Consider the following 65,444-nt stretch of genomic DNA (forward strand, 5'->3'; position numbering starts at 1 on the left):
GTGGCTCGCACCTGTAGTCCCAGCTACTCAGGAAGCTGAGGCAGGAGAATCGCTTGAACCTGGGAGACCAAGGTTGCAGTGAGCCGAGATCGTGCCACTACACTCCAGCCTGGGCAACAGTATGAGACTCTGTCTCAAAAAAAAAAAAAAAATACCCAGGCATGGTGGTGCATGCCTGTAATCCCAGCTACACTCAGGAGGCTGAGACAGGAGAATTGCTTAAACCCAGGAGGCAGAGGTTGCAGTGAGCTGAGATCACACCATTGCACTCCAGCCCGGGCAATAGAACAAGGCTCTGTCTCAAAAAATATATGTATAATACATAAATAAAAGAAGAATTTCAAGTAATTTCTGTAGATACTCAGCCCCCAAAGAGGTGGAGCAAAACACCCCACTTCTTAGGTGTGGGCTGTGCACAGGGATGTCTTTCAAAGAGTAGAGCATGGTAAGGGAGGAGAGTGGCGTCTGGTGGAGACCTGACCAGTGCACCTTAGTCACGTGATAAAGGCCAACTCCCACAGTGGTAGGTCATGTCGTCAGTACCCTTGAATAGCATGTGATGCAAAAATGACATTTTTATTTTTATTTTTTTTATTTTTCGAGACAGAGTCTCACTCTGTTGCCCAGACTGGAGTGCAGTGGCATGATCTCGGCTCACTGCAACCTCAGCCTCCCAGGTTCAAGTGATTCTCCTGCCTCAGCCTCCTGAGTAGCTAAGATTACAGGGGTCTGCCACCATGCCTTGCTAATTTTGGTATTTTTAGTAGAGATAGGGTTTCTCCATGTTGGCCAGGCTGGTCTCAAACTTCTGACCTCAGGTGATTCACCTGCCTCATGATCTCAGCTCACTGCAACCTCTGCCTCTTGGGTTCAAGCTGTTCTCCCACCTCAGCCTCCTGAGTAGCTTGGATTACAGGCACATACCACCAAGCCTGGCTAATTTATGTATTTTTAGTAGCGATGGGGTTGGATCACGTTGACCAGGCTGGTCTCAAACTCCTGACCTCAGGTGATCCACCCACCTTGACCTCCCAAAGTGCTGGGATTACAGGCGTGAGCCACCATACCCCACCTGGCATTTAATTTTTTTTATTTTTTATTTTTATTTATTTATTTTATTTTATTTTATTTTTTGAGATGGAGTCTTGCTCTGTCACCCAGGCAGGAGTTCAGTGGTACTATCTCGGCTCATACAACCTCCACCTCAAGTGATTCTCTTGGGATTCTCTTGCCTCAGCCTCCCAAGTAACTTGGGACAACAGACGCACATACCACTGTGCCCAGCTAATTTTTTATATTTTTAGTAGAGACAGGGTTTCACCATATTGGCCAGGCTGGTCTCAAACTCCTGACCTCAGGTAATTTACCCACCTCGACCTTCCAAAGTGCTGGGATTACAGGTGTGAGCCACTGCGCCCAGCTGTTTTTCTTCTTGAATCTCTTTTGTAAGTTATCATTTTCTAGAAAATTTCCCATTACTTAGAGCATTCTCTCGTCACCTTTGTAATAGCTCTAGACTCTATAGTTCTGTCCCTTTTTAATTCCTACCTTTGTTTATTTGTGCCTTACATCTTTTTGTCATGAGAAATTTCCCCAAATTTCTATTCGATTCGTCTTTTTCAAGAGTCAACTTTTGGCTTTCATATTCCCATAAAATAGGAAGATCTTTCTATCTTCTTGATTTCTTCTCCAGATTGTTTTCTTTTTTCCTTTCAAATATATTTTATTTTATTTTTTGAGACAGGGTCTTGCCTTGTTGCCCAGGCTGGAGTGCAGTGGCATGATCTCGGCTCACTGCAACCTCCGCCTCCCAGGTTCAAGCAATTCTCCTGCCTCAGCCTCCCGAGTAGCTGGGACTACAGGTGCTCACCACCATGCCCATCTAATGTTATATTTTTAGTAGAGATGGGGTTTCACCACATTGGCCAGGATGGTCTCAAACTTCTTACCTCAGGTGATCCACCACCTACCTTGCTCTCCCAAAGGGATTACAGGTGTGAGCCACCGCGCCCGGTCTACCTTTAGTCTTTTCTTGGCAATTGTCAGATCTAGTCCACAAGCTCAAAGGCTGGCAGTCAGCTCCTCTTCTCCCGTGGTTCTCTGAAATGGCCCTTCTTGGGCAGGAGGCAGGGAAGCAGCACCTGTAAGTCCCCTGAGCTACACAGGAAGGAGATGAGGCAGAGTGGGAGGAGGCAGGAAGAGGAAAAGACAGGCCGGGCACGGTGGCTCATGCCTATAATCCCACCACTTTGGGAGGTGAAGGCGGAAGGATCACTTGAGCTCAGGAGTTGGAGACCAGCCTGGCCAACATGCTGCAATGCAAAACACAAAGATTAGCTGGGCGTGGTGGTACACATCTGTAATTGCAGTTACTCAGGAGGCTGAGGCAGGAGAATTGTTTGAACCTGGGCAGAAGTTTCAGTAAGCCAGGATCACACCCACTGCACTCCAGCCTAGGCAACACAGAGACTCAGGCTCAAAAAAAAAAAAAAAAAAAAAAAAAAGAAGAGAAGGAGACAGTGGGAGAAGGGCAAGCTCCCACCCCCAGCCCCAGCACCTGCCTGGGACACAGCTGAGCCCTGAAGGTCTTCAGCCCTGGACTGCGGGCTCTCTGCAGCTCGCTACACAGGTGGGGCTGCCCACAACCCAGGTCCGCTCCTGAGAGGAGTCCAGGTTCCTTTGTGAAGAGGTCTAGAGTGCAGGTGGCCCAGGATAAGAGGAATCTGGGATATGGGGAGAAGGGGTCTATGGGGTCAAGGGGACTATGCTGGCTGGAAGATGCCCCCCTCCAAAAGATATCCATGCAAATGAATAATGTAAATGTAACTTTATGTAGCAAGAAAAGAAGTTTCAGAGGCTGGGCAAGGTGGCTCATACCTGAAATCCCAGCACTTTGGGAGGCTGAAGTCATTAGATTACTTGACACCAGGAGTTCAAGACCAGCCTGGCCAACATGGCGAAACTGTGTCTCTACTAAAAATATAAAAAATTAGCCAAGTATGTTGGCACACACCTGTAGTCCCAGCTACTCGGCAGGCTGAGGTGGGAGAATCGCTTGAACCCAGAAGGCGGAGGTTGCAGTGAGGAGAGATTGCGCCACCACAGCCTTGGTGACAGAGGGAGACTCCATCTCAAAAAAAAAAAAAAAAAAAAAAAAAAGCCAGGCCCGGTGGCTCACGCCTGTAATCCCAAAACTTTGGGAGGCTGAGGCAGGCAGATCACAAGGTCAAGAGATCGAGACCATCCTGGCCAACATGGTGAAACCCTGTCTCTATTTTAAAAATACAAAAATTAGCTGGACGTGGTGGCACGCGCCTGTAGTCCCAGCTACTCAGGAGGCTGAGGCAGGAGAACTGCTTGAACCCGGGAGGCAGAGGTTTCAGTGAGCCAAGATTTTGCCACTGCACTCCAGCCTGGTGCCTGGTGACAGGGCAAGACTCTGTCTCAAAAAAAAAAAAAAAAAAAAAAGTCTTTGCAGATGTGATTTTTTTTTTTTAGACGGGGTTTTGCTCTTGTTACCCTGGCTGGAGTGCAATGGCGTGATCTCGGCTCACCACAACCTCCGCCTCCTGGGTTCAGGCAATTCTCCTGCTTCAGCCTCCTGAGTAGCTGGGATTACAGGCATGCACCACCATGCCCAGCTAATTTCTTGTATCTTTAGTAGAGATGGGGTTTCACCTTGTTGACCAGGATGGTCTCGATGTCTTGACCTCATGATCCACCCGCCTCGGCCTCCCAAAGTGCTGGGATTACAGGCTTGAGCCACTGCACCCGGCCCCTGCAGATGTGATTAAGGTTCTTATTCTTCACTATTATTTTTAAGTTTTTAAGTTTCATGATGGTGAATATCCTAATGCCTGTTCTTTCTTGATGCACATTTGCTATAGCCCCTAATGCCTAATTTTTAAGGTGAATAAATGGGCCAGGCATTGTGGCTCACGCCTGTAGTCCAAGCACTTTGGAGGCCAAGGTGGGCCGATCACCTGAGATCGGGAGCTCAAGACCAGCCTGACCAACATGGTGAAACCCCATCTTATTTTTAAAAAAAAAAAAAAAAAGGTGAATAAATGAAATATATACATTACTCAAAGACAAATGACACATAATTTTGTTGGTGGTGGTGTGGCCCAGATGTTTTTCCTTTCCTAAAGAGTGGCAATATTCTCATTCCTTTTGTTTGTATTTTTAAGACAGGGTCTCGCTCTGTTGCTCAGGCTGGGGTGCAGTGGTGTAATCACAGCTCACTGCCAAGTTTGTGGTAATTCACTGTAGTAATTTGATGATTTGGGAAATTCTCAGCTTCTCCAGATTGCAGAAGATGTTTACAATAGGAAATTCACTGTTAAGAAAGTGCACTCTTGAGAGAAAGCCAAGGCTGTGGCTGGGCAAGGGGCCTGTGGGTGTGAGAAAAGGTGACCACACCAGGGGCCCCAGGGGTATGGGAAGGAAGGGGCCTGAATCAAGGGAACCCAGCAGTATGGGAGGAGGTAGCTAGGGACAGGGGCCCTAGAGTGTCAGGAGGAGGTGACCCAGGACAGGAGGACCTCAGATTGTAGGCAGAACCTGGAGAACCATGAGAAACTTCGCTTGGGGCAGACCCAGGCTGAGCTCCCAGGGAGGGGCACTTGGGACTGCAGTGACCTGGGAGAGGCCAGTGCCCACCCAAGGCCTGAGGTGCCCAGGGAGAGGCACCCAGACCTGTGCCCTGCAGCCTTGAGCCTGCCCGTCATGCCAGCGCAGAGGGATCCCCCTCCTGACAGGTGATTCTCAGAGTCACAGAAGAGGGAGAACAGGGAGTGGTCCTTCCTTCAGCCCGAGGTCTGGGCCCCCAACCCTTGTACCCAGAAACTTACATTTCTCCTCAGACATCTGAGAATCAGGCTGCCGAAGGACAGTGGCCAGGTGAAGGCCAAGGTTTCTGGGGGTTCCCGGCATCTCCTGCTGTGCTGCTGCTGGCACTGCCCTCCCTGCTCCTCACCCCACTCTGCACTGGTCCAAGTCGGCCCCTCCTTTTGAAGATGGACATGCTCTTCCTTTGGAGCTGGACCTGGTCCTCGCTGCCTGTCACAGCCTTGTTCATGTCCCTCTCCCACAGAGGGGAGGCTCAGTCATGGAACCTACCCACTCGGCTGAAATAAATAAACACGTGCTGCCAAGGGGGAGTGGGAGCCGGGACTGCGATCTCCCTCCACCACTGGGATGGAGCGGAGTGCATGAGAGGCCGAGCCTGCTCCATCCTCAGCCCCGCTGGGGCACCAGAGGGGCCCCAGGCAGGAGCCTGTGTGTTGTGGTTCTTGAGCCAGGGATGTCTTCATGGACATTTGGTCTCATTTGACTCTTCTGGAACCCACTACCCTGCCCTCTGGGCTGGACATGCTCCTGACCTGTCCTGGGCTCTCGGAAGAACCAGCTTTCAGGAGAGCCAGACTGGTCCTCTCAACCAGCCCCTTCTGATGGTGCCAGTGGAGGCCCCGACAGGGACCTGGAAAGCAGGGAGAACGTGGGGTAGTGTGGGGGTGGCCACGGTGAAGATGCCCCTTTCCTGGGGTGCTGGGGGCTGCAGTCCAGGCAGGAGGGGTGCAGAGCTGGGAGGAGCACTGGTCTTGAGCAGCACCAGGGCCATGTGGGACAGAGGCCTATGACAGAGGGACTGTGGCCAGCTCCACGGGAGCCTGGCATCCACCACCGCCTGCCACTGCCTGCTGTCTGCAGACCCTGCTCAGAGCCTTGACGTCCACTCCGCTGCCCCTGCGATCATTGTGGGCCTTCTTGCCCGAACGGGAGTCCAGGCTGCGGAGTAACAGGCAGAGCACCCATGTAAGGGGCATGCCTGGGCCAGGCCCCTAGGGACAGAACCAGCATGGGCCCTGGGCCTGGGCCTCAGCATCAAGGCCGGCGTCCCCACGTCTGGCGGATCCAGGGCTTCACCAGATGGAGGAATCCAGTGGCTGTACTTCGGGGAGGGTTGGGAGGGGTGTTCCACAGGCAGGCAGGGTGCCTGTCAGGTAGAAGGGGCAGGAGGACCTCAAGGCCCCTTGGCGAGCCTTGGCATGGGAGAGGATGGGGGTTGGAAAACTGTTTCTGGAAACAGGAGACTCAGCCCAAGGCCCTGGCAAGACAAGCTCCTCATTAAATAGCCCCTCCCATTGCTGGGTGTTTGAGGGCTGGGTGCCTAGCCTGGACCTGCCATGACCACAGAGGGCTGATCTGCAGACAGCAAGACCTCCTGTATCTGTGACTGGGCCTCCTGGGGGCATCTCGCCTGTAGACTCCTCCCAGCTGTGGCCTCGGCTGTGAGAAGCCTCCCCAGTCACCTCCTGCCAGCCTCAAAAACGCCAGAGGCTCAACCATTCATGGCTACACTGAACACTGCTCACAAGATCTGGAAACCAAAATGGTGGGGGTCAGACTGGATTCCTGAGAAGCAAGGACCGCGAGGAAGCGCCTCCTCTCATTGCCTTCATGCGTGGATGAGATCAGTGTGGAGGGGCCTGGGCCTCTCCATGGGAGGACAGGCTGCTGCAGTCTCCAGGGAGTGGGGAGAGCCCCCCAGAGACAGCAGAGGGCGCTGGGAGCAGCCGAAGTACTTCTGGCCTCTGGTCACAGAAATCCCAGGCAGGGATCTGCCTTTAGGCTCTTGTTGTTGTTAAGCTGATCTGCACAGCAGGACTTGGGAGCCCAGCCCTGCTTCTCTTAGGAGGGGCTTGGCCCCGGAGCTTCTGTGTGGCTCTTTGAGGGCTCACTAGAGGCACCTGCAGCTCACTGAGAGAAAACAGGACCAGCCCAGGGGCCACAGTGGAAAACATAAGAGGGGCCAAGGGGGCTGGGCACGGTGGCTCACACCTGTAATCCCAGCACTTTGGGAGGCTGAGGCAGGCAGATCACGAGGTGAGGAGATTGAGACCATCTTGGCTAACACAGTGAAACCCCATCTCTACTGAAAATACAAAAAATTATCTGGACACGGAGGCACACACGCCTGTAATCCCAGCTACTCAGAGGCTGAGGCAGGAGAATTGCTTGAACCCGGGAGGCGGAGGTTGCAGTGAGCCAAGATCTGGCCACTGCACTCCAGCCTGGGCAACAGAGTGAGATTCCGTCTCAAAAAAAAAGAAAGAGGGGACAAGGGGAGGCGGGTGGGCGTGTGGCGTGCCTGCGCATGGTGCCACATGTGTCATGGAGACCGTTCCAAGAGCCCCGGGGCCCACGGAGTCCCCCAAGCGCTGAACAGTATGAACCCTGGAGTACCCTCCTTGGCCAGGGGCCCAGGCCCAATGAATGAAGCCCAGTGGGAAGGGGGTGGGTGAGGAATGGGGCCCCAGTGTCCTGTCAACCCTGGAGCCCTTGGAGTTGTTCAAGTCTGAATGGGAGGTCTACACCGTGGTCCTTACCCAACCTTCCTAGTGCTGAGTCCTGAAGCTCATGTGGCGGGTGTGTGTGTGGAGAGCTGACCTCCTCCCTGCAGCCCTGCTGGACTCTGAAGAGAGCCAAGGCCAGTGGGTAGGAGACAGGACTGGAGCTGGTGCAGAGAGAGGAATGGGCCCCGCATGGGTTTGATGAGAAACTCAGCCTCGTATAGGGACACCTTGGGCCCAACACAGTCTGTGCACGACCTCATGGAAGCACAGAGCAGCTCTCTCTATGGGGGTGGGAGCTGGGCAGAGATCTGTGCACCTGGAGGAGCCAGGCTCAACCCGGCCTGGGGGACCCCCAAGCAGGGCCATCTCCATTCTGCACCTGGCTCTGGTGTTTTCCTGCTGCAGACCCAGTGCCCTGCTCACCCCCAATGTTCAGACCCTTGAGTCCCGGCTCCCCAGAGATCCATGGCACTGCCCCATCCTCAATGTAACGTTCTCTGGGGCTCCACCCACTGGTCTCCCCTACATGAAGCAGTCATCGCAGACTAAAGGGTACTTTTGGCGTCAAGTCGCTGTGTCGTCCAGGCTGGAGTGCAGTGGCATAATCATAATTCACTGCAGCCTCGGCCTCCTGGGCCCAAGTGACCCTCCCACCTCAGCCTCCCCGAGGATTTGTGAGTTTGTGTTGTTGTTGTTGTTGTTTGGGAGGTTTGTTTGTTTTATTGAGACAGGGTCTCATTCTGTCACCTAGGCTGGAGTGCAGTGGCGCAATCTTGGCTCACTGCAGCCTCCACCTCCTGGGTTCAAGCCATTCACCTGCCTCAACCCCCAAGTAGCTGGGATAACAGGCAAGCACCACCACACCTGGGTAATTTTTATATTTTCAGTGCAGACGGGGTTTTACCATCTTGGCCAGGCCGGTCCCTGAGGATACTTTTTTTTTTCCCCGAGTCAAAGACTGTCACCCAGGCTGGTGTGCAATGGTGCAATCTTGGCTCACTGCAACTCCCACCTCTCAGCTTCAAGCAATTCTCCTGCCTCACCTTCCTGAGTAGCTGAGATTACAGGTGCTTGTCACCATACCCAGCTAATTTTTGTGTTTTTAGTAGAGATGAGGTTCCATGATGTTGACCAGGCTAGTCTCGAACTCCTGACTTCATGATTCACCCGCCTCAGCCTCCCAAAGTGCTGGGATTGCAGGTGTGAGCCACCGGGCCCAGGCTGGTCGAGGATACTTTTTAAGGTCAAAGAGAGTAGCAGAGGTGGAGCTCCTGGGAACAGGGTCATGAAAGAAGGGGTGTTTGGAGGGAGGGAGTGGCCACTGGCTGCTCTAGACCGGGAAGGCTTTGGTGCAACGCTGTTCTCCTGCAGTTTTGCTCATCTTTGCTTCCTGCCCTTTCATCGAACAGACAGTAGGCAGGACAGGGCCTGAGGGGCCAGGGATCCAGTGGGGGCCTCTCTAGACTAACCCCAGCTCAGGACTCCCAGAGCCCCTTCCCAGATGGCCCCGCTGTACCCAAGCCCAGGTTGGGGATCCCGAGCAGCAAGTAGGCAGAGCCAGTGAGATCCCCGTTGGTCCCATCGAAAGCTCTAAAACCAGCGCGCCCTCAGTCAGGCATCCAGGACGACCTTGCCCCTCATGGGTGAGCTGAGCCATCTCTGCAGACATGGCAGGGCCTATGCTCCATCACTGCCTCCCAAGGATGCCAGCCAGGCCCCCATTAAGGGAACTACTTCCCTGCTGGACAAGGCTGGGACCAGCCATCCCAGTGACAGTTCTGGAACCCCTGGCCTGGGCTGCTGGGCTCAATGGACCAAGGCTGTGGCCAGAGTCAGGGGCATGCTCTCAGTGACCTCAAGGATAAGGCCAGATCCTTGCACTCTCAGTGACCCAAAGCAATGAGTCTGCAGAGCAGCAGTGTGGTGCCTTCACGCCCCACCCATCAGCCCGACTCACCCAGGGCAGGGACTTGTAGCCTCAGGGCTCAATCCATGCACCCTGCATGGGGTCTCTTCCCACCATACTCACAGGAAAGGCTGGGTCCTTCAGGGGACCCCTCCTACAAATAGGGAAAGGAGAGGGACAAGGAGCTGCCTCAAGGCCTCTGGAGCACACCCAGGTCCCGGCATGGGGCCCCTAGGAAGGTCAAGATTCTGGGCTTCATGAGCTCAGAGTAGATACCTTGTTTTTCCTTGTCCACTGTCAGCCACTCCACCCTTCCCTGGCCCTTAAAGGAACCAGGAAACAGCAAATGATCTACTGGAAGGAGGCATTCATTCATTCTTCCCTGTCAGTGAGCACAGGGAGGGGGCCACAGGGCATGTACCCAACCCTGGGCTCCAGCTGAGCAGGGGGGTCAGAGATGACAGCTCTTCCAGCTCACCAGCCACTGGCCCACACGCAGGGCAATCAAAAGACCGGAAGGGCACAAAGAGTGCACAGAGGGAGCCCTTGTCCCTGCCAGAGGTGCCGCACTCCGGGAATGTCCCCCATCCCTCTGTCTTGCGAAATCCTGACCTGGGGCAGAAATCTTGCCAAGTGTTTCCGCAGGAGTTGCTGGCAGTTACCTCACCTTCCTGGTCTTGGCAAAGAATGAATCAGCCCACCCTAGAGCCCATAAATAGGGCCACCCAGATGAGCCTCTCACTGGCTACCTCCTCCTCCACCCCTGCCAGGCCCAGCAGCCACCAAAGCGCCTGCCTCCTCTGCCCTGAAATCATGCCCCTGCATCTCCTGTGGCTGAGCCTCACCCTGCTGGGGGCTCTGCAAGCCCAGGCCCAGGACTCCCCCTCACCTCTGATCCCAGCCCCACCTCTGAGCAAGGTCCCTCTGCAGCAGAACTTCCAGGACAACCAGGTAAGGAGCCAAGAGGGGCACCTGCAGGCAGGGCCCGGGGAAGAGTGGGAACAGAGGAGAGGAGAGGTGAAGAGACTCAGAAGGGGCACTGGGCAGGACTCTGGGAGTCCAAGGTCCAGGCTTCAGCTCACCCTATGCCTCCAGGGTCCCCTGATGGAAACCATGCCCCTTCCCCCATCCCTACCTCATCTCAGCCTGAACAGACTTTCCCAGGTCCACTTCCCCTCTCCCATAACCCCCACTGTCCAAGGAAGGTGGGAACATCTTTAGTTCCCCTGAACGGAATGGGAAGGCTCACCAGCCACTTTCCTCCTCCCTGCCAGCCTCAGAACCACCTCCTCCCCCAGCCTCCCTTCTAGACTTATGGCCTCCTGTTCCTGCCCCTTCACCAGTGCAGGCCTAGCCTGGGCCCTGCTGCCCAGCCAGAGGGGCTCCTGATTCCAGGCTGGGCTGCCAAGAGGCCACAGGGACAGAGCTGGAGGGGTGGCTCCTAGGGCCCTTCCTGGGCTGTGCCTATCATCAGTCCCCTGCAGTTCCAGGGGAAGTGGTATGTGGTAGGCCTGGCAGGGAATGCAATTCGCAGAGAAGACCAAGACTCGCTGAAGATGTATGCCACCATCTATGAGCTGAAAGAGGACAAGAGCTACAACGTCACCTCGGTCCTGTTCAGGTGAGGGCCGACACGTCCTGGGGATGTGAGAAGCAGACTGATGTCACAGTCAAGGGGTGGCCAAAACTAGGGGAAGCTGTCGTTCACCCCACTGTTCTGCACGGAATTCATCTGTGTTCATCCTTCCTCTGTTCCATAGGGCAACGTTTATAGGGCATTTCAGTGTAGACACACAGACAGCAGTGGGGGTGGACACACACAGTCATTAGAAAACAAGATGGAGAGAGGAGGGGTGCCTGGGAGCAGGAGGAGGGGACACTGGATCCAGCCTGCAACACTACCCAGGGCCTTCATGGAGGGCTTCCAGGGAGGTAGTCTTAAAAGAGGCAAACTTGTCCGGGTGCGGTGCCTCACGCCTGTAATCCCAGCACTTTGGGAGGCCGAGGTGGGTGGATCACGAGGTCAAGAGATCGAGAGACCATCCTGGCCAACATGGTGAAACCCCATCTCTACTAAAAATACAAAAAAATTAGCTGGGCGTGGTGGCGTGTGCCTGTAGTCCCAGCTACTCAGGAGGCTGAGGCAGGAGAATCGCTTGAACCTGGGAGGCGGAGGTTGCAGTGAGCCAAGGTCGCACCACTGCACTCCAGCCTGGAGCCTGGTGATGGAGTGAGACTCTGTCTAAAAAAAAAAAAAAAAAAGAGCCAACCAGTAATCCCAGCACTTTGAGAGGCCAAGGTAGGTGGATCACGAGGTCAGGAGATTGAGACCATCCTGGCTAACATGGTGAAACTCTGTCTCTAAAATACAAAAATACAAAAAATGCAAAAAGAATTAGCTGGCCGTGGTGGTGCATACCTGTAGTCCCAGCCACTCCGGAGGCTGAGGCAGGAGAATCGCTTGAACCCAGGAGGTGGAGGTTGCAGTGAGCTGAGATCGCACCACTGCACTCCAGCCTGGGTGACAGAGCAAGGCTCTGTCTCAAAAATTAAAAATAATAATGATAATAAAAAGAGCCAACCTGCTGCAGAAGGTGCTTCAGAAGGAAGTGTCGGATGTTCACAGCAGGGGCTGAGTCAGAGAGAGCCCCCTTCAGGAAGCAGCAAGCCATTGCAGGGTTGCCCTGAGCAGAGCTGCTGAGCAGCCTGGCGGGGTGGGGGGCCAGGCTAGCATGGTCCTCAGGCATCTGCCCCGGAGGAGCTATTCAGAGTGGGTTAGAGCAGGGCCCCTGGGCTGCAGAGTGGGGAGACATGTTGGGGTGCAGTCTGGGAGGGTGGGAGACCAGTGAAAGTGACGCGGGGCCGTCACAGGTGGGAGAGAACAGGGGCAGGGTGGAGGGGCAGGGAGCCAGGGACCAACCACCCACAATGGGTTTCTGACTCTGGCAGCGGAGTGGATTGGGATTGGGGCATTTGTGGAGCAAGGAGCAGAAGAAAGACAGTTTGGAGAGCTAAGCCCCGGGTGCCAGGGGATGGGAAGTGGGAGAACTCAAGGATGAGGTCAAGTTTGACCTAAGAGCCAGGGGAACGGTTGGCATGGAGCAGACTGGAAGCAGCAAGGTGGACCCAGGAGAGGGTATAGGAAGGGAAGCAGCAAGCTGAGCGCAGGGGAGAAATGTGGGTGTGTGTGTGTGTCAGGGGAAACCCACCCAGGGGAGGCAGCCAGAGGAAAGAAGGACATGAGGTGCTGGGGGGCCTGAGCAGGTCCAGGGGCCCCAGGCAGCAGACCAGGAGGGACAGCCTGGGGTCGGCTCAGGGGAAGGCCCAGGCCCATCTCAGCTGGGAGGGTGGGGTAGGGCCCTTTCAGGGTCCCTCCAGGTAGTGGGAGATGAGCTGTCAGAGTTAGGGGTTGGGCTGGACTGAGAGCATCAGAATCCTGCTGCTGCCCTGGCCCCCACCTTGTCCAGCCCAGGGGGCCCAAGCCTGGTCATCTCGCCTCTCACTCACCCATCTCTCCCTCCCAAGGAAAGGGAAGTGTGATTATTGGATCAGAACTTTTGTTCCAAGCTCCCGGCCCGGAGAGTTCAAGCTGGGCAACATTGAGAGTGAGTCCTGAGTGAGGTGGGGCACTGGGCTGGGGCTCAGGGGGGCTGGGGAGGGGCATAGAGCTTCCTGCTCCTCCACACAGATGCATTATATGGGGAGAAGTCCATGCTGATGGGCTGGGGGGCAGGGGACAGCTCCCTCCTCCCATGCAGAACAGGGCTGACCCCTCACTGTCCACACCTGCAGGTCACCCTGGATTAACCAGTTACATTGTGCGAGTGGTGAACACTGACTACAAGCAGCATGCCATGGTGTTCTTCATGAAGGCTTCGCACAACAGGAAGTACTTCAAGGTCACCCTCTATGGTGGGTCCCCTCCCACCCCCTTAGGGACGGGCTCCTGATCACACTTAGTGGGAGGGGAGACCGGTCCCCACCTGCAAAAAGAGGTCATTCCACAGACCCTCCATGAGGAAGGGAACTGAGGCCTCATCCACTCATTCAACGATATTTATGGGGTGTCTACCAGCCACTCACCCGCCATCTTGGCCACAGGGAGAACCAAGGAGCTGACTTCGGACCTAAAGGAGAACTTCACCAGCTTCTCCAAATCTCTGGGCCTCACTGAAAACCACATCATCTTCCCTGTCCCAATCGGTAATGGCCAATCTGGATGTGGGGATGGGGACATGGGGACTGTTCAGGCAGGATGCTTCCCTACCAGGGAGGGAGGAGAGGAGAGACTCCATTCCCAGCTTCAGTTACTGGAGCGGTGGACAGTCCAGGAGCTCCTTGGAAGCCACTCTGGGCTCAGGAAGACTGTGCTCCCACCCCAGGGTCTATGGGGCTCCCAGGGACCCACCCAGGCCCCAAATGTTCCTTCCTGGCAGTTTAGCCAGGGTCTTCCCAGACCAGGATTTCAGGCCCAAGTTTCCATTTCTCAGTCTCGCTGGCCTGACACCTCCCCCAACCCTTCCAGGACCCCTTGTGCCGAGCCATCTCCCCCTAACCTCCCAGGCTTCATCACCCTGGGTCTTGCTGTCCTGCCTGTCTTCCCTCCCCCGGGCACTTGCTCACTACTGACTTGGGAGATGTCCTTGACTCCAGGGAGCCTGGTTAGGCAGGAGGCCCCAGCTAGGCCATTCAGAGAACCACTGGACTCGCCCATGCTGAGAGGCTGCCTAGACTGGTAAACAGGCAGGAGACCCTGGTGCCGGAGCAGCCTGGGAGCCGAGCCTCACCCAAGACAGCCCACCCCCAGGCCTTTCTCCCACATCCCCTGCCCCACCATCTGCCCCTCTGTTGCCCCATCCCTGAAAGGACCCCATACCTTCTGCATCTGGGCCAGGTGGGGCAGGGGCTGCACAGGCACATTGCAGAGGACCTGGCAGTCAGGGATCACATACACTCACACACATGGGCACACTCCTGCACACACATGCTCACACACCGGCACACACACAGCTGCCTGTTCTGATGGACTTTCTCCCCAACAGACCAGTGCATTGACGGCTGAGTGCACAGTGAGTATGGCTGGGTGGCTGGGAGGGGCTTATGGGAGGCCAGAGTGCAGTGGGCTGGGGTCTTGGGCCTGCGTTTGCTCCTTCCTCTGCTCCCCAGCACTGCTGCCATCTTTATTCTGCGGTCCCTGTCTCGGGTGCCTCCCATCTCTCTGCCCATCACCTTCATATCCACCTCTGTCCAGAGTGCTGCCAACTGCCCCACCAGCCCGGATACCAGTGAGGGAGCTGGGAGACCCTCCCCACAGCGCTGCCCACCCAGCTGCTCCCCAGGCCACCCCGATGATGGAGCCCCACCTTGTCTGCTAAATAAACATGTGCCCCAGGCCTCTGAGTCTACACTCTTTGACCCCTGGGTCTTCGAGGAAGGGGAGGTGCAGGTGGCTCCCACTGGCATCACTCCCAGGGTCTGCACGCCCAGGATGGAGCCCAGCGAACCCAGCCTGAGTGTTAGGGCTGCAGAGTGAAGACACAAGCCCCTGTCATCACTAGCAGGTTTGTGGCTGACAGCCTTGGGTTCTTCCCAGGCAGTGTAACACCACACTCCCTCCGGCTGTGACGTGGGCTCAGCCCCAGAGCAGCTGCAGTTCTCACACTCCCCTGCCTAAGAGGGTGCCCCATCCAACGCAGACACGGTGGGCCACACCACATCAGAGTGCCGCAGGGGCACACGCAGCTGGAGGCCATTCAAGGCAGAGAGGGTTGGCTTGGCAGGGGTGGTCCCCTGCCCCTCTGCCAGCCCCCTCTGGGCCCCATGAGTGAGGGACAATGTCCATGCTAACCCTGTTTCAGAGCAGTGTCCCTTATCCCACACCTCCCTGCCTGATGACCTCCAGGCCACCTTGGGGATACATTCTGAAGCCAGGGGCAGGGCCAGGTGGCAGTGAGGAGGGGCTGTGTCACCAAGAATCCAGTTTCCCAGGATGCAGAGGGCTCCAGGCCTGCATTCATCACTTGGCTGCCCTGTGTCAGGCCTGACAAGCCCCTGGTCCCCCACTGGCCACAGAGCCAACCTCTCCAGGTCTGCATCACACACAGGCACTCCCTCCCCAGCCCCTTCTCCCCATGCAAGGCCAGAGGCCAGAGTGGGTGGGGTTCTGAGGAAACCCCATGGACACACACACCACCCTGTTCACCCTCTGTAGGGCTGTAGGGCCCCACAGGGTCGTGGGGTGTCTCTTATGCTGTGCTGAGGTGCAGGATCTGAGAAGTAAAGACAGGACACTGAAGAACTGGGGAAGAGCGTCTGGACTTGGAGGCCCCGCAACCTGTGAGCAGAGATCAGCGAGGGCCACTGCCCCGGAGCATGTGTATTTATTAGGTACAAGCAGGGGGCAGGGTCATGAGTGAGGTCATCATCTTTAGGCTTAGTAATAGGGCATACATAATCACGTGAGTTACAAGCGAGGGGGCCACCCCATTACGTCACTTGGGCAGAGAGGTGGGCCATGTGCAGTAGGGGACCATGCCATGCGCAGTAGTAGAGGGTCATGTACAGAAAAGGAGTCCACCCCATTAGGTCACTGAGGCAAGGAGGTGGGCTGTGTGCAGCAGGTGTCATGTACAACACTGCTTATCTGGGGGCTGGAGACTTCAAAGGATTTCTAATAGAAGGAGGCTGTAAGCCAATGCAGTGGGAGCTGACAGATTTGTGCTCTTCTCTTAAGATATTTATGGGAGGATGATTTGAGCTAGCATAGAAGTGAGAAAAGACTGACAGGGTGTACAGCCGCAATGACTGGTCACACCAGAGGGATTCTTCTCCCTCAGTTAGTTCCAGGATCTCAGGCCTGAGGCCTACTTTCCACAGGAACTGGATGCAAGGTACTACAACTCCTTTATCAGGAGGAGAGGCTCTTGCTCCAAGCCTGCCATACAGCGTATGCCCTTTCAGGCAGGGACGCCGCCTCCTGGGTCTTTGGTTCTCGTCCTGGTCTGGCTGTTTTCCCATGTACTGCTTCTGTTCTGTGACTGCTCTAGGCATTCCTCCTACTATAAACTACTCTATGGTTATATTGAAGGATTCTATAAATCAGCACTAAATGTGTCAGTACAGCTCTGACTATGATACCTAAATGATTATATAGAACTAAGTATGCTAGCTATATTAAGTATGATTATATAAGCTAGATATATGTAAGCAGTAAGTTATACTTCAGGTACTAATTCTATAAACTAATATATGATTATATATAAAGGATTATATAAAGGAAATAGCTGAGTAATAGCACTATAGACCAAGATATTCTTCAGGGACTAATTGTGCCTGGGGTCTGGACAGTTCTCCTTCCTCGGTGCTCATGGCAGGTGTTACCCACAACCGTCGGCTGGGCTAGGGGAAGATGCTGGCACTGTGAGTCAGCTCCAGCCTTGGACCCCAAGAAGCAGGACAGGCCTGAGGCCCAGGCCCACCAAATGCTGCCAAAGCCTCAGAAGTCTAGTCCAGACTCCCAGAAGAGACCAGCTTGGTGCAGCCCAGGCTTTGAGAGAGGGATGGGGCTGTTCCCAAACCCAGAGAGATTCTGGGATGAGAAGGGCACCCAGGGACCACTAGCTGGCAAAGGGAGTGAAAGGTGCACCCAGCACACCTGGCCCTTGGGCTCCAAGTGGGGCAGTGGCTCCAGTTTCCTAACTTGGCTCAAGCAAGGGAGCCTCCTGTCACCCACTGTGCCTGCTGAGTCTTTCAGGATCAAACCTTAGGGCCTAGAAGGGCTTTGTGTTTCCTTCCGGGTCACTGGAGGTTTAGTGTCCTATTGCCACTATTGAAAGAGGCAGGAGGCAGAAAAATATCTAGGCAGACAGGGACAGGTCCCTGGTGAAACCACCTCCAAACCAAAGATAGTTTAAAGCCTGAAAGCCAAGCTACAAGTCAAATCCACAAACCAGATTAAGAACCTGTCATCCCATTTGGCATGCTTTCCCCTGATTGATCCCCACCCTTCACCTATTTTACATATACCTACCTACCATTCCCTAATTGGTTTTTTACACTGTCATGCCCACCTTTGAGTGGTGCCTTTGTTTTAACCTTTATTGCATACTCACAAGCCAATCAGCATGCACTCCCCATTCTGAGTCCATAAAAGCCCTGGACTCACTGCCCAATTTGGGGTGCAGGACCACTGTCATGTACTCTCTTTGCTGAGAGCTGTTCCATCACTCAACAAAATATTCTCTGTCTGCAAGTCATGGAAGCTTGGAAAGAAAAAAAAAAAAGAAAAAAATTCTCTGTCCTCCTCAACCTTTGATTGTCAGCACATCCTCATTCTTCTTGGACTTGGGACAAGAGCCTGGGACTCACCAAGTGAGGCTACAAAAAAAGCTACAACAGTGGTGGGGCTGAGCCAGCGCTAGAGCTACAGGACAGAGCAGGCAATGGGGCTGACATCTGCCTAGACAGGGGTATCACTGGCTGGGAGTCTCTGGCTGGCAGAATGACCAAGAAAAATCCTATGTCACTATCACAAATCACCACAAACTGTGGGTTTAGAACAACACCCATATATTTGCTTACAGTTCTGGAGTTCAGAAGTTTGAAATCAGTTTCAGCGGGTGGAAATGAGTGTTCACAGCACTGCGCTCCCTCCAGAGGCTCTTGGGGAAGCTGCTCCCCACCTTTTCCAGCTTCTCATGCTGTCTTCCTTGCACTCCTTAGCCTCCTTCTTCCAAATGCAGTAGAGCATCAGCAAATCTTTCTCTGATGAGAGCTTCACTCTCAGTTAAGGAGGGCAGGCTAGGCTGGGTGCCATGGCTCACACCTATAATCTGAGCATTTGGGGAGGCCGAGGAGGGAGGATCACTTGAGTCCAGGAGTTTGAGAACAGCCTGGGCAAGATGGCAAAACCCTGTTTCTACAAAAATGTAGGGTCCAGCTCTACAGGATTCTGTGAGCTGCTCCCGGCTAGTGCGGAAATGAGAAATTGTAGAAATAAAAGACACAAGACACAGAGATAGAGAAAACAGAGTTTGGGCCCAGGGGTCCACTGCTACCCAAATCTCAGAGACCAGCAGTGGCCCCAAATGCCGAGTTGCAAATCTGGGGGCAGGGTAGGTAGGGTATGGCCTTGGTGGTCAGTGACTGGGGGCAGGGTAGATAGGACATGGCAGTGATAGGGTCAAGTACATCACATGTCATTCAGGTAGGGGCTTAGGAATTTCTGGCGCCCGAAGTGAGGTAAGGAGCATAATGCATCAGCATCTTTTCCACACTTATCAAGAAAGAACTAAAACATTAACATTTATATTACTATTACTGACTATCTTCTCTAAGACAAAAGGAACCAGGTGCAGAAGTAGAACATAAGAGTAGACATGGAACGTGACTACTGAAGCACAGCATCACATAGAGACAGTTAAGCCCCCACATGTCTGTGGGCCTACCTGACAGCCATCAGGCCTTGCCACAAAAGCTTGGAGAATCGGAATTTTCTCCCAACTTCCCCAGGAAGGAGATGTTTCAGCCATTTTGGACATTTCCTTCCCTAGCCAGCTAAACAGAGGGCGCTTTCACAGCACTGGCACTGCCGCACAGCTGAGGCGCCCTCCAGCAGCCCTTATGTGGGCGTGACAGAGGGCTTAGAACATCTTGCCTTAGTGTCGTTCATTTCACAATGTCACCCCAGGTTCACACTTCTGACCTGATAGGCATTCGTAAAGGAACTAAGATCACCTATGAATAACTGAGATCACCTATGAATAACTAATAACTACTACGGTTATATTTCTAATTACTTTCTTCTTCATTATTTATATGGAAATAGGATGAGACCTTTTGCTTCTGCCTGGACGCTTATGGGATCTCCCCGCTACACAAAAATAAAAACATTAGCTGAGTGTGGTGGTGGCGCACCTGTAGTCTCAGCTAATCCAGAGGCTGAGGTGGGAGGATTGCTTGAACCCAGAAGTTTGAGACCAGCCTGGGCAAGATGGTGGAACCCTGTCTCTACAAAAATAAATATATTAGCTGAGTGTGGTGGTGGCGCACCTGTAATCTCAGCTAATCTGGAGGCTGAGGTGGGAGGATTGCTTGAACCTGGGAGTTTGAGGCTGCAGTAAACTATGATTGCACCACCGAAGTACAGCCTGGGCCATATAGCAAGACCCTGTCTCTAAAAAAAATTTTTTTAAATATAATTAATTTTTTTTTTTTGAGATGGAGTTTTGCTCTTGTTACCCAGGCTGGAGTGCAATGGTGCGATCTCAGCTCACCACAACCTCCACCTCCTGGGTTCAGGCAATTCTCCTGCCTCAGCCTCCTGAGTAGCTGGGATTACAGGCATGCGCCACCATGCCCAGCTAATTTTTTGTATTTTAGTAGAGACGGGGTTGCACCATGTTGACCAGGATGGTCTTGATCTCTTGACCTCAGCCTCCACCCGCCTGATCCACCCACCTCAGCCTCCCAAAGTGCTGGGATTACAGGCGTGAGCCACTGTGCCCGACCTAATATAATTAAATTTTTAAAAGGAGGGCAGCCTGACCTGGATGAAGGGAGGTTCCCCAAAATCTTTTGGGTGCTGGTTCAGCGTTCTTGCTCTTGCTCAATTTAGTTCAGGGAGAAGGCAGCGCTGACCACGTTCAAGTCAATGGAGACCCTCACAGCAGGCATCAGACTCCACCATGCTCCTGCCTTCCTCTGGTAGAACAGTTGGGGAGGCTTCTGGGACAAGAGAGGATTCCACCCTATTGTCACTGTCTGGGGTACACACTTGGGCCTGACCCCACATTGAGGATGGCCTGCCCACAGTGACAGCCAATGTGAGACCAGGACCATGGCTGCAGCCATGAGGCCTCTGTGTACCACAGCTACTGGAGTTCCAGTAGGTGAGCCCCTCTTGTTCCTGGGAATCAGGTCCCTGGAACGTGGACCTGATTATCAGCTGGACACCTGGGCAGGATCATAGCTCTGGATTCAACCCAGAGGTGATACTTGCTGGCTGGGTGACTGTGGGTAGCCATTGTCTCCTAGCTGGGAAGTAGGAAGTGGGATGACAGTAGCTGGGCTGATTATCATGAATCCTTCCTTGAGGAGCAGTCCAAGAAGCATTCTGTCCATGGACCTCCACCTTCCACTGCAGTCCCCACAGGAGGGGGCAGCAACCTTTTCCTTTATTGAGAATGTGACACACAGTCCTGGCTGGGTTTGAGGAGCGCTTGAATTAAGGGCAGCCTCACTCCTGTCCTAGTTGAGGGGCTCTCCCTAAAATGAACGATTCCTACTTCTCTTTAGTTAAAAAAAAAATTAAATTTGGCTAGGTGGGGTGCTTCATGCCTGTAACCCCAGATCTTTGGGAGGCCAAGGTGGGTGGATCACCTGAGGTCAGGAGTTCAAGACCAGCCTGGCCAATATGGGGAAACCTCATCTCTACTAAAAACACAAAAATTAGCAAGGCATGATGGCATACACCTATAATCCCAGCTACTCGGGAGGCTGAGGCAGGAGAATCGCTTGAACCCAGGAGGCAGAGGTTGCAGTGAGCTGAGATCGTGCCATTGCACTCCACCCAGGCAACATTGCAAGACTCCATCTCAAAAAAAAAGTAGGTCTGCTCCAGGCCAAACATTTATTTTGTTGTTGTTATTTTTTTTTAATGAAGTCTCGCTCTGTCATCCAGGCTGCAGTGTAGTGGCATGATCTCTGCTCATTGCAACTTCTGCCTCCATTTCAAGTGATTCTCCTGCCTCAGCCTCCCGAGTAGCTGGGACTACAGGCATGCATCACCATGCCTAATTAAACTTTTTCTTTTTTCTTTCTTTCTTTTTTAAATTTTAATTGTATTTTTTTATTTTGTTTCTTTTTTAAAGACGGGGTTTCACCATGCTGGTCAGGCTGGTCTTGAACTCCCAACCTCAGGTGATCTGCCCACCTTGGCCTCCAAAGTGCTTGGATTACAGGCGTGAGCCACCACGCCAGGCCAAACGTTTTCTTTTTAATTAATTAATTATTATTATTATTTTCTTTTCTATTTTAACAGGTTCATGTTCTATGATGTAAATTATTATTTTTAAAGACAGGGTCTCACTGTGTTGCCCAGGCTGGAGTGCAGTGGTGCAGTCATAGCTCGCTGCAGCCTTGAACGCTTGTGCCCAAGTGATCCTCCTGCCTTAGCCTCCCAAGCAGCTGCGACTAAGGTGCATGCCACCAGGTCTGGCTAATTGTTTTTTGTACTTTCTGTAGAGATGGGGGCTGAATGGGTGGGAGTGGGGGTCGGGTGACTCATTATGTTTCCCGGGCTGTTCTCCAACTCCCAGACCTAAGCAATCGTCCAACCTCAGCCTCCCAAAGCGCTGGGATTACAGGTGGGAGCCACCCTGCCTAGCTAATGTTCCTGTTTCTCTTGTCCAGAGCTGGAGTCCAGCCTGATTCTCACCCACAGGCTGTAACCCATGAGCCCTAAGAGAAGTGCTGAAGACCAGAAAGGCCCAAATCCGGGGGTAGGGGTGTTTGGTCCTCTCCACTGGGGCGCAGGCAGAGAGGCAAGGAGAGAGACCCTTCTTGACTCAGTGGAATTTCCCGAAGCCACAGGAGGCTTGGAAACCCCGTTTCCAAGGCTGGGCCCGGTGGCTCACACTTGTAATCCCAGCACTTTGGGAGGCCGAGGCGGGTAGATGGCTCAAGCTCAGGAGATCGAGACCAGCCTGGGCAATATGGCGAAACCCCCGTCTCCAAAAAATACAATAGTCTGCGTGGTGCACCCGCCTGTAGTCCCGGCTACTCGGAAGGCTGAGGGAGGATTACTTGAGGCTGGGAGGCAGAGGTTGCAGTGAGCCGAGATCATCCCACTGCATTCCAGCCTGGAAGACAGAGCCAGACCCTATCTCAAAAAATAACAAGGAAAGCCCGCTTGCGATTTTGCCCACGCGGAGGGGCTGAAGCAGCAGATGGGCTTGGGGATCTTCCGCTCCACCTCCAGGACCTCTCCACTCCTGGGCTTTTCCAGGCGCAGCCCCGGGGTGGCCCGCCCAGCGCCCAGGAGAGGGGCGGGACCGGAGGCGGAGTGGGCGGAGTTCGACCTGAGGCAGGTAGAGGCGGGGCTCCGGCGGTGGGGGCGGAGTCTGGTGGTGGGCGCGGCCACAGCCACGGGATGGGGGCGGAGTTCCGTCTGGGGCGGGGCGGGGCGGAGAGGGAGCTGCGGAACTCCGGTTTCAGGGCGGGGCCCCAGCCTCTGGGCGGAGATCCGCTGTCGCGTTCCACCCTTCCGGCCCGGTGTTCTATCCACCGCCTCCACCTTCCATCCGGCGCCTGCTTTCGGCACGACGGTCGCCGCGTTCCATCGTCGCGCGGCCCTTCGGGCGCCCGATCCCGCAATGTCGGGCCCCAACGGGGACCTGGGGATGCCGGTGGAGGCGGGAGCGGAAGGCGAGGATGACGGCTTCGGGGAAGCAGGTGACCCGAGGGGGCTGCTGGAGCAACCTTGCTTTTTCAGGGCTGCCCTCCCGGAAAGGGGAATCGGGATAGGGTCTTGGAAGGGACCAAAGAGTCCACCCCATTCCACCTCCGGAGTTGTAGGTGCTGGCTCGGATGCAGGGCGAGCACCCGCGAGCCCCGTGAGAGCTGCGGATCACCAGCCCTGTTTTACAGATGGGGAAACTGAGGCAGCTTCGGGGACACTCGCCCTTGTGGGCCTTGCTCCAGCCACTTCCTTCAGTCCCAGGGGAGACCGAGGCACCTCAGGGAGACGGGGTTGGCTTAGCCGGCTTGACTTAGCGAAGGGGCAGGACTGGGCGTGGGGTGGGGGTGCGGGGGGTGCCGCTCTGCTGACTCAGCATTCCCAGCCACTTGATTTTGCGGGTGTAGCCTCACACCCTTGCCAAATGTGAGGAGCTTACAGAGCGGCCTTTTGCGTGCAGGGGTTGGGTGTGGAGAGAGAACCATCAGCTCCCTTCTAACCTTCTTCAGCCTCAGTTTCCCCATCTATAAAATAGGAATAATGATTCGTGTCTCCTGCACTGGGATGTGTCAGAATTAAATGCAAAAAATAAACAGAAAATACTTAAAAGGTTCTAGCATGCAAGAGTTCAGTAAATGGTTATTGTCATTCTCTTTGGTATAGTCAAGATTGGTATATTAACATACCCTGAGGATTTAGTAAATGTGGGGTAATTATGGCGCATGCTTTTTGTCTGGGGTAACAGCTTTATTGAGCTATACAACTTACCCATTTAAAGTGTACAGTTCAGTGGGCTTTTGTGTATTCCCAGGGTTGTTAATCCATCACCACTATAGTTCTAGGTAAGTTTGCATTGGCTAGTGCTGGTGGGAGCATAAGGAAGAGCCTCCCAGGAGGTCACATTGAGTGGATGTTGGCAGACAGGACTTAGAACTGTGGGAAGGAGGGTGTCCCAGGCAGAAGAAAAGGCTTGGAACTGGGAAAGTACCCTTGACACAGATAAAGCCTGGGCTGGAGTGGTGTGGGGGAACCTGCCTCCCTCATCCCTCCTTCAGCCTGTATCCCAGGACACAGAATTCGAAATATTGATAATAATGACCATCCACTAAGTACCTGCTGTGGCCAGATGTGAACTTTTTTCTTTTTTCTGAGACAGAGTCTTGCTCTGTTACCCAAGCTGGAGTACAGTGGCATGATCTCGGCTCACTGCAACCTCCACCTTTTGCGTTCAAGCAATTCTCATGCTTTAGCCTCCCAAGTAGCTGGGACTACAGGCACCTGCCACCACACCTGGCTAATTTGTATGTTGTTTTTTTTTTTTTTTTTTTTCATAGAGATGGTGTTTTGCCATGTTGGCCAGGCTGGTCTTGAACTCCTGACCTCAGGAGATTCGCCTGCTCAGTTTCCCAAAGTGCTGGGATTTACAGGCATGAGCCACTGTGCTGGCCACTGTCTGAAACCTTGATATGTTTGAATCCTCACAACCACACCATTATTTTCTTTTTTCCAGAAAGGTGCAACAACTTGCTGGGGTAAAGCAGAGCTGGAACTCAAACCCAAGTGCCTCTGACCCCCAAGTCCAGTCTTAAGTTTCGGCTCTGTTACCAACCTGAAGGATCCTGGGCAAGTTCCTTCCTTCTGAGGCCTCGGTTTCCCTAGCTATACCATGAGTGGGTTGGACGTTAAGATGCAGCCAATTTCCCAGGACTCTGTCCTCTGTGAGGGTGGCCAGCTCTGGGCAATGGTGCCGTTCCCCAGAATGCAGGCACATGTGCACCCATAACCCAGATACACCCCTCCAGCCCTGGCCTCTGCCAGCCTCCACCGGCTGCTGCTTCTTCCTTGGTCTCAAGCTGGCAGCCGAGTGTATCTGAGTCACGGGCTGGCTCAGAACTGAGTCCCGCAGTGGGCACAGGCCCAGACCTTGAGTCCTCAGGGACACTGTGTTGCTGAAAGAGAGTGACGGTTTCTAGTGGAGATCAGGGAAGACTTCTTGGAGGAGGCATTTGGATCTGGTCCTTGAAGGGCGGTTGTGGTTGAGGCATTCTAGGTTGCAGGGACAGTTGAGCAATGGCAGAGAGGCTGGAAAGTCAGAGGCTCCATTCATTCACTCACTCAGTCAATCAACAGATGCTTATTGCAACACTGAGAGCAGCAGGGAGCCAGCAGCGAACACAATACTGTTCACCTCCCATGGGGAAACAGAACAGCACTCAGATAAGCACAGTGGTCAATCCTGGAGGGAGAGCCGTGGAGGGCTGAGGAGGGCTAGGGGCTCAGCATGGAGGCCTGATCCAGTCTGGAGCATTGGATGGGCTCCCAGTGGTGACATCCATACTGAGACTTGAAGGATGAGTGGGACTCATCCAGGAGGAGAGGAGGGAAGGAAGATGGGAGGACTCAGCACATTCCAGGCAGAGACAGCAGCATGTTCAAAGGGCCTGAAGTAGGTAAAGGCAGGTGTGAGAGAGGAAAGGAAGAGGCAGGGCTAGCAGGGAGGCAGGGGCTAGGAGACTCCACTGGGTGTTTTATCCCAAGGGAGCCAGAAGGGCTGGATAACAGGGCCCACCTGGGGACAGAGGGCTTGATTCTCCAACTCAGGAATGTGGGCTCTGGCCACTAAGCAGCTGCTGCAGGAAGTGCAGAGACCTGGCACCTGGCAGGACTTCCCAGGTAGGACACCGGCTCACCACCCTGTGACCACCCTAACCCCAGAAAAAAGGATGCAGTACTACGGTGTCATTCATTCAAAGTGATTCCTCTTTTGGTATCCACCCCCATTTTCCAGATGGTGACACTGAGGCTCAGGAAGGAGTAGGGACTTGCACAAAGCCCTCTGGGAAGCAGGCTGGGAAACAGTGGAGGGAGGGTGTCCATTAGCCCCAAGGAGACACATGATGTGGGCTCTTTCACCTTCCTCCCAGAATACGCCGCCATCAACTCCATGCTGGACCAGATCAACTCCTGTCTGGACCACCTGGAGGAGAAGAATGACCACCTCCACGCCCGCCTCCAGGAGCTGCTGGAGTCCAACCGGCAGACACGCCTGGAGTTCCAGCAGCAACTCGGGGAGGACCCCAGCGATGCCAGCCCCTAGGCTCCAAGAGTCCCCAACCGGGCCCCCACCCTGCCTCCCTGGGCTAGACTCTGGCCTGGGTACTCACCCCCTGGCTTAGACACCTTCTCAAGGGTTGGCCTTCAGGGTCCCTGGGTGGGTCTGCCTGCCTGGTCCACCCTTCTGGCCACTCCCCTTGGCCTATCTGGGCCAGCCCCCACTGCCTGGCATTCCCTCCTGGGGCCAAGAGTGGGCCTGCAACCCACCCACTTGCCTGCCCACCCAACTCCTGGGCACTCCCCACTCTGCCCAGGCCTTGAGTGTCCAAATTAAACGGGTCTCCCACACCGCGGTGCCTCTGTCCTCTGTATCTCAGGATGAGAACCCCAGCAGCTGCTGGAGGCGAACAGGGCAGTCTAGGTGCTCAGGTGTTGATCATGCACTGGCGGCTCAGAGGCCAGGTGGTGGGGAGCTGGGGTTCTTGGCCGCCTGTACTTCTGAACACAGAAGGTGCAGGTGAGGACAAGGCTTCTTTCCTACCTGGTACATTCCTGGCCAGCAGCTGCTTCCTAGCCCAGAAGCGAGGTTGAGATTGTTGGACATGCTGTGTGACCTTGTGTGATGTTCTCAGCCTCTCTGGGTACTAGGGCCTTTCACCAAGACAACCAATGCCAAGACAGGCTATGCAACCTCAGCACTGCCCTCCCACTCTTGGCCTGTCTCCCCAGTAACAGGGTTGTTCTGCTTGTTTATCTCTATGGGTCTTTCTAATGAGGAAATAGCAGAAGTAAAGGGCCAACTCAGCCTGGGCCCCATCCGCCCATGATTCATCTTAGGGTCGCCTGACCAGGAGGGTGGGGTGCCTGCTGGTAAACCAAGAAGAAAACCAGAGGGCCTGAGCAGCAAGGATCCCCGTCCTGCACTCAAAGGGTGCAGCTGGAGAGACAGGCCAGCACAGGGATCGGAGAGCTCAGGCCCAGGTCAAATCCCAGCCACTTACCAACTGTGTGGCCTTCAGCAAGTCACTTGACTTTGCTAGACCTCCAGCCAAAGGAACTTCCCCAGCTTATTAAGGTTATTAAGAGGGAAACTTGGCCAGGCACAGTGGCTCACACTTATAATCCCAGCAGTTTGGAAGGCCAAGGTGGGTGGATTGCTCGAGCCCAAGAATTCAACACCAGCCTGGGCAACATGCCAAAACCCCATCTCTACCAAAAACAAGAAAAATTAGCCGGGCGTGGTGGCGCATGCCTGTGGTCCCAGCTACTCAGGAAGCTGAGGTGGGAGGATGGCTTAAGCCTGGGAGGCAGAGGTTGCAGTGAGCCAAGATTGGTACCACCGTACTGCAGAGTTTGCGCAACAGAGCAAGACACTGCCTCAAAAAATAAAAAATTGGCTGGGTGCGGTGGCTCATGCCTGTAATCCCAGGACTTTGGGAGGCTAAGGTGGGCGGATCATTTAAGGTCAGGAGTTTGAGACCAGCCTGGCCAACACGGCAAAACCCCATCTCTACTAAAAATGCAAAAAATTACTCAAGTGTGGTGGCGTGCACCTGTAATCCCAGCTACTTGGGAAGCTGAGGTAGGAGAATCACTTTAACCTGGGAGGTGGAGGTTGCAGTGAGCTGAGATTGTGAAATTACACTGTACCCTGAGAGACACAGCAAGCCTTGGTCTCAAAAAATTTAAATTTACATTAAAAATTTTTTTTCTTGGCCAGGCACGGTGGCTCACACCTGTAATTCTAGCACTTTGGAAGGCTGAGGTGGGTGGATCATCTGAGGTCGGGAGTTCAAGCCCGGCCATCATGGTGAAACCCTATCTTAAAAAAAAAAAAAAATTTTTTTTCTTTTTTTTTTTTAGATAGAGTTGCCCAGGCTGGAGTGCAATGGCACGATCTCAGCTCACTGCAACCTGTCTCCCAGGTTGAAGCAATTCTCCTGCCTCACTGCCTCAGCCTCCCAAGTAGCTGGGATTATAGGTGTATGCCACTAGGCCTGGCTAATTTCTGTATTTTTATTAGAGATGGGCTTTTTCCATGTTGGTCAGGCTGGTCTCAAACTCCTGACCTCAGGTGATCTGCCCGCCTTAGCCTCCCAAAGTGCTGGGATTACAGGCATGAGCCACTGCCCCAGCCCAAAAATTAAAAATTTTAAAAGAGGGAAACCGAAGCTCAGACAGGTGAAGTGCCTTGTGAACCAGAGTCCCTGGTTCCCAGGGAGCCTGTCCGGCCTTCCAGTTCTGCCCCCACCTGGCCCAGAGAGGCTTGGGTGCTGGCTGAGAGCTGGCTGGGGTGCCCCCCTTCCCCTATCCACCCAGACAGAAGTACTGGTGGGGACTGCACAGCCAAACTACCTTGTTTTATTGGATTTTGAGTAAAAACAACCTTGTCAAAGTTTCCAGGCAGACTCCTAAAAAGCATTAGCAGATTTGGACCCAGGCAGGCCAGGCACAGGGAGGTCCCTCTATCAGGTTTTGAGGCGGGTCGAGCGCCGAGGTAGTGGGGGCTGGGAGGATCGAGCCGTCACCTTGCTGGGTGTTTTGTCGTGGGTGCTGGGCTGGGAGGGTGGGCGGCCGCCGGAGGCAAACAGGGCTGTCAAAGCATTCCGGGCGTTGATTGCGCACCGGCGGCTCACAGGTCGGGTGGTGGGGCTGGGGTTCTTGGCCGCCTTGTATTTCTAGATACAGAAGATGCAGGTAAGGTCAGGATCTCCTCCCTATGTGGTATGCTCCTGACCAGCAGCGACTTCCCCAGCTCTGGCTGAGACAGTATTAGTGTGCTGTGTGACCATATGTGATGCACTTGGCCTCTCTGGGCCAAGGCTCTGGAGCTAACAGCCTGGCCCTCAGCATTCCCTGGACCAATAAGAGCCCAATCCCACCCCAGCTCTGATTCTCTCCCTGCTGGTGCAGGGGTAGTCCCTGGAGGTTGAGGCCCAGCACAAGAGGGAGTGACCACTAGCCACCTGGATCAGCTTGGATGAGACTGAGTCCATGGGCTGGGGAGGAAGGGGCAGGATGTCCGGCTCACCTGCAGGTTCTCAAAGTGGGCCAAGGACTTGCAGTGGGAGAGCTGAGCCCCTGAGTTGCTGTGATAGAACTTGTGGCAGACACGGCAGACGTAGCCCATCACAGGCACCAGGAAATCCACACCTGTGGGAGGAGGGCCTGCACTTGCATCCCCGTACCAGCGAGGTGTCCCTCCCTTTCTAGGGGCCTGTGTGCTCCCCCACCCTCTAGGTAGGAGCAGAAGAGAAGGCTTCTCAGCCAGAATGCCACAGGTGGCATCTGGGGGGGTCATCTGGAGGCCAGGCCCAAGGGCTGAAGCTTCTGCAGGTGGGCTCGGGGCTGGGGCCTTACCATAGGCAGTATTGGGGCTGTAGGTCTCTGAGCCCTTCCACTCCTCTATGGATATATCTCTGGACCTCACCTGAAAACATGCAAACGTGGACCTCGGATCTGGCTTCCCCTAACACCTCCCAGACACAGGTGAGGGACTTGGAGCCCTCCAACGCCTTGGACACACAAAATCCCCTTGATTTCCAGGAGGTAGTGAGTGGGGTTCTCTGAGCATTTGCACATGGTGATCTTTCCTCCCAGAGTGCTCTTCCCAATCTATACTTTCTAGCCCCCTCCTCCAGGAAGCCATCCTGCTCCTACAGGGCCATAATCCACATCAGGTGTGCCCAAGACGTGTCATCTGACTCAATCTTCATTACAACCCTCCATTTTACTAAGAAAAAACTGAGGCGCAGGGACATTAACTCACTTGTCTAGGGTTGCACAGCTGGTTTGTGGAGGAGCTGGGCAGGAGCTAAGCCATAATTCATACTCTTTTTTTTTTTTTTTTGAGATGGGCTCTGTTGCCCAGGCTGTAGTGCAGTGGCACGATCTCAGTTCACTGCAACCTCTGCCTCCCAGGTTCAAGTGATTCTTCTGCCTCAGCCTCCCCAGTAGCTAGATTACAGGCACATGCCACCATGCCCAGCTAATTTTTGTATTTTCAGTAGAGACCAGGTTTCACCATATTGGCCAGGCTGGTCTCGAACTCCTGACCTCATGATCTACCCACCTCAGCTTCCCGAAGTGCTGGGATTACAGGCGTGAGCCACTGTGCCCGGCCCATAGTTCACACTCTTAACCATGGGCCTTCTTGTAGCTCTGTGATCAAGAAGTGATCACATACTGCAGTGATCTTGGTCACATACTAGGACCATACTGCAGTGATCTTGGTCCTAGGTACTGGATTTCAGGGGATCAGAGATTCTGCATTCACCTGCTGGATGTGAGCCCCTTCCAGATGAGGTCATCTGACTCTGGCCACATCTACCCTACCAGGCCTAGCAGTGCCCTCCATTACTCACCAGGCAAAGATATGTGGCTTCTAAGGACAACCACCCACATCTGCTAAGCCCTTCCCAGGACCAAGCCTTGGGCTTCCCTTATAGTTCAAGTTGGGATTGTTACTTGGGATTGTTACTTCTGAGTAGAGGCAACTGAGGCTCAGAGAGGCCAAGTGGCTTGCCAGAGATGATGCCACTATTGAGCAACAAAGTAGGACCTCATATTACTCTGCCTAGGACTGCAGGCCAACCCCACTACCCTTCCTCCCAGCTCCTCAATGCCCCACTTTGGCTGCCACAGCCCATGAGCAGCCCCTCACCACCCTGGACTGTAACTGGGGCAGCCTCAGTGAGGGCAAGGATCAGACCTTGGCCCTTATGAGTCCCTGTATCCAGCACCAGGGCCCAACCCAAACACATGCTCTGGAAACATCTGTTAAACTGCAAAGAATCTGGCTGGGCAAATCACGCCTATAATCCCAGCGCTTTGGGAGGCCTAGGCGGGTGGATCACCCGAGGTCAGGAGTTTGAGCCCAGGCTGGCCAACATGGTGAAACCCCATCTCTACTAAAAATACAAAAATTAACCAGGCATGGTGGCGGGTGCCTGTGTCCCTACTACTTGGGAGGCTGACACAAGAGAATTGCTTCAACCCAGTAGGCAGAGGTTGCAGTGAGCCAAGATCATGCCATTGCACTCCAGCCTCAGGAGTAGAGGCTTAAAAAAAAAAAAAAAAAAAAATGCCAGGTGCAGTGGCTCATGCCTATAATCCCAGCACTTTGGGAGGCCAAGGTGGGTGAATCACCTCAGGTCAGGAGTTCGAGGCCAGCCTGGCCAACATAGTAAACCCTGCCTCTACTAAAAATACAAACATTAGCCAGGGGTGGTAGGCACCTGTGATCCCAGACACTCAGGAGGCCGTGGCAGGAGAATCACATGACTCCGGGAGGCAGAGGTTTCAGTGAGCTGAGATTGCGCCATTGCACTCCAGCCTGGGCAATAGAGCAAGACTCTGTCTCACAAACAAACAAACAAAAAATCCACAAAGAATCCAAGCTCCTCGAGCTCCTCATTCATGGGAGACAGGGTAGCTGTGGCATTAGAAATGTGAAGTCTTCCTTCCTGCCATACAATCTGATGAGATTCAGCCAGGATAGTGCCAGGTACACCACATGCCTGGCACACAGTAAGTACTCAAAAAGATGTCTGCTGCTGTCACCCTCACTATTATCGTCACCATCATCTGCCCTTTCCTTTGCACACCACACAGTTTCCCACCTCTGTGCCTTTAGTGATGCTGTTTCCTTTCCCTTCCTCCACACATGTCCAAATTCCAGTCAGGCTCTGCATATTTTAACTGCCACTCTCTGGTCATCATCCATAATTACACAGTCATGCAGAAAGCAGTTGATAGTAATAATAGTTGTGGCATGCATTAGTGCCCACAGACGCCAGCACAGTGTCTGGTCTCTAGGAGGTGAAGTGAGGTCCATCCTGGGCTGGGAATCTGGCACCAAGCCTGCCTCCCACGCCCTCCCCCCAGCACCTGCTTGCAGAATTCCTCCTCAACCTCGATTTCTTCTTCATCCTCGTCATCCTCTTCCTCTTCTTCATCACCCTCAAAGCAACCCACAGCGTCCACTGTAATGAAGTGGTCCTCATCTTGGCAAGCAATCTCCTTCTCAAGCGACTTCAGCTGCCCAGGGAGTAGGCAAGGGGCTCAGGTCAGCTCTGGACAGCCAAGGGGCCATGCCCACCCTACCCACCCTACCCCTGAGAGTCCCATTCCCTTCAGACCCACTGTGAGGTTGGGCTGGGATAAGCCTCAACTTGCTGCATGACCCGTGTCCTTCTAAGGGAGCTCAGGTTACCTCCTTGGCTTTGTCCTTGTGCCCCTGGGATTTCACGTGCTCCACAAACTTGCGAGGGGTTTTAAAGTAGCGGTTGCAAATGGTGCAGAAGGGTCGCAGGGATTGTTTGGCGATCTGGAAAAGGGCAGGTAGACCAAGCAGTGTCCCCAGCAAGCCCCTGACTAGCACCCGGGTGGGGCCCAGCAAGAGCTCCCCTCCCCCGGGCAGGCCCACCATGCCTGTAACAAGCCAGGCTGCGCTCCACCCCTGCACTGGAACATGGGCAAACACATCTTTCTCTTCATGATGTGGGTGGCTGGGAGATGGGATGGCAGATGGCAATACAGAGACAGGACAGACACAGAGAGAAGATGGGAGAGGGGACAGCTGCTCAAACAACCCCCGTGAGCCCCGTAGCTGAATGGCAGGGTGAGATGCTGCCTGGCCTACACTGGACAGATAGGGAACCTGAGCCCGAAGAAGAAACAAGACTGACTCGCCCAGAAACCCCATTGTGGGTTATGGTTGTGCAGGGGCAAAGAGGAACATGTACTTTCTCATCGGTCTCTGTGCTTCCTGGCCTCGTGCGGGCGCCCCTGCAGTGTGCAGGCCCTCCTACCTTGTGGTCCTGTGTCCTGCGGTGTTGGATCAGGTCCCCCATGTAGTAGAGCTGGCAGGTGTTGCACCAGCGCCTTGGTGGAGGCTCCCTGAATGACAACAGTAAAAGCGAAAAGAATGTGACGCCAGACAGCAACTGTCCTAGAATGCTCTGTAAGGTAATGAGATTCCAACAGCAGTTCCCACAGGATGCCTTAGGGAAGCCTCACAAAATGGTTCTGAGGTTCATCTGGATGAGTACTTAAGCAGAAATAACCAAGGAAGCTATAGGGGGAAGGGGAGTGAAGCACTGGGAACACCAACCTTTAACATAAAAACAAGCTATAGTAGATAAAACTGTGTCGTGTGATGTACATTGATAGTGTATCAGTGGGAAAAAGTTGGAAGTCCTAAACAGGTTCAAATATTGGTAAGAATTCTGCTTCGCCAGCCTGGGCAACATGGCAAAACCCTATCTCTAGTAAAACTACAAAAAACTGGCTAGGCAAGGTGGCTCATGCCTGTAAGCCCAGCACTTTGGGAGGCCGAGGTGAGTGGATCACGAAGTCAGGAGTTTGAGACCAGCTTGTACAAGATGGTGAAACTCCATCTCTACTAAAAAAAAAAAAATTAGCCGGGCGTGGTGGTGCACGCCTGTAATACCAACTACTCGGGAGGCTAAGGCAGGAAAATCGTTTGAACTCGCCCAGGAGGCAGAGGTTGTGGTGAGCTGAGATCCCACCACTGCACTGCAGCCTGGGCAACAAAGTGAGACTTCATCTCAAAAAAAAAAAAAAAAAAAAAAAAAAGGCAGGGCACGGTGGCTCACACCTGTAATTCCAGCACTTTGGGAGGCCAAGGCAGGCAGATCACCTGAGGTCAGTAGTTTGAGACCATCGAGGCCAACACAATGAAACCCCATCTCTACTAAAAATACAAAAAAATTAGCCAGGCATTGTGGCAGGCACCTGCAATCCCAGCTACTCAGGAGGCTGAGGCAGGTTTGTCAAGGGAGAATCACTTGAACCTAGGAGGCGGAGGTTGCAGTGAGCCGAGATTGCGCCACTCCACTCCACCATAGGTGACAGAGCAAAACTCCATCTCAAAAACAAAAAAAAGTGTCTGAATCAGTGAAAATTAAGAACTCTCTAAAAAATATGCATTACACAATTTTTCATAAATTTTAGGGGGCACATAACCCCCATGTCCACTGGTGAAACCCTGGTAAGGAGCCCCTGCCGGGGGAGGCTGCTTAGAGACAGAAAGTGTTCATGGTGTCATGTAGCACAATTCAATTTTTTTTTTTTTTTTTTTTTGGTGCTGTGACTCAAATTCGAACTCAACTATTTATTTATTTTTATTTTATTTTATTTTTGAGATCAGAGTCTCACTCTGTCACCCAGGCTGGAGTGCAGTGGCATGATCTCGGCTCACCACAACCTCTACCTCCCGGGTTCAAGCAATTCTCTGCCTCAGCCTCCCGAGTAACTGGGATTACAAGAGCCCACCACCATGCCTGCCTAATTTTTGTATTTTTAGTAGAGATGGGGTTTCACTATCTTGGCCAGGCTGGTTTTGAACTCCTGACCTTGTGATCCACCCACCTTGCCTCCCAAAGTGCTAGGAATACAGGTGTGAGCCACGGAGCCCAGCCCCAATTTTTATTTTTAAAGATTGTATAAATTCAGAAAGGATCACAAGAAGAACTAGGTCAAAACGTAAACAGTGTTTATCTCTGGGTAATGGGATTATGGGTGATTTTTATCTTGTGTGTCTGTGTCCTCATATTTTCACAACGTTATATAATGAGGGAATTATTTTTATAATCAGAAAAAAAAATTTTTAATCAAAAAAGGCACATCAGCCACACAGTGAAAGTACCAGGCTTTAGGCTTTAGGGACACTTACTGTCCTCAGCAAAATCTTCTTAATCCTGCTGCAAACAACGAAATCAGATCTTAAAGCAGCTTACGCCAGAGGGCAGCATTGCTGTGGAATTTTCCTTTCAAACACAGTTTTGTAAAGTTTGAATTTTTTTTTTTAAAGAGATAGGATCCTGCTCTGTTGCCCAGGCTGGAGTGCAGTGGCGCAATCATGGCTCACTGCAGCCTTGACCTGGGCTCAAGCGATCTTCCTGCCTCAGCCTCTCGAATAGCTAGGACTACAGCTGTGTGCATTAGCACACCCAGCTAATTTTATTTTATTTTTTGTAGAGATGGGGGGGGAGGGTCTTGCTCTGTTGCCCAGGCTGGTCTTGAACTTCTGGCAGAGTGATCCTCCTTCCTCAGCCTCCTTAAGTACTGAGATTACAAGTGTGAGCCATGATGCCAGTGCAAGTTTGAATTGATTTTGTTTTTTTGAGGCAGGGTCTCACTCTGTCATCCAGGCTGGAGTGCAGTGGCATGATCAAGGCTCACTACAGCCTCCACTTCCTGGGCTCAAGTAGTCCTCTCACCTCAGCCTCCTAAGTACCTGGGACTACAAGCGCACACCACCAGGCCTGGCTAATTTTTTATCGTTTGTAGAGACAGGGGTCTTATGACATGGGCTGGTTCTGAACTCCTTTTCTTTCTTTCTTTTTTTGTTTTTAAGATGGGGTTTCACCATGTTGGTCAGGCCAGTGTGACCTCAGGTGATCTGCCCGCCTGGGCCTCCAAAAGTGCTTGGATTACAGGCATGAGCCACCATGCCCAGCCTGGTTCTGAACTCCTAAATTCAAGCAATCCCTCCACCTCAGCCTCCCAAAGTGGCTCTTACAGGTATGAGCCACCATGCCAGCCTGGCACTATTTTTTAATGTGCATTTTGATCTCTGTAAGAGAAAATCACAATAAACAAAGAGAGGGTGAGGGAGAGAACATGTCATCAAACAGGCAGACACCTTGTGCCAGTGTTATGTCTGAGGCTATCCAGAAATTGGCAATGTAGGCTGAGCACAGTGGCTGGCGCCTGTAATCCCAGCACTTAAGAGGCCAAAGTGGGAGGATCACATGAGGTCAGAAGTTTGAGACCAGTCTGGATAACAAGGCAAAACCCTGTCTGTACTAAAAACACAAAAATTAGCTGGGCATGGTGGTGTGTACCTGTACCCAGCTACTTGGGAGGCTGAGGCATGAGAATTGCTTGAATCTGGAAGGCAGAGGTACAGTGAGCCGCGATCATGCCACTACACTCTAGCCTGGGCAACAGAGTGTGACTCCGTCTCAAGGAAAAAAAAAAAAAAAAGACCAGGTGTGGTGGCTCATGCCTATAATTCCAGCACTTTGGGAGGCCAAGGCAGGCGAATCACCCGAGGTCAGGAGTTCGAGACCAACTTGACCAACATGGTGAAATATCATCTCTACTAAAAATACAAAAATTAGCCGGATGTGGTGGTGCATGCCTCTAATCCCAGCTACTTGGGAGTTGCTTAAACCCAGGAGGTAGAGGTTGCAGTGACCTGAGATCTCACCACTACATTCCAGTCTGGGCAACAGAGTAAGACTCTGTCTCAAAAAAAAAAAAAAAAAAGGAAAAAGAAATGGCCAAGGTAAGCAAGGGCAGTAGTTTACAGCACCTACCCTGTGGGCTTTGAGGACGGAGGAGAGGGGCACCTTCAGGCCCACCCTTAGGATCCACCCTTCAGCCCCATTCCTGGAAACACCCCCTTGCCTTCCACTGGGAAATGCATTTCCATGTGTTTCGAGTAGAGCTGGCCTGCCTAGGCCTAGCCAGTCAGAACACCCCATCCCTGGCCAGGGGACTGCTTCAGAAACGTGCAAGTGACCACAACCAGATCCACCAGCATTTTCCCTAGAAACGGTTCTATTACTGCAAATACAGGTGACTGCCCTTCCTTGGAGGTCACTGTGCAGGGAGGCTGGGGCTGTGGGTACCCAGTGCCCATTGTAGTGAGATATGAAGCCTCTCTAAGAAATGGTGTCCCCTGGGTCCAGCTGTATCTCTTGCCTTCCCACTTACCTAAGCCAGAAACATTGCTCCTTTTTGCTCAAGTTAATTTCTGTCTTATAGAAATTAGAATTTTCGTCACTTATAACTGCAAAGAACCCCCACTGATGCAGGACAGTATTGATGTCTTTGTGTTGGGAACCAGGGTGAGTTGGTTGTAGGTAGGGACTGGAGGGTTTTATTAGTTTTGTTTTGTTTTTGAGATGGAGTCTCACTCCGTGGCCCAGGTTGGAATGCAGTGCCGCGATCTCGGCTCACTGCAACTTCTGCCTCCCGATTCAAGCGATTCTCCTGCCTCAGCCTCCTGAGTAGCTGGACTACAGGCGCACACCATGATGCCCAGCTAATTTTGCATTTTTAGTAGAGAGGGGGTTTTGCCATGTTGGCCAGGCTGGTCTCAAACTCCTTACCCCAGGTGATCCACCCGCCTCAGCTTCCCAGAGTGCTGGGATTACAGGTCTGAGCCACTGTGCCTGACCATGATGTTCTTGATGGCCTTGGGGCCAAATAGGATTCAAGAGATGTCATGGGGGGACATCATTTGGAGAGGGTTTGCTGAATCCCGGACACCTGAAGCTTGTTAACAGCTTGTGCCACGTGTGTCCTTTTAGTTTTCTTCTGTATCAAAAGATCTATTTTTTTTTTTAAAGATGGGGTTTCACCATGATGGCCAGGCTGGTCTTGAATCCTGACCTCAGGTGATCCACCCACCTCGGCCTCCCAAAGTGCTAGGATTACAGGCGTGAGCTACTGCGCCTGGCCACAAGATCTATTTTTATACAGACAAGCTCATTCTGAAGATGCAATTCTGAATCCTGTCTTACTGACATTGCATCACCTTTCCACATTATTACAAATTCCTCAGTTATCCTATTTATTCATTATTCCATAGCTGGACAAGCTTTAACCGATCTAACCAATCCCCTACTTTTGAGTATTTTAGATCATTTCCAGTTAGATTTTTTCAGCATTATACTAATTGCAAAGAACATCTTGGTGAATCATCATTCTCCCATGTTTATGATTATTTCACCCAAGGAGAAAACCACTCAAGGACACTCTTCTCAATGTGAGAAACAGCTAAAACAGAGACACAAGCTACCCTTGCAGAGAGGGAGCTCCCTGTCACACAAGACAGGCAAGCAGAGGCCAACCAAGAGCCCTTCCTGTCCCCTCAGCCCACCGGGGGAGTTTCAGATTGTGACCTCTCTAAAATCAGGACAGCACCAGTGACCACTGACTCAAGGGCCTATCCAGCCTATGAAAGTGATTTGCCCTCTGTAGGGTTTGTTTTATTTTGTTTCAATTCTGAACCAGCTGTTAACATTTTGAAACTGGGAGATTTCACATACAAACCTGGATTTCTTGATTCTTCTTAAAAATGAAGAGATCCGGAGCTGAGAAGCAGCTGTCTCATGAGACAGAGTGTGTCCCTGCTGTGTCCCTAGCTAACATGGTCCTGCTGCTGTGATGACATGTCCCAGCCCTTGCACACCTCTTCTACTGCCCAGAGAGTCCTGAAAGCACCTCCAGCTGTGGACCAGGCCTTCTCACACCACTCTAGTTCCAGACCCCAGGAAGGCTGACGTTTCTGATTAAACAGGCAGCCCCAGCGATGAAAGGGGGAGACACAGGGAAGTCCTGACCTTCCACCAGAAAAGAACCTGATCCTCAGCTTTGTCACCCCACAGCGGGGTCAGCACACATGCTGCAGGGGACTGGGGTCTGTGTCACAACCTGTCCTCTCCCACAGGGATGGTCATGCTGTTCCTGCATAGAGGGAACCTTAAGAGACTGTCATGAATTCCTGCACTATATCCCTCACCAAGCCCTGTTACAGACAGGGAAAACTGAGGTTCAAGGTCACCCAGTTAATAGTGTGAGGAGGCCTAGCTGGGAGGGCAATGCTTAACCCAAAGGTAGACCCTGCAGAGGGCAGATGCAGGCCTTGGCAGACAAGACTGCCTACCCCCCAGTACAGAGCTTCCACAGTCCCCTACTCACTCATCCTCTGTCTCCAGGACATCCCGGGGCACAGGAAGCAGGGACAGGAGGCAGGCTTGGCTCATATGCTGGATCTCTCCTAGCCGCTGCTGGTGCTGAGGCTCCGACATGTGGTCCTGGAACTCCTGCAGCAGGAGGGAGTCGGGGATGGGCCTGGGGCATGAGCCTGGGACAGTGGGCAAGGGTGGGGCCTGGGGAGGCAGACCCCAACCTCATCATGAGCCAATTTCTCTCACCACATATTTCTCTCATGTGGGCTACAGCAGCCATGATAAACTGAGACATGGAGTACATGCCAGCCCGAGCTTCTACCCCTCCTAGAGAATGTGTGAGTGTCTCAAAGACAATGAGCAGCCTGGTTAGCATCCAGGCCTCCAAGGCTCTGCAAGGTGAGGCACAGAGTGACAGAGCTCACAGCACCGGAGTAGTAATAATACAAGTACAATGCGATCATGACTACTACTACACTCACTTTGGGCCAGGCCTGCACTCAGGACTCCAGCGTCAAGTTGTTGAATCCCCACAACCACCCAATAAGGCAGGTTCTAAATCCTTTATTTTCTTTTCTTTGTTTTTTTTGAGACAGAGTCTCCCTCTATTTCCCAGGCTGGAGTGCAATGGTGCAATCTCGGCTCACTGCAACCTTCGCCTCCCGGGTTCAAGGGATTCTCCTGCCTCAGTCCCGAGTAGCTGGGATTACAGGCATTTGCCACCACGCCCAGCTAATTTTGTATTTTCAGTGGAGATGGGGTTTCTCCATGTTGGTCAGACTGGTCTCCAACTCCCGACCTCAGGTGATCCGCCTGCCTCAGCCTCCCAAAGTGCTGGGATTATAGGCATGCGCCATCAGGCCTGGCTCTAAGTTTCTTTGTCTGATGCAAGAGGAAACAGGCACGGGGTGGAATTCGCTTTCCAAGGCCCCACGCTACTCAGAGCCAATATGAACCTGGTCTGCCTGACTTTCAAAACCTGCTTGAGCCCAAGAGGCCAGTGGGCTGAGATCATGCCACTGCATTCCAACCTGGGAGACAGAGGAAGACTCTGTCTCAAAAAAAAACAAAAACAAAACTGCCAAAACCTGCCTTCTTGGCTGATCAGGAAATGTTTCCAAGCAAATGCACGTCTGCTCAGGGCAGGGCCCAGTGCAGCCTGAGGCAGCCTTGGGAGAGCAGGCTGGCCTTTCCGTGGAGGCCCCACCCCTCCCCACCCTTATCTCCTGTATCAGTACCTGCTGGCTGGAGCAGCTGGTCTTGCAGATGTAGCAGAAGAACTGGAGGGTCTGCTTAGAGGGCGTGCTGGTAGCCGCAGGGGTGGAGAAGGTGGAGTCACTGGGGCGCGGCAGGGGTGTCAGAGGTACAGTGCTAAAGGCCCGGCTGTCACTGCTCTGCAGAATGGTGACCTTCAGGGAGCCCCCAGCGCCCCACACCTGCACCAGGAGCAGGAGCTGAGCTTCCACCAACTGTGTATTTACAGTGGCCCCCCCCAGCACCCAACATCTACCAACACTGTCTCATCAGATCTTTCTGACAGGGAAACTGAGGCTCTGAGCTGTTAGGTCACAGGTAGAAAACACTGCAGTCAGGATGGGAACCCAGGTCATCCTAACTCTAAAGAACCACCCATCCCACCTCTTGTATAACAGATGGGTAAACTGAGACTCCTGGAAGGGGATGGGTTTGCCCCCAGTTATGCAGAGCTGGGAATGAAACCCCAGAGAGAGGCTTCCACTCTGTACTCTTTCCATGAGAGCAACATTACTCATGAGAGGAGACCGGGGCTTTGGCCTGGGGATGGGCAGGCTGGAAGGGATGGATGTGAAGACAGCACAACAGCAAGAGGGTCCCATCCAGAACAAACACTGTCAAGCCCAGCCTGTTCTGCCCCCCATCCTAGGCCGAGGGCCATCATCCCATTTCACAGTGGGGAAAACACAAGGAGGCCCTGAGGTGGCCTGGGGCACAAAGAGACCATCCCACCCCACTGGGCTCTGTGGCCTCGCACTGCCACATCAGCGCCTCTACCCACCCCCGGCATCTCTCTCACTCTGTTTTCACATTCTCCCACATCTAGGCCACTGGCCGGCTCCTTCTGGCTCTCTTCCATGCTGACTTGGGTGCTCACAGGCTCTGGCAAGGTCTTTTCCATGCCTGAAATGACAGATGTGCTCTGTTTCCTAGAGTGTATCTCCCACCCACCCCAGGCTCACGAGCTGCCTTCTCCTTCCACAGCCAGAACCTGCAGGCCCCCAGCATGGATCCCAGGCAGCACCCAGTCAGGGCTGGACAGCATCGGGGAGGAATGGAGGGTCTGAGCAGAGCTGTCCCATCACCAGACCAGCTGGGAGCCAATGTTCACTTACCTTCACCAGCTTCTACTGTATCAGGTGGCGTCTCCAGCCCGCAGACATGAACCCCAACTCGTGCTTGCTCTGGAGCCAGCACCGACACCTGTGGCTGGGTCTGAGGCTGCTCATCAGTCTGCTCTGGTAGCTGTACTGGCACCTGCACTGGGGGCTGCTCCTGTGGCTGGACCCTGGGCTGTGCTTGTATATGGACCTGTGGATATGTCTGTGTCTGGGCCTGCTTCTGCAGCTGCAGCTGCAACTGCCTTGGGGGCTGTGAATGTGCCTGGGGCTGAAGCCGCTTCTGTGGCTCTGCCTCCTGCTGCAGCTGCACCTCCTTTGGGGCCTGTGAACATGCCTGTGGCTGTACCTGTGGCTGCACCTGCTTCTGTGGCTCTGCCTCCTGCTGCAGCTGTGGCTGCACCTGCTTCTGTTGCGGGACTAAGTGCTCTGGAGAAGTCTGTGTTTGTGCCTGCTTCTGCAGCTTTGGCTGCACCGGGGTGTCTGTGGGTGGTATCCGTGGCTGAGTCTGTGGCTGCACCTGGGCCTGGACCTGCAGGACCCGTGGCTGGAATCGTGGCAGCACTTGGGCTTCCAGGGGCTCAGGCAGCAGGTCTGGTGTCTGTGTCTGCTTTGGTACTGTCATCCGGGCCTGTGGCTGGACCTTCACCTGTAGCTGCCCCAGAGGTCCCTTCTCTGTGAGCTCTTCTGAGCTAGGAAGGATCAAAAAGAATATCCAAGTCACATCTTCAAAGAGGCCCCAGGGGCTCCCAAGAAAGGCCAAAACTAGGCTGAGCATGGTGGCTCGCAGCTGTAATCCCAGCACTTTGGGAGGCTGAGGTAGATGGACAATTTGAGGTCAGGAGTTTGAGACCAGCATGGTCAACATGGTTTCACCTGGGATTATAGGCGTGAGCCACTGTGCCCAGCCCAAGACTCAGTTTCTATTGCTGGCTCTACCACTTATAAGCTGGGGATTTGGACAAACTCCTTTGGCTGTCTAGGCCTCAGTTTCACCTAAATAAACGAGGGAGGATCATTCTCAACTCCCACAACTTGCTGACATATATCCAGCTGGCTCTGTAAACAACCCACCCTTTATAGTCTCAGAAGAACATCTCCACCTCTCCCACCCAGCCACCCAGCTTGGCCTACAGGTGGCTCAGTCCTAAGGAAGACACCAGAGTCTGGCCCGGAGCATCCCCAGGTCTGGTGTGGAAATAAGTATGGCCTTCCTCCAAGTCAGAGGCCAAGGCCCTTTCCTGGCTCCAGCTCTGCTGAAGAGTACACTCCCTCTGCCACTGGCTCCAGCTCTGCTGAAGAGTACACTCCCTCTGCCACTGGCTTTTGCAGGATTGAGAGCACAGGGCACCCGGGCCCAGGTCAGGTTTTCAGAATCAGTTACCTCCTCAACCTCTTGGCTGGTGGCTCGGACACCTCACAAGGCTGAGGCTCGGGTGTTGAAGCGTGTTTTTCCTTGGCGACGTCCTCTGGGCAGGGCGGTGAATCTTGGTCTGGAATGGAGGCAGGAGTGAGGGAACTCAGATTTTGGGGAGAACATTTCTGAGCTCCATGAGATGGGGCCTGGGCTCACCCCCTTCCCACCAAGAACCCTGGTCTCCCACATCTGCCTCTATCACCTGCTGACCCGCCCAGCCCCCACCTCATCCATGTCCCTCTGAAGGGCCAGCAGCCTCCCTCCCTCACCTTCTGATGTGTCCATCCGGGGCTCTTCGGCTTCCTCAGACCCCTCTGGGGGGTCTGACTTGTCTTCCACAGGCATTGTCTGAGAAGAAGAATCCTGCTTCCTTTCAGAAACTATTTTTAACATCTGATACCCACCTCTATCAATACCTCCTTACCTAAGGGTGGCTGCCCTATCCTCCAGGGGATGATGGGGCCCAGGAGATCTCTGGTGGGCCTGGCCCCAGAGCTGCCGAGTGGATGATCTTAGTAAAAATGCCCCAGCAGTGGTGTCTACGAGATTCTATCTAGTTGCCTGTTAAATAAACCCAGGTTTCGGGGGCATGATCCTTCTCCTGGCCACAGTGCTACCTCTGACCTAACTTCCCACTCAGTTTTCCACAAAGTAGCCAGTGCGATCCTTCTTTTTTATTTTTTTTGAGAGAGAGTTTCACTCTTGCCGCCCAGGCTAGAGTGCAATAGTGCGATCCTGGCTCACTGCAACCTCCACCTCCTGGATTCAAGCGATTCTCCTGCCTTAGCCTCCGGAGTTAGCTGGGTAGCTGGGACTACAGGCGCGTGCCACCATGCCCGGCTAATTTTTGTATTTTTTAGTAGAGATGGGGTTTCACCACGTTGGCCAGGCTGGTCTTAAACTCCTGATCTCAGGTGATCTGCCTGCCTTGGTCTCTCAAAGTGTGAGGATTACAGGTGTGGGCCACCATGTCTGGCTCAGTGAGGTCCTTCTAAAATGCAAACCTGATCATGTCTCTTCTTTCAGGCTTAAAGCCCTCCTGTGGCTTCCTGCAGCCCTGGTGCATGCCTTACACCAAGCCTGAAAACACTCTCCCCACACCCACTCCTCCCCTGCACAACCTGGCCTCTGCATACTCCCTGCCCTGGCCCTGCCCGTACCACCAGCCCTCTCTGTTTATCTACCCTGGCCTTCTCTCTGCTCAAACCCCAGGCCCATCCCTGCTCCCAGGCCTTCACTTAGAGCCTCAGCAGCACTTCTTTTTTTTTTTGAGACGGAGTTTCACTCTTGCTACCCAGGCTGGAGTGCAATGGTGCGATCTCGGCTCACCGCAACCTCCGCCTCCTGGGTTCAGGCAATTCTCCTGCCTCAGCTTCCTGAGTAGTTGGGATTACAGGCACGCGCCATCATGCCCAGCTAATTTTTTGTATTTTTAGTAGAGATGGGGTTTCACCATGTTGACCAGGATGGTCTCTATCTCTTGACCTCGTGATCCACCTGCCTCGGCCTCCCAAAGTGCTGATATTACAGGCTTGAGCCACTGCACCCCGCCTCAGCAGCACTTCTTGCAGGAAGCCCTCCTGACTCCAGAATAGGTCCAGACCCCACTTCCTTTTTGTGGCTTCTCTGTATTATTATTATTTTTTTCATCCATAGAGACAGAGTCTCACTGTGTTTCCCAGGCTGCTCTCAAACTCCTGGGCTCAAGTGATCCTCCTGCCTTGGCCTTCCACAGTGCTGGGATTACAGGCATGAGTCACCGCACCCAGCCTCCATAGTCTTAAATTAATTGGTTGGAGCATTATTTGCATTAATATCTCTCACCACCCTTCTCCATTCCTGTCCAAGACCTCAGGGAGGGCCAGACCAGATGCATCATCCGCACCACTGAGTCCCCTGCAGGGACTTCCAGATGTCTGCTAAATGAACACACAGCTCTCTCTAGCCAGTTCCAGGGCACCCCAGCAAACCACCAGAAGCCTGCAGCCTCCCTCCCTCCCTCCCGCTAAGGTCAAGGAATGAGCACTGAGCAGGGAATGGCAATCTGGACACATCGGGACTCTGCCCTTCAGAAACTACCCAGCTGTCACCCTGCATGACATAGGCAGCAGCCTGAGAGTCAGGAGGCCTGGGCTCTGGGTCCACCTCAACAGCTGTGGGGCTCAGGACCACCCCACCCCAATCTCTGAGCCTGGATTTTTCCATACATAATGAAGCAAGGGCAGGGTGGGTTGGACACTAGACCAGATCTGTGATGACTGGCCCATTGGAAGGCTGGAGACGGGGCCCCACTCTGGAGAAAAAGCCATCAACTCCAGATGTGGGCTGCCCCAGAGCAGCCAGCAAAGGGGGCGGTGCCCCTGCCCTGGAATGTACCCAGGAACAGGGTGTGAGCAAGGAGTCTGCTGGAACCTTCAGGGACAGGGACAGGACAGTCTAGGGAAAAGGTGAGCCCTTTGCAGATCTCCTGTTTATGGCAGGAGAAGGCTGAACACCTCTCAAACATGCAAGGAGCTGGGGGCTGCAGGCTGGAACCTAATCCAGCAACAGCATATAGCTTAGAATTTTATAACATTGTTCTACCTCAGTTACATTGCGCATGAGCGCTCATGTGCACACACACACACACACACACATATTTTTTCTGAGACAGAGTCTCACTCTGTCACCCAGGCTGGAGTGCAATGGTGCGATCTTGGCTCACTGTAGCCTTTGTCTCCAGGTTCAAGCAATTCTCCTACCTCAGCCTCCTGAGTAGCTGGGATTACAGGCACCCGGCCATTACACTAAGCTAATTTTTATATTTTTAATAGAGACAGGGTTTCACCACGTTGGCCAGGCTGGTCTCAAACTCCTGACCTCAAATGATCTGCCCCCACCTTGGCCTCCCAAAGTGTTGGGATTACAGGTGTGAGCCACGACACCAGCAATTTCTTATACTTCTACGAATGGCAATTAACTTAGTTTTTAGAATGCCAGATTATAATACGTTTCCTTTTAAAATAAATGTAATCAAAAGGAATCTCACTCATTCAAAGCCATGCTCTCCCACATAGTTGCCCCATAGCCTCAGGAGAGCGCTTGAAACTGGCTGGGCTGAATTGAGAGGTCAGTATTAGATACATACCAGATTGTGAAGATTTCGTATATTTTAAAAAAGGAATGTAGCCCAGCGCAGTGGCTCACGCCTGTAACGCCAGCACTGAGGCTGAGGTGGGCAGATCACCTGGTCAAGACTTCAAGACCAGCCTGGCCAACATGGTAAATCCCCGCTTCTACTAAAAATAAAAAAATTAGCCAGGCATGGTGGCAGGAGTCTGTAATCCCAGCTACTCGGGAGGCTGAGGCAGGAGAATCACTTGAACCCGGGAGGCAGAGGTTGCATGTTTTACCATGTTGGCCAGGCTGGCTTGAAACCCCTGACCTCAGATAATCCACCTACCACAGCCTCCCAACGTGCTGAGATTACAGGCATGAGCCATCATGCCTAGCCACCTTAATGCCTAAAACATTAAGCTGGGAGCAGTGGCTCATGCCTATAATCCCAACTGGTTGGGAGGCCAAGGTGAGCAGATCACCTGACATCAAGAGTTCAAGACCAGCCTCATCAACATGGAGAAACCACGTTTCTACTAAAAATGCAAGATTAAAATTAGCTAGGCGTGGTGGTGCATGCTATCCCAGCTACTTGGGAGGCTGAGGCATGAGAATTGCTTGAACCCGGGAGGCAGAGGTTTCGGGGAGCCGAGATTGTACCATTGTACTCCAGCCTGGGCAACAAGAGCGAAACTCCGTTTCAAAAAACAAATGAACTAAAAAAGAAACATTGGCTGGGTGTGGTGGCTCACGCCTGTAATCTCAGCACTTTGGGAGGCCCAGGCAGGCGGATCACCTGAGGTCAGGAGTTCAAGACCAGCCTGGCCAACACGGTGAAATCCTGTCTTTAAAAAAATAAATACATAAAAATAAAAATAAACCTTAAATAAATGATAGTACTGGTGGTGTTTGGGCATGGCAAAAATCCCATCAGAGATACAAAAATATTTGATGTTTGGGAAATGCCAGACAAGTCCATCCCTGCTCTCCTCATTATACTGATGAGGAAACTGAGGCATAAAGGGAGTGTAACCTGTAAGAAGGTCCAGGTTGAGCCAGAGCGGGTGACACTGGGGCTGACACCAGTATCCCCTCCCAACCACTCCTATCCCCACCTGCCTCACCCCAGCCACCGCTCACCTTTCGATTGGGGGTAGAGGAGGAGGTCCGGGCTTGTTTCTGAGGGTTCCGCCCTGAAAGGTTGAACTGGGAGGGGTTCATGGGGACCCCAACAGGAGGAGGTCCCAGCAAGGACTGGCGAGTGGCCTGGGGAAAGAACTGTTGCAAATTTGGAGTGGCCAGTTGCGGGGGTGTGAGGCTGGGGGCTGTCAGGCTGGGGGCTGGGAGGCCTGGGGTTGCCATGCTGTAGCCTCGGAGGTTACCTGCAGGCAAGAAGAGAGGAGAAGAGGGGTCACATTGTGGTTGGGTAGCAGAAGGTAGTGTCAGGCATCAGTGCCCCAGAGCATCATGGGAACATCCCAGATAACTAAAAGGGACCTTCCCATCCAAGGGCAGCCAAAGGGAAGAGATGAGAGCTGAGGCTCAGCCCCACCTTGGGCACTGGTGAAGGAAGCTTCAGGGCTCTTTTCTGCTCCAGCCGGGGGTGGGGGTGCTACCTTTAGCATTCCCCAAAGCCCTGTTCACCCTCAGGCATGCTTTAGAGTCTGCCATAGAGTAGGTGAGAGACCTTGCAGAGTCCATAGGGAGAAGCAGCAGGAAGGCTGGTCCCTGGGATAACAAGACACCCACCCCCGCCCCCACCAGCTACCCTTTATCAGCAGCAACTATGAGCCAGGCACTGTGCTAAGCCTGTTCCTCACTGCCTCAGTCACCCAGCCCAGCAGGTATCAGGGTGGGTTCTATCTCTACCAATGACAAAACCGAGACAGAGTGGAGGTACAGCTTGCCCAGGATCTCTTTGAGGGGCACTGCCAGCCACCTACCACCCCAGCCAGGATTCTGGGGTCTTCCTCATTCCTCCCTCTCTTTGCCTCATTCCATGCAAGCCATCCCCAAATCCTATCAACTCTGTCTCCTATGCCTCTTCCTAACCTGGCTTTCCCTCTCCACTGCCTGCTTCCCACTCCCACTCCCTGCCTCCTCCCAAAACCACTTGATCCTTTGCCTGAATTCAAGCCACAGCTTTTGCACAGGATGGTAGCAGTGATCTTTCTCAAAGCATATTCTAAGGTCAACCTTCCCCTCTGCCTAAAGACTTCCCTAGTGCCCTGCTGCTCGGTAGCAAAGCCTATTCCACACTGCACAGTCTGGCCCTTCCCACCTCTCCAGCCTCCTTTCTTGCCATTCTCCCACTATGTTCCCACTCTATTCCAGTCACATGTCCCTCCCTGTGCAGTCCTTCAGACATCCTGCCTCAGGGCCTCTGCATGTGCTGTTCCCTCCGCCTGGGCTGTTCTGCCCGCTGACTCCCAGTCACCCTTCAGACTTCCCTGTAGGTGTCTCTCCTCCAAGAGGCCTTCCCAGACTCTTTCTGTGTCCCCAAAGGCCCTAGCTTCCAGTTCTAGGATGAGCTACATACTTTCCTTGTCTGCTTGCTTTCTTTTCCTTTTTTTTTTTTTTGAGATGGAGGCAGTGGCACAATCTCAGCTCACCACAACCTCCACGTCCTAGGTTCAAGTGATTCTCCTGCCTCAGCCTCCCAAGTAGCTAGGATCACAGGTGTGCATCACTACACCCAGCTGATTTTTGTATTTTTAGTAGAGACAGGGTTTCACCATGTTGGCCAGGCTGGTCTCGAACTCCTGACCTCAGGGTGATCCACCCACCTCAGCCTCCCAAAGTGCTGGGATTATAGGCGTGAGTCCCCGAGCCAGACTCCTTGTCTGCTTTCTGCTTCACATCATCTAACTCAGCTCTGCACCTCAGGGGAGGCCAGAGCTCAGGAAGTATTTGAGGCATGAAAGGCAGTTGGAACTCTTGCCCCACTGCTGGGATGGGATGCCCCGAGGTTAAAGCTTAAAGCATGGGTCAGCTGTGCTATGAGTGCTGGGTTGGAATCTAGACTCTAAAGTACATGCTCTGTGACATTAAACAAATTAGTTCCCCCTACTTAGCCTGATTTCCCTGATCTGTAAAATGGGGATAATAATGGCACTTGTCTCACAATGTTTTATGAGGATTCAATGAGATATACAAATGTGCCTGGTACATAGTAAATGTTCAATTAACATTAAGTTGAAACAAATACATATACACATATGTGCAGAGAGCCAACCAGCTCCTAAAAATTCTCAAAAACATTAAGACAAAAGATGAAACGACCTAAAAGAAAAATGAACAAAGGACATGGACAAGTCACAAAAATAAATACAAATGTTTAACAGACAAATATAAAATGTTCACCTGTGCTAGCACATTTTAATTTAAATGTAAATTAAAACATTAATGGCACAGCTTCTTTTTGCCAACCAACTGAAGTAAATCATATGTATATACACATTGACATATATATATATATAAAAAGCATATAATACCCAGTGTTGCCGTGGGCATGGTGAGACCGGCACTGTCATACGTGGCTGGTGGCATTGCAAACTGGTCCAGTCCTTTAGGAAAGCAATTTGGCAATACTTATCAAGAGCCATAAAACACCCATCCCCCCTGACTCAGTGAGAAAACAATCTCAAATATATTCATCCCAGGGTTACTCAAAACAGCAAAAAAACCCAGAGCAAAACAAAACAAAAAAATTTAAAAAAGAAAACGAAAAAGAAAAAAAAAAAAAAAGAAAGAAAGAGCCAAACAGCTAAGAAGGTTTAGATAAGCAAAGCCATAGCCCTCTGGTGCAGTATTACACAGCTATTAAAAATAATCCTAACAGAGACAATAAAATCCTATGGTAAACGATCATGCCATTCTATTCAGTGAAAAAGTAACAAGGTACAGCATGGGACTTATATCAGTTGCAATCATTAGATACAAACCCCCAAGTTTGTGCCTAGAAAAAAAATGGGATGAAACAGACAAAAATATTGACTGGTAGTTTTCTTCAGGTGCTGAGTGAGTCAACAGATGACACTGTGGGTTTTCCTATTCCCATTTTTAACCTTTTTTTCCACTTTTTTTTTTTTTTGGAGATTCTTGTTACCCAGGCTGGAGTGCAATGGCGCGATCTCGGCTCACCGCAACCTCCACCTCCTGGGTTCAGGCAATTATCCTGCTTCAGCCTCCTGAGTAGCTGGGATTACAGGCACGTGCCACCGTGCCCAGCTAATTTGTATTTTTAGTAGAGACGGGGTTTCACCATGTTGACCAGGATGGTCTCAATCTCTTGACCTCGTGATCCACCCGCCTTGGCCTCCCAAAGTGCTGGGATTACAGGCATGAGCCACTGCGCCCGGCCCTTTTTCCACTTTTTTAAAGAGTGTGACTTTTATTCTTTTGTTTGTTTATTTTTGAGAAAGGGTCTTGCTATGTTGCCCAGGCTGATCTTGAACTCTTGATCTCAAGCAATCCTCCTGTCTTGGCCTCCCAAAGAGTTGGGATTGCTGGCAGGAGCCACCACATCTGACCAAGAGTGTGATTTTTTTCTTTTTTTGAGATAGGCTCTTGCTCTGTTCCCCAGGCTGGAATGCAGTGATACAATTTTGGATCACTGCAACCTCTGCCTCCTGGGTTCAAACGCTTCTCATGCCTCAGCCTCCTGAGTAGCTGGGATCAAGTGCACACCACCATGCCCAACTAATTTTTGTATTTTTAATAGAGACAGAGTTTCACCAAGTTGCCCAAGCTGTTCTCGAACTCCTGGACTCATGTAATCCTTCTGCCTTGGCCTCCAAAAGTGCTGGGATTACAGGCGTGAGCCACGGCCCATGGCCAAAGAGTGTAATTTTTTAAATGGGAAAGAAAAAAAGGAAAATGTATATGTATATGTGGCAGGTCCCTATGTGTGGTTCTCTCTCTCTACCCACCTGCTTATCATTTTTAAGTCAGCTCCCAGGACCATCCACACCCATGTGGCCCAGACAGATCCACAGAGTGACAATCATCTAATCAATATCTACTTATTAAGTGATCTTGGGCACATGACCCCTCTCTGGGCCTGTTTCTTCATCTGTGAAATGGGATTGTGGGTGTACCTCCCCTAGGAGGGTTATCATAGAATCAGGAACAGCATCTTGGCTGGGCACGGTGGCTCATGCCTGTAATCCCAGTTCTTTGGGAGACCAGGGTGGGTGGATTACCTGAGGTCAGGAGTTCAAGACCAGCCTGGCCAACATGGGGAAACCCCATCTCTACTAAAAATACAAAAATTAGCCAGGCGTGGTGGCAGGCACCTGTGTCCCAGTTACTTGGGAGGCCGAGGCAGGAGACTCGATTGGACCCAGGAGGCAGTGGATGCAGTGAGCCAAGATCGGGCCATTGGGCTCCAGCCTGGGTGACAAGAGCAAAACTGTCTCAAAAAAAAAAAAAGTACAGCATCTTGGAAAGAAGAGCCAAGACTGTTCTTCATATTGGGAAATTGAGACAAGGCCACAGGCTTATGCACCAGCCTACAGACAACCAGTCAGATATCTGGATGGTCAAGAGGCCCCAGGCATCAGCCCAACTCAGCCCCTGCTGATACAGGGCAAATGACTTCCCTTCTCAGCTTCCTTATCTGTCAAATGGCATCTAATCTGAATGTGAGTGAAGTGTGCTAAGTACCACCCAAAGAGCCAGCAGACAAATGTGCATTCAAATTAGCATCTTAGGGACTTTCACCGCCCTGAGCCTTAGTGTCCTCATGGGTGAACTAGGCTGCCAAGAGTAGCTTCCTCTCAGGGAAGTTAAATCTCAACGGTGTGGAGTTGAGATTTAGGGCAACAGGCTGCTAGGGAGATACCCCTAAAAGAGACGGAGAAGGGGCCTGGGGCCATCCATACCTTGTAACTGCTGTAAAAGCAAAGCTCTCTGCAGCATGGAGCCGTTGAGGAGGGAGGCTGAGTTGGTGCCCTGGAGATTCAGAAGTGGCTGCTGTGGCTGCTGTGGGGAGAGCCCCCTGGATGTTGGGAGGAGGTGTCAGAAGGTTATTGGGAAAGTCAGACCTTCCCTCCTCCCCAAGACTTCTCACCTCCATTCTATGCCCCACTCTATGGTAGACAGAGGGCCCCTTGGGGTTGGGATTGGTGATCACCAGGACTCGAAGGGGGATGCCATTAGGGAAGAGGATGGGGATCGGGAGCTCCCAGACATGGATCTGAATGGCAGGGCTGAAGCCATCGGGCCCAGCGGGGAACTCACCGACTGACAGCCACGGGCAACGGGGCCTGCGGTGGGGACTGCTGGAGCAGCTGCTGGAGCTGCAGTAATTGCTGCTGCTGCAATTGCTGCTGCTGCAATTGCTGCTGCTGTAACTGCTGGAGCTGCTGCTGCTGCTGCTGGCTAAACATGGTGGCTGGGGGCAGAAAGCAGAGTAAGGCCAGGGGTCCCCACCACAGGTCAGGCCAGCTCCCCTCCCATCCACAGCCACTCCCCCCAGCCACAGCCCGCAAAGGCCGCTGCGGAGCTTCACAGCTGCACCCCAGTCCTTCCAGGACCCTGCCATACTCACTTGGCCCATCCTTCCAAGTTACCTCCAATCCTGCCAGGGGCAAGATTCAACCACCCTCCTGCCAATGCCCCCTCAGAGACTGCCAACAGCCCCTCCTTCAAATCCCTCCATCTCTCCATTTCTGAAGGCTCCATCCTCCCACCCTCAGCCTCGGCCTCTCTGCGCTCATCACTTCCCCACTCACACCCTCTTTTCAATACCGCAACCCTCTCCCGGCGCCCCGACGTCAATAACATCGACAACCGTCCAACCCCGTCACCGTAGTCCTGAGCTCCGTAGGACGGCTTCTCCCCACCACCGCCGCCTCCCCGCGGCCCACTCCGCCCGCCCCGACCCCACCAGCCCCATCCTCCGCAGACACAGCCACCGTCGCGCGCGGAGCCCCACGACCCCGCCGTCCTCGGCCCCGCACCTTGCCTCCCCGCGCGCCCTCAACGCTCGCGTCACCCCCACGGGTGGGCCGGCCGCGCACACCCCACGCTCCGACCCGAGGGCTCCCGGGCTCCGCGCCGCTTCTCCCGGGCCTGTGGGCTCCTAAGGCCCGAGTGCGGGCGGGGCCAGTCGGGGCAGCGCCCTCTGCGGGACGGGAGGTCCAGGCGCCGCTGGCCGCGCCGCGCGAGCCCGCCCAGTGCACCGGTCACGCAGTGCTACGAGGCGCGAGCAGGTGCGAGGGGGTCCTGGGTGGCGCAGGACCGCCTCCGTCCTTCTTCCTCAGCATCAGGAAGGGACGGCTCAGAGACCAAGGTCCGTCTGCCTCCCGGAAGGATCAGCCATCCCGCGGGGACATCGAGGGGGGTGCTTCCAGGAGGACCTGTCCCAACCGACCTCCCTGATGCCGCCGCGGTCCTGCGATCCTGGGGCCCCGCGCGGAGTTGCGGTGGGAGGGGGCGCGCAGTTGGCGGATGTACATTCATTCGAGGGACCCAGGCCAGGCGAGAGGGCGACCAAGGTCTTACAACCAGGCAGGAGTTTGCCCACGGAGGGGTGGAGGGGGGTCCACTCAAAGTATTTTCCTAGTAGATCTGGCTAAGAAAGGAGTGGGTGAGGAGAATCGAGTGTAGTTATAAAAAAATAGCTACAGTGGCCGGGCGCCACGGCTCCTGCCTGTAATCTCAGCACTTTGGGAGGCTGAGGCTGGAGGATTGATTGAGTCCAGGAGTTCGAGACCAGCCTGGGCAACATGGAGAACTCTGTCTCTACAAAAAAAAAAAAAATTAGCTGGGCCTGGTGGCAGGCCCCTGTAGTCCCAGCTACTCGGGAGGCTGAGACAGGAGAATCAGCCCGGGAGGCGCAGGCTGCAGTGAGCTGAGATCAGGCTCCCACCCTACAGCCTGGGCAACAGAGCAAAACCTGTCTCAAAAAAAAAAAAAAAAAAAAGCTCGGTCAGGTGGCTCACCCCTGTAATCCCAGCACTTTGGGACGCCGAGGCGGGCGGATCACGAGGTGAGGAGTTCAAGACCATCCTGGCCAAAATGGTGAAACCCCCTCTCTACTAAAAATACAAAAAATTAACCAGGCCTGGTGGTGCGCACCTGTAATCCCAGCTACTTGGGAGGCTGAGGCAGGAGAATCACTTGAACCTGGGAGGCGGAGGTTGCATTAAGCCAATATTGTACCACTGCACTCCAGCCTGGGCAATAGAGCGAGACTCCCTCTCGAGAGAGAGAGAGAGCCCTGCTCCCTCATCTTGCACCTAAAATGGTCCGGCCCTCAAAGACCCCTTTAACAACAACTCTATCCCCGGACCCGCACCGTAACAATCCTTGGCTACTAAGTAGTAATTCTGTTGCCGTTGTTGTTGTTGTTGTTGAAACGGATTCTCACCCTATCGCCCAGGCTAGAGTGCAGTGGCCTAATCTGGGATCACCACAACCTCCGCCTCCCTGTGGTTCAAGCTGTCCTCCCGTCTCAGCTTCCCGAGTAGCTGGGACTACAGCTCGTGCCACCACGCCCAGCTAATTTTTGTATCTTTAATAGAGACGGGCTTTCACCGTGTTGGTCAGGCTGGTCTCGAACTCTTGACCTCAAGTGATCCGCCTGCCGCGGCCTCCCAAAGTGCTGGGATTACAAGCTTGAGCCACCACGGCCGAACTAAGTAGCAATTCGGTTTCCTTTTTCTGTAGCTCGCAGCCTTGCACAAGTGTCACAGCCCGATCGACTCCTCGCCCGGCCTTCCGCGCTGACGTTGGGCGGGTAGGACGCGCGGAGGCGCTGGCGGCGCGCACACCCGGGCGGGCCGAGCGCCTTGACAGAGTGCGCTCGGGCAGCGGAACTCGCTTGTCTGTAAGTCATCGCAGTCATGTGACGAGCGCCGCTCCAAGGCTTTGGACTGGCTCTGCGGCAGCCGGACTGCGGCTGAGTAGCCTAACTCGGCCTGGAAGAGTTGCGGAAGAACTAGGACTTAGAGGCGCCAAAGTGGCTCCGCGAGGCCGGAGCGCGGGGTGGCGTCTGGTGCACGGGGGACATAAGCGCCTATGGGTGCACAGGAAGCCTGGAGGGTGGGGTTTCGAACGCTGGGCTGAGGGCCTTATCCCCTAAGGGTAGGGAGCACTAGAAAAGGGTGTGAACCTCATGAGTGACAGCATCAGATCTACCAATTGTAAAACCCGCTCCTGTGAAAACAAAGACAGAAGCAGTGAGAAGGTAAGAGAAGCGAGTTGAGACTGCCCAGGCTCTACAGGGCACAGTGGCTCACCCCTAGAATCCCAGCACTTTGGGAGGCCCAGGCGGCTGGATTACTAAAGTCAGGAGTTCGAGACCAGCCTGGACAACATGGTAAAACCCCGTCTCTACTAAAAATACCAAAACAAATTAGCCGGGTGTGGTGGCCAGCGCCTGTAATCTCAGCTACTGGGGAGGTTGAGGCAGGAGAATATCTTGATCCTGGGAGGCAGAGGTTGCAGCTGAGATCACAACACTGCATTGCAGCCTGACAGAGTGAGAGTCCATCTCCAAAAAAAAAAGCCAGGCGCAGTGACTCGCACCTGTAATCCCAGCACTTTGGGATGCTGAGGCGGGTGGATCACCTGAGGTCAGGAGTTTGAGACTGGCCTGGCCAACATAGTGAAATCCTGTCTGTACTAAAATATACAGAAATTAGCCGGGCGTGATATAGCCCCAGCTACTCAGGAGGCTGAGGCAGGAGAATCGCTTGAACCTGGGAGGCAGAGATTGCAGTGAGCCGAGATCACACCACTGCACTCCAGTCAGGCGACAGAGGGAGACTCCATCTCAGAAAAAAAAAAAAAAAAAAAAGACGCCTAGGCTGCAAAGCAAGCATGTTGACACCTTGAGCTGGGTGCTAGCATTGGCGAAGTCCAGGGTTGAATCGTGACTCCCCTGCCTTGTGGCTAGGCGACACAGGCTGACGGAGAGGCCTCTTAGCTGGTTTCTTCCTTGGTAAAACATGTGCCCCCTCCCGAGGTGGTAAGGATGACATTACATAATGCTTAGCACTGGCACCTGGCACAGAAGGAGCTTAGCAAATTGCCAAAGTAAAAAAAACTAAAAATAATGCTTGTGCTGGTAAAGGTGGAAAGCCAGCACTAGCTTCCTGTGTTGGTTCATCTTTCTGGAAAGCAATCTGCAAAATTTTTTTTTTGAGATGGAATCTCGCTCTGTCACCGGCTGGAGTGCAGTGGCGCAATCTCGGCTCGCTGCAGCCTCCACCTTGAGGGTGCAAGTAATTCTCTGCCTCAGCCTCCCGAATAGCTGGAATTGCAGGCACCCGCCACCACACTTGGTTAATTTTTGTATTTTCTTTTTAAATTTTTGTTTTTATTTTATAGAGATGGGGTGTCACCATGTTGGCCAGGCTGGTCTTGAACTTCTGACCTCAGGTGATCCACCCATCTTGGCCTCCCAAAGTGCTGGGATTACAGGCGTGAGCCACCTCGCCCAGCCTAATTTTTGTATTTTCGGTAGAGACAGGGTTTCACCATGTTGACCAAGCTGGTCTTGAACTCCTGACCTTGTGATCCACTCGCCTTGGCCTCCCAAAGTGCTGGGATTACAGGGGTGAGCCACCGGTGCCTGGCCCCAATTTGCAAATTTTATATCAAGAATCTTGGGCTGAGCGCCATGGCTCACACCTGAAATCTCAGCACTTTGGGAGGCCGAGGTGGGTGGGTCACCTGAGGTTAGGAGTTCAAGACCAGCCTGGCCAACATGGTGAAACTCTATCTCTACTAAAAATACAAAAATTAGCTGGGCATGGTGGCAGGCACCTTTTATCCCAGCTACTCGGGAGGCTGAGGCAAAAGAATCGCTTGAACCCAGGAAGCAGAGATTGCAGTGAGCCAAGACCGAACTATTGCACTCCAGCCTGGGCAACAAGAGTGAAACTCCGTCGCGAAAAAATAATAATAATAATAAAAGAATTGTGCACACGTTCTGCCCTTTGACCCAGTAACACCACTTGTAGGAGTCTAGTCTAAGAAAATAATCAGAAATGAGACTTACAAAATAGCAGGTTGTTCATGGAAACGTTTAATATACTTTTTTTTTTTTTTTTTTTTTGAGACAAGGTCTTGCTCTGTCACCGAGGCTGGAGCACAGTGGCACCATCACAGCTCACTGCAGCCTTGCCCTTCCCAGCTCAATGGATCTGCCTACCTCACCCTCCTAAGCAGCTGGGACTGTAGGCCCATACCACCAGAACCAGTATTTTTTTTTTTAAAGACAAGTGTCTCACTATGTTGCCCAGGCTGGTCTTGAACTCATAGACTCTAGTGATTCTTATGCCATGGCCTCCCAGAGTGCTGAGATTACAGGCGTGAGCCACCACACCCAGCCAAACCTTTATTTATAATAGCTGTCTAGAAAATAATCAACTTTAGGGGACTAGGTAAATAAGTCATGGTGTCACCTCTTAAGGAACAGTGCACAGCCATCAGCAATTACGTTTTCAAAGAATAAACACCCACAATATGATGTGGAGTGAGCTCACCAGCGTATAAGATGCATGCATATTATGATCCCAGGTGTGTAATGGGCTGGCGTTTTTGTTCTGCTTCGTTTTGTTTTTGAGATAGAGTTTTGCTCTGTCACCCAGGCTGGAGTGCAGTGGTGTGATCTCAGCTCACTGCAGCCTCTGCCTCCCGGGTTTAAGCAATTTTCATGCCTCAGCCTCCAGAGTAGCTGGGACTACAGGTATGCATCACCACACCCGGCTAATTTTTGTATTTTTAGTAGAGATGGGGTTTCACCATGTTGACCAGGCTGGTCTTGAACTCCTGACCTCAAGTGATCTACCCACCTCAGCCTCCCAAAGTGCTGGGATTACATGTGTGAGCCACCACACTGGGCCTTTTAGACCTATTCTGTTCCAGGACTCTATCTATCCCTTCTCATGATGATGCCACATACTGTGATTATTATAGCTTTAGAATATGTTTTACTGCACATAGGCACAATGGCTCATGCCTGTAATCCCAGCACTTTGGAAGGCCAAGGCAGTTGGGTCATGAGGTCAGGAGTTTAAGACCAGTCTGGCCAGCAAGGTGAAACCCCATCTCTACTAAAAATACAAAAGATTAGCCGAGCGTGGTGACTCACACCTGTAATCCCAGCTGCTGGGGGGCTGAGGCAGAAGAAGCCCTTGAACCCAGGAGGCGGAGGTTGTGGTGAGTGGAGATTGCACCATTTCACTCCAGCCTGGGCGACAAAGCAAGACTCTGTATCAAAAAAAAATGGAATATGTTTTACTGCCAGTGCAAGCCCCTGACATTGTTATTCTTTAAAAAAAAATTTGCCAATTCACAATTATATATATTTTTCAGATATTTTGTAGAATTTTGTCAAACCTTCCCCAGTCTATGAAATCCTATCTGAATTTTGTGGGTTTGTTTGTTTGTTTGTTTGTTTGTTTGTTTTTGAGGCAGAGTCTTGCTCTGTCACCAAGGCTGGAGTGCAGTGGTGTGATCTCAGCTCACTGCAACCTCTGCCTCTTGGGTTTGAATGATTCTGTGTCTCAGCCTCCCAAGTAGCTGGGACTACATGCGTGTGCCACCACATCCAGCTAATTTTTTGTATTTTTATTATAGATGGGGTTTTACCATGTCGGCCAGGCTGGTGTCAAACTCCTGACCTCAGATGAGCCACCCACCTCGGCCTCCCAAAGTGCTGGGATTACAGGTGTGAGCCACTGAACCTGGACCTCATCAGAATTTTGATTGGTGTTGCACTAAATGTGTTTAAGTTGGAGAAGAACTAACATCTTTACCACAAGTTTTTCAGTTTAATAAAGAAGTAAATGGGCCAGGTGTAGTGACTCACACCTATAAAATAATCCCAGTAGTTTGAGAGGCCAAGGTGGGAGGATTCCTTGAGCCCAGAAATTTCAGACCAGGCTGGACAATATAGGGAGATCTCCATCTCTACAAATAACTAAAAAATTAGCTGGGCATGGTGGTGCATGCCTGTAGTCTCAGCTACCCGGGAGGTTGAGATGGGAGGATCACGTGAGCCAAATAGATCTAGGCTACGGTGAGCCATGATCATGCCACTGCACTCCAGCCTTGGCAACATAGTGAGACCCTGTCTCAAAAAGAAAAGAAAAGAAAGAAAGAAAGAAAAAGAGTGAGGTGAGTGTTGCTATTTATTCAAGTTTGCATTAAGTTCCAGTTTCACAGGCCTCTTCACCCAGTACTTGCACTGTTTCTCTTGTAGCTATTATTGCTGTTTTCCCAGGACTCTTTCTAACCGGCTTGACTATAGCTTCCTTATCTTGTAACCTGCCACCTCCCCACATTGCACTATTCCTGTCCTCAGCAATGTCATGTGCCCTTGATGGCAGAAAGCGTCTGCCAAGTTGTCCTCATGTCATTGGGACCCAGCTCTGAACCCTGCACCTCACAGGTTTGTGTGGTAAAGACTGATTGAATGAATGAATGAATGAATGAATGAATGAATGAATGAATTGCTCCAGGATGCAGTTTCCTCCCTGTGTCCTCGGGTTAGTGTTCATCGCATAAGCCCTTCCTGCCTTTGACAGCTGTGTCCATCACCCGACAGAGGCAACTTCCAGTGAGGAGCCCAGCATAGGCCATAAAGTGGGCCCCCTACCAGACACCCAGCTCAGAATCCCTGGGAACAAGCTGCATTCGGCAACAGCTCCAAGTCAGAAAAGAGGCAGAGAAATATATAAGACCATAGGCTTATCACGTGGCCTCCCCCGTGGCTGTCGCCCACCTGTGCCTTTCCCTAAAAATAAATGGAGTGTGAAAGGGAGAGGACAGAGGTAAGGAACAGCCAACAGGCACACTTCGTTACTGCCCCTACCTTCCGGGGGACCCAGGGCAGGCCCTGACTTAGGGCTCTAGTTTGACCATCTCTGCCAGACAGGACTGACTTGTGGGTAACAGACAGTTACCCACAACCAGCCGCACCCTCTGCTACTTTCGAACACTGAAGTTTCTTTGGACAGTGCAGTGGTGATGATGATTAGATGACACTGTTTGTAGCTCTCATTATTCACAGTTCCAGGCACCACTGGATGCTTTACCTAAATTATTATTACATCACTGAAACTTCACACAACCCTATGAGTTAGGGGTCATTATAATCCCCCTTTTACGGATGAAGAAACTGAGGCTTTGGGAGGTGAAATGACTTGCCCAAGGTCATTGGCTTAGAAAGTGGCAGAGGTTGGATTTGAACACCAGGCAGTCTGGCTTCAGACCTAACTGTGGCATGATCAGCACACATGGGCACCTGGCCTGTTCCAGGCTCATGGGGGGCTCTTCAGCAGGAGATGAGGTGGTGCAGGCACAGACCCCTGGACTGCCAGAGCCCCAAAGCCCATAGGAAATATTGGTGCCCAGCCTACAAACATGTAGAGAAGGCCCAGCCTGACCCAGCTGCTTCCTTAGCAGCGACCCTGCCTCAGGCTGGGCCAGGTGCCATTGTTCCATGCACCTGGTCCGCTTCCCTCATCTGTCCCTCCCCTGTGACTCCCATTCCAGCAGGATGATCCCTGCATCTTGTTAACCTCTTCATCCCCCTGTGTCTTGCTGAGTTCTGGCACAAAGTAGCCACTGATCCATACCTGGGGGAAAATGAATGAATGAATGACTCCAAAGAGCCAGAACCTGAGCAGACTTAGTGACCAAATATAATGACTTGATCCCGGAGCTGTGTAATAAGGCCACTGCTCAATTCAACTGGCATTTATTGAGCACCTACTATGTATGTATATAACACAAGCACTCTCAGAAAGGGCTCATGTTTTATTTTATGTGCACTAAAAATATGTATTATCAACACAGCATCCCTGGGAGAAAACCGTCACTTACCAGAGCTGGCATAGTGTAGGATATAAATATGGAAGCTCTGAGTCACACTGACGTCTGTCCACACCTTGACTCCATCACTTCTTAGCTATGTGACCTTAGACATATTCTTCACTAACCTCTCTGTGCCTCAGTTTCCTCATCTGTCAAAGGAGACTAATAAAACTTCTTTCTCAAGGTTGGGAGACAGTACAGGTGAATCCCTCAGCACAGTAAACGGGCTGGGAGGAAATGCCCAGTGAACACTCCTGTTGTTAATAATCTACCCAGGACCAGTCTCGGTGACTCACACCTGTAATCCCAGCACATTGGGAGGCTGAGGTGGGTGAATCATTTGAGGCCAGGAGTTCAAAACCAGCCTGGCTAACATGGTGAAACCCTGTCTACTAAAAATACAAATATTAGCTGGGCATGGGGGTGGGTGCCTATAATCCCAGCTACCTGGGAGGCTGAGGCCGGAGAATTGCTTGAACCCGGGAGGCAGAGGTTGCAGAGAGAGAGAGAGAGAGAGAGAGAGAGAAAGAGAGAGAGAGAGACACACATATGTATATATATATATATATATATATATATGTCTAGCACAGTTGGTGATCAAAACTTTGGAAGCCCAGACATGTCTGGTGGCTCATACCTACAGTTCCAGCACTTTGGGAGGCTGAAACAATAGGATTACTTGAAGCCAGGAGTTCAAGACCAACCTGGGTGACAAAGCAAGATTCTGTCGCTACAAAAAAAAAAAACTTTTTAAAAATTAGCTGGTCATGGTGGTGTGCGCTTGCAGTTTCAGCTACTTGGGTGGCTGAGGCAGGAAGCTCACTTGAGCCCAGGAGTTTGAGACTGTGACTGCTACTACACTCCAGCCTGGGCAGCTGAGTGAGATTTATGTTATCTTTAAAAATGAACAAGAAAACAAAAACGAAAAAAGCTTTGGGAGTTCAAGAGAGAGTGAAGAGTCAAAGCCAATTCTGTTTTTATTTTTTTGTTTTGTTTTGTTTGAGATGAAGTCTCGCTCTATCGCCCAGGCTGGAGTGCAGGTGGTGCAATCTCGGCTGAATGCAACCGCCACCTTCACCTCCCGGGTTCAAGCAATTCTCCTACCTCAGCCTCCTGAGTAGCTGGGATTACAGGAGGGTGCCACCATGTCCAGATAATATCTGTATTTTTAGTAGAGACAGGGTTTTGCCCTGTTGGCCAGGCTGGTCTCGAACTCCTGGCCTCAAGTGATCCACCCACCTTGGCCTCCCAAAGTTTGGGATTACAGGCGTGAGTCACTGTGCCTGGCCAAAGCCATTTCTAAGACCCTCATTTAATTCAGTGGCCCTCAAGTTTCCAGCCTCTTCATGCCCAGGGAGAACCATCTGCAGCAGTTCTACCAAGCCTTGTGGGGAAACTGAGGCCAGGATAGATTTCAAGTTCCTTTCTTTCCTGATTCCATAGCTTTGCTTGGGCTGTTTCTCTGCCCACAGTATCATACCTTCTCCACATCCACCACCAGTGGCATTCTGTTCATCCATACTTCAAGTCCAACACCACTGTTTTTAGCAGACCTGGGAACAAAACCAGGCCAATTCCCAGTAGTGGAAAAGTATGCAGCCATGAAATAGAAAGGTGACTGATCTGTCTGCTCTTACTTACACTGAAGGAAATTTAAGCCCAGGCACTGTGGCTTATGCCTGTAATCCCAGCACTTTGGGAGGCTGAGTCAGATGGATCACAAAGTCAAGAGACCAAGATCATCCTGGCCAACATGGTGAAACCCCATTTCTACTAAAAATACAAAAAATTAGCTGGGCGTGGTGGCATGCGCCTGTAGTCCCAGCTACTCGGGAGGCCGAGGTAGGAGAATTACTTGAATCCAGGGGGCAAAGGTTGCAGTGAGCTGAGATCGCAACACTGCACTCCAGCCTGGCAACAGAGTGAGACTCCACCTCAAAAAAAAAAAAGAAGAAGAAGAAGAAAGAAATTTAAGACATACTAAAAAAGCAGGTTGCAGGTATTATATATCAGAGCTTTTGCAACTTTGATATACACAGAAATGTACTATAGTTTTTGGTTCTTGTTAAATGCAGCTTGTGATCTAGCAGGTCTTGGTGTGGGGCCTGAGAGTCTTCATTTATTTTTATTAAAATATTTTGTTTTGAAAGAGTCTTTATTGCCCAGGCTGGAGTGCAGGGGTGCCATCTCAGCTCACTGAAGCCTCTGCCCCTGGGTTCAAGGGATTCTCCTGCCTCAGCTACCCAAGTAGCTGGGATTACAGGCGTGTGCCACCATGCCTGGCTAATGTGTGTGTGTGTGTGTGTGTGTGTGTGTGTGTGTGTGTATTTTTTTTTTTTTTTTTGAGACAGAGTCTTGTTCTGTCACCCTGGCTGGAGTACAGTGGCACAATCTCAACTCACTGCAACCTCTGCCTCCCAGGTTCAAGCGATTCTTGTGCCTCAGCCTCCTAAGTAGCTGGGATTACAGATGTGCACCACGACACCTGGCTAATTTTTGTATTTTTAGTAGAGATGGAGTTTCACCATGTTGGCCAGGCTGGTCTCGAACTCCCGACCTCAGGTGATCCACCCACCTTAACCTCCCAAAGTGCTGGGATTGAGCCATCATGCCCAGCCTAATGTTTGTATTTTTAGTATAGACGGGGTTTCACCATGTTGGCCAGGCTGGTCTCGAAGAGTTGACCTCAAGTGATCTACCCAAATCAGCCTCCCAAAGTGCTGGGATTACAGGCATGGGCCACCTCTCCCGGCCCTGAGATTTTTCTTTTCCTTTTTTCTTTTTTGTTTACTTGAAGTGGCCTTCAGAAGAGATTCTTCTTTTCTGACCAACTTCATGTGATGCCCAGGCTGTTGGCCTGGCATTAGTGATACTTAGTATAATCCCAGTTCTATAAAAACAAAATGAATATGTATATATATGAAAAAGAAAACCAGAGAATAAACCCTAATCTACAGTGGTTATCTCTAGGTGGGAGGATGACCAGAGGTTTTCAAATACTGTGTAAAGCCTGGTTTTACAATAAGCTTCAATATTGTAGTTAGGGGGAAAAAAGCTTAAAACTAATAAAAGCTGGCTGGGTACAGTGGCTCATGCCTGTAATCCCAACACTTTGGGAGGCCGAGGCAGGTAGATCACCTGAAGTCAGGCCTGGCCAACATGGTGAAACCTCTTGTCTACTAAAACTACAAAAAATTAGCCAGGTGTGGTTGCATACGCCTGTAGTTCCAGCTATTTGGGAGACTGAGGCAGGAGAATCACTTGAACCTGGGAGGCAGAAGTTGCAGTGAGTCAAAATCGTGCCACTGCACTCCAGCCTGGGAGACAGAGGGTGACTATGTCTCAAATAAATAAATAAATAAATAGGCCAGGCGTGGTGGCTCATGCCTGTAATCCTAGCACTCTGGGAAGCCGAGGGGGGGTGGATCACCTGAGGTCAGGAGATTGAGACTATCCTGGCTAACATGCTGGAACTCCGTCTTTACTAAAAATACAAAATTAGCTGGGTGTGATGGCATGCGTCTGTAGTCTCAGCTCCTTGGGAGGCTGAGGCAGGAGAATAGCTTGAACCCGAGAGGTGGAGGTTGCAGTAAGCTGAGATTGCACCACTGCACTCCAGCCTGGCGACCGAGTGAGACTCCGTCTCAAATAAATAAATAAATAAATAATAAAATAAAAGCTCAGCCATGATGCCCTCTAGGCAGACATCCATAAACTGCACCCCCTCCTCGTGCCGCTCATCCAGGCTCCCATCTCAGCCTTCTCTTGTCCTCAGAGCATAATAACAGGTTGGTGTGGAGTAGCTGCCAGGATGCAAGTTGTGTGGCACTGATGTTCCAGCTGTCGGGTGAGCTGTCATCATTGGCATCCTCACAGCTGCAGCTTAATAAGGGCCTCCTGAGCATCAGGCCTGGGCTGTGCCCTACCCAGGCATTTGATCTACCATTATCCCCATTATCCAGATTAGTTAACTGAGGTTCAGAGACATGGAAGGACCTTGGTCACGAAGCTTGTTTAAGGACCTGATTAGGTTCCTAATCCACTCCCTGGTGCTACCAGGGAGAGAGCCTGCTTGTTCCCCATGCCTGCCCGGAAGGTTCCTCCCCACAGCGTCCACATGGCTCACTCTCTGATCACCATCTTCACAATAGCAACACCACTGTACACCACCCCTGCTTCCTTGCTCTGTAAGGCACACCATCCAACAGGGTCATCATTATTGGCTTATTTGCATATTGTCTGTCTTTTTCCACTGAATTGTCAGCCACATGTGGGTAAGGACTTTGTCCATTTTACTCACTGTTTTATCTCTGGGGTCTAGCATAGTACCTGGCTCAACAAATATGCATTTAAATGGATGAGTAGAAGCCAGGCACAGTAGCTCATGCCTGTAATCCCAGCACTTTGGGAGGCCGAGGCGGACAAATCACAAGGTTGGGAGTTCGAGACCAGCCTGGCCAAGAGACCAGCCTGACCAATATGGTGAAACCCCTTCTCTATTAAAAATATAAAAATCAGCTGGGTGTGGTGTCAGGCTGTAATCCTAGCTACTTGGGAGGCTGAGGCAGGAGAATTGCTTGAACCTTGGAGGCAGAGGTTTCAGTGAGCAGATCATGCCATTGCACTCCAGCCTGGGTGACAGAATGAGACTCCAACTAAAAAAATAAATAAATAAAAATAAAAATAAATGGATGAATAAATGAACAGTCTCCAATTCACAGGCCACTTTGTCAGCAGTGCCCCCACGCTGTTCACAGCACAGGAAAATGACTTGCTGACTCCCCATGAACACAGAGTAGGCTGGCCTCCCCTTCCTAGCCTCCACCATGAATACTAATTAAGTTTCTTAAATGCAGAGGTGGACGGCTGGGCTCAGGGCCCCATGGTCTCTCTGTGTGCAGGGGTAAACAGGGTAGGATTGTAGGTGCCCTGGATTCGAATCCCACTGTTTTATGCAGTTTTACCACCATCCTGATGGGTTGGAGCAAAAACTTCCACTCTCTAGGATAAGAGCTTCCAACTCTCCCAAGAAGGGCCTCCCCGGTGTCAGGACCTCTGCACTTGCTGGTCACTCTGCCTGGCATGCTCTTCCCCCGATCTGTTTGCTGCTGGCTCCTTCTCATCATTTCAGTCTCTTCTCAAAGTCACTTCTGCAGAGAACCCCCCAGACTCCTCCAAAGCCCATGTGAACTTTCCACACCCACACAAATACCTTT

The 65,444-nt window shown here is 52.2% G+C and overlaps 3 protein-coding genes across 52 annotated transcripts; 2 read left to right on the forward strand and 1 right to left on the reverse strand.

Moving 5' to 3' along the window:
- The first annotated feature begins 10,004 nt into the window (after nucleotides 1-10,004).
- LCN2 (lipocalin 2) lies at nucleotides 10,005-14,658 on the forward strand. Its single transcript, XM_002743346.7, has 7 exons — nucleotides 10,005-10,215; nucleotides 10,749-10,885; nucleotides 12,790-12,869; nucleotides 13,057-13,176; nucleotides 13,366-13,467; nucleotides 14,307-14,333; nucleotides 14,516-14,658. Exons 1-6 carry the CDS (start codon nucleotides 10,078-10,080, stop codon nucleotides 14,324-14,326), a joined length of 597 nt encoding a protein of 198 aa, XP_002743392.4. The 5' UTR covers nucleotides 10,005-10,077; the 3' UTR covers nucleotides 14,327-14,333; nucleotides 14,516-14,658.
- A 7,885-nt stretch (nucleotides 14,659-22,543) lies between these two features.
- Nucleotides 22,544-26,122, forward strand: BBLN (bublin coiled coil protein). The gene is made up of 2 exons (XM_002743347.6): nucleotides 22,544-22,716; nucleotides 25,645-26,122. The coding sequence occupies exons 1-2, from the start codon at nucleotides 22,638-22,640 to the stop codon at nucleotides 25,815-25,817; spliced, it is 252 nt and encodes an 83-aa protein (XP_002743393.1). The 5' UTR covers nucleotides 22,544-22,637; the 3' UTR covers nucleotides 25,818-26,122.
- Nucleotides 24,216-52,492, reverse strand: CIZ1 (CDKN1A interacting zinc finger protein 1). Of its 50 annotated transcripts, none has more exons than XM_078328589.1 (20): nucleotides 52,356-52,492; nucleotides 51,634-51,787; nucleotides 51,276-51,391; nucleotides 48,885-48,956; nucleotides 46,531-46,772; nucleotides 42,564-42,642; nucleotides 42,262-42,370; nucleotides 41,227-41,569; nucleotides 40,875-41,070; nucleotides 40,559-40,662; nucleotides 39,744-39,941; nucleotides 38,516-38,640; nucleotides 32,587-32,674; nucleotides 31,989-32,102; nucleotides 31,688-31,813; nucleotides 29,135-29,204; nucleotides 28,806-28,927; nucleotides 28,303-28,452; nucleotides 25,290-25,425; nucleotides 24,216-25,161 (listed from the first exon to the last, which is right to left on the reverse strand). In XM_078328589.1, the coding sequence occupies exons 2-19, from the start codon at nucleotides 51,780-51,782 to the stop codon at nucleotides 25,318-25,320; spliced, it is 2,511 nt and encodes an 836-aa protein (XP_078184715.1). In that variant the 5' UTR covers nucleotides 51,783-51,787; nucleotides 52,356-52,492; the 3' UTR covers nucleotides 24,216-25,161; nucleotides 25,290-25,317. The 50 variants fall into 50 exon arrangements, with proteins under 50 accessions (XP_078184715.1, XP_078184699.1, XP_078184702.1 ...); XM_078328573.1 differs by having other exon boundaries at nucleotides 31,664-31,813; XM_078328576.1 differs by having other exon boundaries at nucleotides 42,564-42,657.
- Between the last annotated feature and the right edge of the window lie 12,952 nt (nucleotides 52,493-65,444).

Source organism: Callithrix jacchus, chromosome 1 (assembly GCF_049354715.1).
Source record: "Callithrix jacchus isolate 240 chromosome 1, calJac240_pri, whole genome shotgun sequence".
In the NCBI taxonomy this organism is placed as follows: Eukaryota; Metazoa; Chordata; class Mammalia; order Primates; family Cebidae; genus Callithrix; species Callithrix jacchus.

Excerpts from the sequence above, each read along its gene's own strand:
- LCN2 (XM_002743346.7), top strand. The coding sequence starts at position 10,078 with ATGCCCCTGCATCTCCTGTGGCTGAGCCTCACCCTGCTGGGGGCTCTG. Across the intron at positions 12,870-13,056 it reads CAAGCTGGGCAACATTGAGA|GTCACCCTGGATTAACCAGT; the intron begins GTGAGTCCTGAG and ends CCACACCTGCAG. Across the intron at positions 13,177-13,365 it reads CTTCAAGGTCACCCTCTATG|GGAGAACCAAGGAGCTGACT; the intron begins GTGGGTCCCCTC and ends TCTTGGCCACAG.
- BBLN (XM_002743347.6), top strand. The coding sequence starts at position 22,638 with ATGTCGGGCCCCAACGGGGACCTGGGGATGCCGGTGGAGGCGGGAGCG. Across the intron at positions 22,717-25,644 it reads TGACGGCTTCGGGGAAGCAG|AATACGCCGCCATCAACTCC; the intron begins GTGACCCGAGGG and ends CCTTCCTCCCAG.
- CIZ1 (XM_078328432.1), bottom strand. The coding sequence starts at position 51,782 with ATGTTTAGCCAGCAGCAGCAGCAGCAGCTCCAGCAGTTACAGCAGCAG. Across the intron at positions 48,957-51,275 it reads GCTTTTACAGCAGTTACAAG|GACTGGACCAGTTTGCAATG; the intron begins GTATGGATGGCC and ends GCTTTCCTAAAG. Across the intron at positions 46,773-48,884 it reads CATGCCCACGGCAACACTGG|GTAACCTCCGAGGCTACAGC; the intron begins GTATTATATGCT and ends TCTTGCCTGCAG.